Source organism: Pantherophis guttatus, chromosome 7 (assembly GCF_059756535.1).
Source record: "Pantherophis guttatus breed Tessera chromosome 7, ASM5975653v1, whole genome shotgun sequence".
Taxonomy (NCBI): Eukaryota; Metazoa; Chordata; class Lepidosauria; order Squamata; family Colubridae; genus Pantherophis; species Pantherophis guttatus.
This window is the reverse complement of record NC_142069.1, coordinates 53586860-53658948: the sequence shown is the minus strand read 5'-3', so window position 1 is coordinate 53658948 and position 72089 is coordinate 53586860. Positions and strand designations below refer to the sequence as shown.

Sequence of the window (72089 nt, the reverse complement as noted above, 5' to 3'; positions counted from 1 at the left end):
TTGATGGTTTGTTTGTGTATGTGTATGTATGTAATCATTTCCAAACCTGCAGGAAGGATGAGACCAGCTAACAACAGTACACAAAAGTTATTTAGAAAATGGAGCTCATTGGCTTGTGAAAAAGCTCTCTGAAATAATTGATTGGTTTTCATGGAGGAACCATTAAATGAAATTTTTGTATGTGAAATTGGTTTATACAAAAAGTCTGATTGCAGTACAAATGTGAATGTGTGTGTGAGATGTCCCGAAGCTCATAAGGAGTGATAAGGCAAAGTGATCCTGAGACCTGTGAATGCATGTGTGTTGAGGATGTGGGAGATAAATTTGTGGAAAATGTCTGTGAGTTGTTGAGGCTAGAGAGAAATGCAGAGGGTTGTGTTGTTGAAAGGATGCTGAGAGGTGAAAGGAGGTGAGAATTCTATGTAGTTTAAACATTTTTTTTTTACACAAGGACACCCCCCCACCTCCCTTGGAGGAGAAAAGCAGGAAAAGGGGGGCTGCGGGCTTTTGTTCTTTTCACTATTTTTTTTTTCTCTCTGCTGAACCAGCCTGAGAAAGGCAGGGTAAAGGGTGATATCTGATACCTGCCTTTGCAGTTTCACTGTTTTTGGCTCGGAATGCAATTTTGATTTTCTTTTTCCCCTGGAAATTTTTGAGGTTTAAAACGCTTAATTAAACCTATATAAAAGAAATGATTTTGAAAGATTTTTTTTGAATCTGACTTGCATTTTACTAAAGGCAGAGAATTGATGCTAAAGTTTGATCCAAATATATTTCAGAGCATTGATCCAAAGTACTTCATTTAGATTGTTTGTTTTATTTTTGAAACTGTTCTTCTTACCTCCATTTTTTATAGATGGATATACAATAGTAGAAGGGAGAGAGGAAGTTTTAGTGGAAGCCAGAAAGTTGCCTTTAAGTTGGTCTGCACAGACTTGTGCTGACTTGGAAGTCAGGATGGCAGTGGTAGGAGGAATTGAATGTTTAGTGTTATAAGAAGAAGGAGTTAGAGAAAGTAGAATTGATGGAAGGGAGAAGGTATGTGATTTGTTTTTGGAAGGTTATGGATGTTGTGGCTGGCATAACCTTTGGACGGGGAAGGAAGAAAGGAATGTGAGGGTGGAACCAAGTGATAATGGGAAGAAGAAGTGGTGATACAGGCAGGGAAGACAGCGTTAAAGACTGCCCAATCCAAAGAAGGGAGGCGTAAGTGTATAATATGATGGCAGAAGATGAAAGTCAGTACTAGTGGTGTTGGGTAATTCCTTTTTGGGTTCCACAGAGAGCCCTTGATAAATTTAGTAGTGGGACCTAAAGAAGAGGAAGTGGTGTTTTTAATTGACAGAGATCAGATTAAGTGGACAAAGCATTAAAATACACTTAATTAGTGAAGGGAGTAGGAAAATCACTCCTGATAGAATAGAAGGGGTGGCATCTCAGCCTCTACCTAAAAACAAGCAAGAATTAAGGAAATTCTTAGGTTTGGTTGGATACTGCAGACTCTGGATTGATGGGTATGCTGGATTGTTGGGTATTACCAAACCCCTGTATGCAAAATTAATTGAATCTGAATCTTGGAGTTTGAAATGAAAGAGGAAGCCTTGAAAATTTGAAACAAGCTTTAACCAAGGCTCCTGTATTAAGTTTACCAAATTTGGAAAAGCCATTCCATATCTTTGTAAACACAGATAATTGAATTGCACAAGGGGTGTTGGCTCAGGACTGGGCAGGACAAAAGAAATCCATGGCATTCCTGTCAAAAATAATGGACCCAGTAATAAGGGGATGGCCAGTATGTATTCAAGCAATTGCTGCTACTTCAATATTAGTCCAAGAAAGTAGGAAATTGACCTTTGGGGGAGCCCTTATTGTAAGCACCCCACATCAAATCAGAACCATCCTTCAGCAAAAAGTGGGGCGGTGGTTAATTGATTCCAGAATTCTAAAATATGAAACAATTTTAATGCAGCAGACAGACTTGATTTTAACTACAGATCACAATTTGAATCCAGCACAGTTCTTAGCCAACACCAGATCAATGGATCAGTATGGATTAGAACATTATTGTGCTGAAGTAATTGATTTACAAATGAAAATAAGACCTGATTTGGAGGAACACCCTCTGGAGAAAGGAGAAGCAATTTTATAGATGGTTCCTCTAGGGTGGAGGAGGCAGTACGGAAAAATGGATAAATGGCACAAGAAATAGAATCCTACATTGAAAGATCACATCCCACCTATACTCATGTGGAGAAGGAAAAGGCCGAAGGAGATCTGAAAGCCACTCTTGTGAAGGGATGGTATACCCTTTCAGACAATCGCCTAGTGTTACCAGTTTCACTTGCCTGGCCTTTAGTATCAGAGGCACACCAAACCTCACATATTGGCAAGACTGCTTTGGCCCAACAGTTGCAAGCAACATTCTACATACCTAACTTGCAGAGCCTGGTTGCCAAAGTAACTTCCCAATGCTCTACTTGTGCTCAAGTGAATGCTAAGCAAGGACCGCATTTACCACCAGGACAGCAGCCCATCTCCTACTTGCCCATGGACTACTTAGTTGTGGACTTTACTGACATGCTCAAATGCAATGGTTATAAAGCCCTGCTCATTTTCATTGACACTTACTCTGGATGGATCGAGGCCTACCCTACCAGAAATAAATTAGCTATACAAGTGGCACACTTCCTTCTAAAGGAAATAATCCCTAGATTTGGATGTCCATCTACCATCAGCTCTGACAATGGCCCAGAATTTGTGCAACGTATAAATCGCCACCTAGCTGAAGCAGCAGGCCTGAAATGGAGATATCGTTGTGCTTTTCGGCCATAATCTGCGGGAAAAATTGAAAGGGCTAATAGATCATTGAAAGCAATTATTACCAAACTGTGCTTAGAAACCCACTTGCCATGGCTTCAAGTTTTCCCCATGGCCTTGTACATTTTTAGAACAGCCCCATGAACTAAATACCAGCTGTCTCCTTTTGAACTCCTGTATGGTAGGCCCCCTGCTTTGTTTAAGCACCACTTTCAAGGCTGGCCAGACCTAGTTCAAAAGGGGTGTGTGGAAGCAAGGAAATTACTTTTGCAACTACAACAGCACAATAATCATGTCAATCAACTGAGGCAATATATGCAAGAATGTAGACCTCCCCCTATCACAACTACAAGCCAGGTGATAGAGTATGGATCAAATATTGGAAAAATGAGCCCTTAAAATCGAGATGGAAAGGACCATATACTGTTGTGATGTGTTCACCTCTTGCAATTAAGACCTTAGAAGGAAGATCTTGGGTCCACTGGACGAGACTGAAGCCCGCAAACCAGAGTGATCCGGTCACATACCAGGTGACAAAAACTGACAAGCCATTGGTGCTGAAGTTCAAGAAGAATACACCCTGCTGAGTCCTACCGGCAACGGACTCTCAACGCACGGTGGTGATCGTCAGCCTTGCTGAACCACCCCGGAAGCTGGTTCCCAGCACATGGCCGAAGCTTGGAACGGAGGAAGACAACATTCCATGACTGTAATTTGTAATGTAAAACCCATTAACTGTGATAGAAACTAGTAAGAAATTCTTAAAGATACTAATGCTTGAGGAAGATTGGGTGTGGGGACTCTGGGCAGCTGCTATCCTAGCCCTACTATTGGTATTGTATTATATCTATAAGGACCGGTTCTGTGGGAAGCCTAGGACTGAAGTTGATACTGCTCTTTCCCAGGTTACACATACCCCTAACCCTCTTCCTGACGTGGTGAGTTTGTAAACTAAGGGTGTTGTGATATTAAGGCCCTGTGTGTGTGTTGAAAGGAAGCGATTATGTTTTTTTTAATGGCTTTGGATGTTTTTAGCAGAGGGTCTATTAAGTGATAATATCTTGAACAATAGTTCCCACTGTTGTGAAAATGCCCGAGAAATCCCCCTTGTCCATGAGGAAGGATCCAGAAATGTTGAGAACCCCGAGGAACCAACCAGCATCAGGTCACTAAGTAGAGACACTTTAGGTCAAGTCCGCTCCCGCCAACGATGTATCGTCAGTAGGTGGGGTCATTACTTTAGACCTGAGCCAACTCCAAGACCTAAGGTCAAACAATTGACAATCCTGGTAAAGGGGGGAATACAAGAACAAAGAGAGAACGGACCCCTGCAACAATTGAAAAAAGGGAATTACATGTCAAGAATACTGGAATTAGGTCAAAGCCTCGTTAATCAATCTGATTCTGCCTTGGGTCAAAACTGCTGGTTGTGTTTGTCTGCTAGTCCTTCATCTTATTATGCTGTCCCAGTTGAGCAAGATCTCTGGGAAAGGACAAAAGCTACCCTAGTCCTTAAAAAGAATATTAGAAACAAAGCCTTGGTAGTACAAGGGTTTAAGGCACCCTGTTATTAAGCTGCTTAAGACCAGCTGCCTGCAATTACTGCAGGCTTCGAATCTCGCCAAGGCTCAAGGTTGACTCAGCCTTCCATCCTTTCTAAGGTAGGTGAAATGAGGACCCAGTTTGTGGGGGCAATAAGCTGACTTTGTATAAATATATAAAAGGATGAAGGCTATTGCTGAGCACATTGTAAGCCGCCCTGAGTCTTCGGAGAAGGGCGGCATATAAATCAAATTAAAAAAAAAAAAAAAAGCAGCAAAATTAAAGTTGCAAGTAGATTTTTATGACGTATTCAAAAGACTGGGAATAAGCTGCCTTCCAATAGCCGGCCCTATAGCCACTGGTGTAGAAATCATAGGAACACCCTCTCTGTGTGTAAAGAGACATCAAACATCTGGTATTCCTGTAGGGTCCCTGACAGAAGAACAATGTCCATCAGAAATATACTTTGGCCCTAGAATGAACCTTATGGATGTAAAATTAACCAGAGATTTCTCCTTCTGCCTACCACTTATTTCAACAAAAGGTCACTTTCTCAATACCACCAAATATGACCATTAAAAAGGGAAGGTGGGGAGGATGGAATATATCTTTGGAAAAATGTCCGAGGCCATTTCAGCCAACACGATTTCCATTCTGGTTCACCTTAAAGTCCAAATCAGGTTTATGTGCTCTCTTTCCCCTGGAAATGTAACCTCCCGTTATCTTCTTGAAGGCCCAACTCTCAGAGATAAGCAAAAGACCCTTCACTAGAAGTCCCATTACAGCCGCTGACTGGAATGCTTGTGGCAGGGACTTTGGGGGTCTGGACTAATGAAAAGAACCACCGAGCTCATGCCTTTTCCATAAATATAGGTGTATGTCTAGGGGAAAATGGAGTTTTCTTCTTGTGTGGAAAGGATGCATATTTGTGTTTACCAACAAACTGGACAGGGACATGCACATTAGTACACCTTTTTCCTAAAATAGGTGATGTCAGTGGAGAACATACTATCCCTGTTCCTCTCATGGGACATGTTCAGAAACGGGTGCCAGTCCTAGTCCCACTATTAGTAATCATGGGAATAGGAACTGCAGTTAGAACAGGTATAGGTGGAATGACACACTCCGTAATACAGTTTTGGCAATTGTCAGAAGAGCTTCAAGAGAGCCTGAACCAAATTGCTGGAACCCTGGTAGAGGTCCAAGACCAGACAGATTCTTTGGCAGCAGTGGTCCTACAAAATCGACGTGCCATAGACCTCCTAACAGCAGAGAAAGGTGGTTTGTGTGTATTCCTGGAAGAAGACTGTTGTTTCTATATGAATAAATCAGGCATGGTCAGGGAAGTTGCCAAGGATTTACAGGATAGGGCTTCCAAGATAAGTCAGAGGTTACAAACAACTGACATGTGGTTTTCTTGGATGCCTGGATCCGGCTGGATTAAACAGACATTATTCTTGTTGATATTCTTGTGGCAGGCCTAGCCTTTATTCCTTGTGCAGTCCCTATGCTCAAACAGTTATCTATAAGAGCCGTGAAAGAGATACAGACTGAGAAGGAGTTAGTTTTGATGGAGCGCCTCCTTGATCATCAGGTCAGCCCCAATTCCCTTGATGAAAATAAAGACTCTGATGCAGACACATATGTAGAAATTAAACCTGGGAAAGAATGGAGAGAGTACCTCCAAGGATTAAGGGAGTGAAGATCAAGAAATACCTATCCCTTGCCTGGACTAGTCATATTTTGCTAGATATTATATGTTTGCTTTGTTTATTAAGAAGAAATAGAATGTTATCTACTAGAGAATTGAACATGTAGAAAGTAGTGGAAGTTTCTGCATACAAAAACTTCCAAAGGGAAGAATAATGTGAATGATGTAGGAATAGTACAGGATCAGCTATATGAACACTGAAGGACCCTCCTTATTCACATTTTTATAAGAAACAAATGTGCTTGTTTAGAGATTACACTAAGTCAGCTAAATTCCATTCTTGGTAATATATATCTTCTGAGGGGCCTAGCTGTCAAGGATGCAAGGACATCCATATGTAATATATATCTTCTGAGGAGCCTAGTTGTCAAAATGCAAGGACATCCATATGGAACAAAAAGGTTACTTATTATCCAAAGCAGTCATGAATCTACGCATCAGCAAACACAGAACTGAGGAAGGTTGTTTAGCTAAGATAATCTTATGAACTAGAAAATAATGAAAGAATTTAGTAATTAGAAAGTGTCAATTATCATGTAACAAATGTATGTTAACCATATATGGAAAACTGCTGTGCTAGCAAAATCCTTTGTTTTGGAGATGTATAAAAGCAGTTGTATCAGAGCTCTTCTTGGTTCAGAATTGCAGATACAACTCTGGTTCTGAAACTGTGCAATAAAACTGTCTCTGGCTGACCCAAGAATGTTGTTTGGTCCCATCATTCCATAACAAAACAAGCAGGCTTTTTTGAAATGTTAAGTAGGAATTGCTAAACAAAGAGGAGGAGAAGAAAAAGAAGCAAATGAAAGAAAAGTAAAAATATTTGTATATAGCAGCTTTCCCAATTTTTATCATCTGCAACCACAGCAGAAAATATTTCTGAATATATCAAATTCTTCACCGGAGCAATACATTTTCTTTGATCAGAAGAAAAATGTTTAAAGCAAACTGTCTATTACCAAATATTTTTAAGCAGGAAATGTTGAGCTTATCACTGTGGAACATATGGGTGACAGATAGGATTGTGAACCTTGTGTTTTAAATCTTAATCATGCATGAACTTATCCCTTCTTCTGTGCCTCAGAATAAACAAATCATAGCATAGATCAGTGACAGATGGGACAAAATATCCCTCCGTTAATAGAAAAAAATAAAAGAAACTGTATGATGCAATCAGTATTAAATATATAAATATTCCATTGATTTCAGCAAAAAAGATAACACATTTTCTGGGAAGTAAACATTACAGAAATTGTAAATGAGAACCTGCAAACCATTGGCTGATATAAAAGAATTTTTAATTTTAAAAAAATATTAATATTGGTGATTATGGCAAAGCCCCCAATTGCCTGAATAAACCACCGACATGGACAAACGCATGCCCATTTCTTAAAAATACTAGCTAGAACTCCTTTTTAATTATATTGAAGATATAGTCTAGGAAAGGCAAACTTTAGTTTTTCTTCCCATATGTTTTCCTGCTTTAACCCACCTCCCTCCAATTCTCGATGCTACTTAAACTCCCAGAAGGAAAACCCCATGGACACAATATGGTTTTACCAGTAAAGGAGGAAATGCAATACAGAAGTAAAATGGGACAAATGTGTTCCTATATTTTAAACAAATAAAAGTAAAGGTAAGGGTTACCACGTCCAGTCATTTCTGAGTCAGGGAGCGATGCTCATCTCTATTTCTTAGCCAAGGGAATCAGCATTGTCTGAAGACATTTTTGTGGTCATGTGGTCAGCATGTCTATATGCCAAGCTGCATGGTTTAAATAAATAAGGGGGGGGATACACAGGAAGTGTGATCTGTCCCCATCCCCACACACACACAACACAGCCAGCCGAGGGTTAAGGAAACACTTTGGAACGCACCCAGTTCTTATCTCCCTCTTGGCAGCGATAGACACACCGTCTGCCAAGGGACTTTATTTTCACAAACAGACAGATAAGATACGAACGTTCAAGAAAGTCCAAACAGAAATAATATTCCTCCCAGCAAAATTTCAAATTGGATAAAAAGGTGTCCCGGAGCTGAAATGAGTGGCTAATTGGCATTAGGGAAATTCTATTGAGGGAGAAGAACAAAGAGGAGGCTAAAATGACAGACCTGGTGGCTCAGCAGACTGATAGCATTGTGATTAACACCAGCTGTCTGCAATTACTGTAAGTTTGAATCTCACCAGGCTCAAGGTTGACTCAGCCTTCCATCCTTTCTAAGGTAGGTAAATTGAGGACCCAGTTGGTGGGGGCAATAAGGTGACTTTGTATAAATATACAAAAGTATGAAGGCTATTGCTTAACGCATTGTAAGCTGCCCTGAGTCTCAGGAGAAGGGCGGCATATAAATCAAATTAAAATAAATAAATAAATAAAATACTAAAACCCAAGAAAGTTTTTTTATCTATAATTGGATTTGGGGAAACTAAAAATAATTAAAGAAAAGAACCCAAGGAAAAGTATTTTTTATGTGGATTTAAATATTTTTGACAGCTTTGGCATTTAGTTGGTTTGAAAATATTGTGGATTGGAGAGAGACATCTGCTGGGTGAAAGAGAGTACTGCAATATTTACTGGAAGAAAGAAAAGAAAGTACAACTGTGACCTTTACTATTAAAAGATAATTTGGAAACTGTGAGAACTTTTAAGGAGTATCTGTCTTTTTACATTGCTTGGTCTCGATTCTCAACAGCTGTGGAAGATAACAAATCTTTAACTTGGAGTGGACTGGATAAATACTTAAATTGGACATTATTTGAAAACAAAAAGAGACTATATGGATTTTAAATTTTAATTAAACGTGACATAATTTAAAACTTTTAACACTTTCTTAAATTGGCAATATGGAGTCTTAGATGTGTGAGGAATTAATTGAGATGTTCAAAAATATGCGTGAATCACTAAAGGGTAATAAAAAGTCAGAAATTTTGCTGGAACACACAGAACAGGAAATAGGGGAGAAGGTGCTAGAAAAGAGCATAAATGAGGAGCAAGGAAAAGGACTTGAATGCAAAAAGCAGTTAGATGATTTCACAGGGATTTAGTGGCAAAAAAAGAGTGGATACGGGGGAACATCCCCCAGAAAAGAATCAATCAAAGGGTAAAGATGGAAATAGTTGAAAGAGATTAGGAGAAAATGTGGGGAGAACTATTTGAATAATATATCTAAATGTGAGAAAAAAGAGTCAGAAGAAAAGATATAATAAATATAAAAAGAAGATGAAGAAGTTAAGAGAATGGGATAAAAGGAGAAAATTATCAAGAAATGGAATTTTGGAGAGACTAAGAGAAAATGGTTAAAGAAGGGAAGATCAGTGGAAAGGAGGAAGGGAAATAAGGTAAATATTAGTAGATTTAAGGGAACTGTATTAATATTATGAATTGTAGATGGTCAATTAAGTTAAAGGGTTTTAATGCAAGATTTGAATATGATGATGTATATTGTTTATAGTAAAACAGAATAGCAGATGAAATGTGAAATGGTAATTTGGTTTAATTCTGAAGACAATTTTAATTATGAGACAAAGTTGAAATATTAAAAAGTGTGATAGGGATTTTGAGAAATATATTCTGTAATGGAGAAATAAGATAATTAATTGATGTTATTGTAAGAGATTAGGAATTAAGGGCAGATAGTGATACTGTTTATGTATTATGTATTAAGAAGAAATTAAGCTAAAACAAAGTATGGAAAAAGAATATTATGGCTGAAATGGGAAATATATAAAATGGACTTGGAAAAAAAAAGAACAATATGGCAGAAGTTGAAATAACAAGATATGGTGAAAAATGATTAATTTGTGATAAAGAACTATATGAAAGAGATGAATATGGAAAAAATGGGAAGAGTGGAATAGATTAAAAAGATTAATATATATAATATATATAATATGTGACCCGGTCAACACTCTGTTCATAAAATATGTATGATGAAAGAAAAATTTTAATAAAACTTGTTTACAAAAAAATAAATAAAGGGAATAAAAAATAATTCCAAACAAATCCACAATGCAGATACCCCCCACTGATTTCAGTTTCGCTAGAGATACATAGCTTGGCTACAAAAATGAGGAGACACAGCTGGGGCTGACACTAGATGGCAGTAGAGCAAGTTTTCCTGCAGTCTAGTATTGTCAGGTGGGCCCTCTCTCCCCTCCTATTTAACATCTACATGAAGCCGCTGGGTGAGATCATCCGACGACACAGGGTGAGGTACCAGAAATATGCGGATGGTACCCACCTGTATATCTCTACTCCGCGTCAATTCAGTGATGTGGTGGATGTGATGTGCCGGTGCCTGGAGGCTGTGAGGGTCTGGATAGGAGTCAACAGGCTCAGACTTAACCCAGACAAGATGGAATGGTTGTGGGTATTGCCTCCTAAAGACAATGTTGATTGTCCATCCTTGGTTCGGGGGGGGGCGGAGAAATTGTCCCCCTCAGAGCGGGCTTGCAATTTGCGTGTCCTCCTAGACTCATAGCTAAGATTAGAGCAACATCTGACAGCTGTGGCTAGGGGGACCTTTGCACAGGTTTGCCTGGTGCACCAATTGCGACCCTACTTGGATCAGGAAGCTCTCCTCACAGTCACTCATGCCCTTGTCACCTCATGGTTAGATTATTGCAACGCGCTCTACATGGGGCTACCCTTGAAAAGTGTTCGGAGACTACAGTTGGTCCAGAATGCAGCCACGTGAGTTGTCGTGGGTGCACCTAGGTACACCCACATTACACCAATTCTCCATGAGCTGCACTGGCTCCCTATTGGTCCCCGGTCACAATTCAAGATGTTGGTTATTACCTTTAAAGCCCTACATGGCTCAGGGCCAGTTTATCTTCGAGACCGCCTTCTCCACATAGCTCCCAGCGACCGGACAGGGCCTGGTGGCTCAGCAGACTAAAAGCATTGTGATTAAAACCAGCTGTCTGCAATTACTGTAAGTTCAAATCTCACCAGGCTCAAGGTTGACTCAGCCTTCCATCCTTTCTAAGGTAGGTAAAATGAGGACCCAGTTGGTGGGGGCAATAACCTGACTTTGTATAAATATACAAAAGTATGAAGGCTATTGCTTAATGCATTGTAAGCCGCCCTGAGTCTCAGGAGAAGGGCAGCATATAAATGAAATTTAAAAAGAAAAAGAAAAAAAAGATCCCACAGAGTTGGTCTCCTCCGGGTCTTGTCAGCTAAACAATGCCGGCTGGCAGGCCCGCGGGGGGAGGGCCTTCTCTGTGGCGGCCCCAGCTCTCTGGAACCAGTTACATCCTGAGGTCCGGACTATCCCCACTCTATTGGCCTTCCGAAAAGCGGTGAAGATCTGGCTTTTCCGGCAGGCCTGGGGCCGTTGATTTCGCTCTTGTGATCTGGCGAGATCTGGCCATGAATGGCGTGAATGAGTTTTTAATGTTTTTAATGTTTTTAATTTTTAAATGTTTTTTATAATAATTTTTTAAAATGTATTGGAAGCCGCCCTGAGTCTTCGGAGAGGGGTGGCATATAAATTGAATTGAATTGAATTGAATTGAATTGAATTGAATTGAATTATTAAATTAAATTAAATTAAATGTTATATTAATGGAGATAAATAATGACTGTCTGTTATGACTTCAGTTAACATACTTTAGCTTGCATGCATTCATAGCAACACCTTGCCTGAAATAAAGGCAAAGAATGATATATCCTGAAGGAACCAGTTCAGTGGTGGGTTCCTCCCGGTTCGGCCCGGTTCCACTGAGCCAGTAGCGGTGATGATATGACATCACTGAACCGGTTCTGCCCCCCCCACCTCCCCACTCCCCCATCCCCCACCCCCCGTGTTATTTTTACCTTTTATTTGGCCCCACCTCCAACCATTTAGGACTCTGCTAAATCCTAAATAATTGTCAACATGACCAATAAGCCACACCCACAAAATAAGCCACGCCCACAGAACCGGTAGTAAAAAAATTTAGAACCCACCCCTGAACCAGTTATAAAATCATCATTAAAAAGCAACATTTGGAGCTAATTGGCTATGGAAATTGATTGCCCAGTCTTTAGAACTAATATATCTAGGCTGAGAAAATTCATATGAATTTTCATATGATGGCAACAAAGAAATTCTATGTCAAATTTTGCTCCAGGGTATGGGTAGCAACATTCAGACAGCTACACAGCAAGCATTATCAATGCTCTACAGGAAGTAGAATTATCTGGATAATCAAAGCAAAGAGTGGGTTCTAGGTTCAGAGCTGTAGAGCTTCTCTTCTTTAAACTGCAACAAAACAAAATTAGAACAGATTTCTGATCGAATGTCCCCCAGCTATATTAGACTTCAACTCTTAGAATGCCTTATCCAGTACATTTTGAGAACACTGGGACTGATGGGCATCCAAATGTTCTGAATGTTAGCCCCTTCATTCAGAGAAATCACTTCCTCGGTAAATTTCAAGGTCTCCTAGAACAGAAATTCATCAATGGCTGAGGTAATATGTAAGGTATGAGGGTTTTTCATAAAGGCAGTTTAACAATGACATAAATAAATAATACGGCATTAAAGGTGTAAACGAGACATTTGTGTTTGCCTTTGTCATGTTTGCAATAGTATCTAGTCTTAGCAGCACAAACCTTTTAGAAACAGGATGGATACAAAAATAGTGAGACCAGTCATTTTTTTTCCTTCCACATTCTTTTTTTAATAAGTTTTTATAAGTTTTTTATTTTTTTACAAACATATCATTGTGTGAACAGTGTGGTACCAGACTGTCTTACATGTTACTACAAATAAAACAATATTCTTCATATTTAATACAGTTGGCAATCAAGTTTTAGTAATAGTACACATATTTTGTTGAATTATAATCTTTCATTCTTTGATTATTCGATATTTCAGTATGTTATTTTTATTGGTATGTTATACCAATCTACAAATTCTAAATGTCACTACTTTTACTACAAATAAAATATTAATAATCATATTTGTTGTGTTTAACAAACTTATATAGTTCTAATAGCAATACACAGATTTATATTAAATTATAATCTTCCATTGTTTATCCCCTTTCTAATTTTTAGTTATGCCACTGTTATGTTTAAAAAATATCCACTTTCTAATCACATTTTAATACAAATAAAATAATATTCATTATATTTACGTTTGACAACTTATATAATTCTAATAATACAGTTTTTGTTAAATTATAATCTTTCATTATCTTGTTCAATATTTCCATATATTATTTTTATGTCAATCAAATTCCACATATCATTCCTTTTATTACAAATAGAATGTTAGTAATCATATTTGTTATATTTAACAAACTTACATAGTTCTACTAATAATACACATATTTATGTTGTTATAATCTTCAATTGTTCAATTATTCAATATTTCAATATATTATTTTTATAACTATCACCATATTGTTCAAACATATTCAAAATTACCATCATTAAGATTCTAGGTTCCTTGCAGAAATGGATAAGATGACGTTGGAAATTAAGGAGAGGGAAGAGTCAGAATATTATAGAGTGTGGAATAAATTATATGAATGGTTAGAAAAAAGGAATCAAAACAATAATTCGGATTGAAACTAGGAAATGTAAATTACTGAATAGTCTTAACCCGACAATGATGGCTGTGTAAATAGATAAAAATGTAAATATAAGTACGTAGATGAACAATTGAATAAAAATAGAGAATATATATACATGTCAATACGGTAAACTGTAAAATAATATATGATGTAATGTTATGTTTGTTATGTGTTTTTGTTTTTGTTGTATTTTTCTTTATTTTGTTTTTAAAAGTCAAAAGTTCAATAAAAATTATTTTTTTAAAAAGATTCTAGGTTCCCTTCTTATTAATTCACTTTGTAATGTAAAAATACATATTCCATTAATTCCTCTTTCTCTAACTTCCAACTCTCTTTTAACTTATTTCACTATTGTTTTTAAGAAATGTTCCTTTTATCCATCATCTTTCACCCGCTTTAAAGCTTTAATTATTCATTTCTTAGCTTGTCTCCCATACTCCTCTCATGGATCTTTATCTCTATATGCTTCCACTTCTTGGCCAATCCTCTTAAACATTTCTCCCTTCTCTACCCTGTTCCATTGTGTAATTTTCAAGTTGTCTACTCTTATCTCTCTCTCTCTCCCAAAAAAGGTCTTCCTGCAGTTCCAGTTCTTTTTTAACTTCCCTTAAAATACTATCCCCTTGTTTTATTTCATCAATCATTATTATTTTTATTTTTATCTCCTTCTTGTCATTTCTTTTTATTTGTTGTTTTGTCTGTTCTATTTTTTCAGCTGCTCTTTCAGTTAGCTCCTCCTCTTCCTGGGCAACCTGATTTCTCCTTGTCCTTTGTGTCATAATTTCCAGCTTTTCATCTATGCTCTGCATTTTGTTCATAATCTCCTCGCATCTTCTTGTCAAGGTGTCTTTAATGATAACTCTGAGTTATCAACACAATTTCTTCCCAAATTCCACTCATTTTTTGTTTTTCTTTCGTTTCTTTTTGTCCAATAATCCAGTGATTTTATATTCAAACTTAAAGCCTCAAAAAATTCAATGTCCAATGCCCAAGAGTCTTTGTATCCCAAAATTAATCAGTCAGGGGTGGGCAAATGTGGCTCTTTTACAACCTGTGGACTTCAACTTCCAGAATTCCTGAGCCAGCTTGGTTGCTCTAGATAATCCAAAAGTGGAACCTTCACCTCTGCCAGTTCAATCTTATATTGAAGCTTTCAGAGGTCTTTTTAGTAATGAAGTTTTTCTTATTCTCACATTTAGATTTCCAAAAGTCAAGTCTTTCCAGAATTTTGGGAATATGTTGTACCTTCCTTTGACAGCAGGTGGCTCTCTTAAACCTGATTTCAATCTTAACCATTCCTATCCAATTTTACTAGAGTACTCCAAAATATAAATATGATATAGCTTTTTATGTAAATAGCTCTAGCATTTCAAAATGCCTAGCCCAAGCCAATGCCTGTCCAATTAGAAAATCAAATTTTCTAAATTTTAAACAAATTCTCTACTTTCTTCCTTTAATTCTTTTCCCTTCTGTTCTAAAGTTTTGCTCAAGGTGTTAAGTCGCATGCACTTTATAAATAACTATGACACTCTTTTTTCCTGAATATTCTTTTGGTGTTACAATTTCAATAAAAAGGATTCTTCTCACCCAGTTCCAAACACTGTTCACCAAATCTGCTCCAGCACTCTTCTTAGATGTTAAGCTGTCTCTGCTCTGTGGCAGCCATCTTAGGCTGCCTCTTCTCCTCGCCGTGGCATAGAGGGAAGAAAAAGCCCTGGAGTTCTGCAGGAGAGTTGCACTCTCACCTACGACCTCACAGGATGTCCCTCCTTAGCTTTGCCGCCCCTCCAAGATGGTTTTGGCTCCTTTCGGAGCCCACCAACAGGGAGAAGCCAGCACAGGGATAGAAAGCTTCATTCCCTTGCGACTAGTATCGCTGTGACGTCCTTTTATTCCACATTCTTATTTTCCTAAGGCTGATGGATTGTGATACAGAAAAATACAATATATAATGTAAATTCTAGCAAATTTAATCCCATAATAGGATTAAAAGTAAAGAAACTCCTCAATCCCATGTTCCTCCTCCCCCAAATCTTGAGGGCCCTAGGTTCATGCATAATTGATTTGATGACTATAATCTTGTTTTCATCTGCAAACATTTTATGTGACCCTAACCACCAAGTGTTTGCTATGCCTGATACCAGATGGAATGCAGGTTGCTTTAAAACGAAATGTGAATATTATGGTCCAGAAAGGACATTATTGTTTTCATCTGCAAACATATAATAATAATAATAATAATAATAATAATAATAATAATAATAATAATAATAATAATGGGACTTTAGGATTCAGACTGACAGGCACTTGGTCCACAACACACCTGACATAACAATAGTTGAAAAGAAAAAAGTATGGTTCATTGACATTGCAATACCTGGTGATGCACGAATTGAAGATAAGAAGCAAGAAAAAATCACAAAGTACCGGGACTTACAAATTGAAGTTGAGCGACTGTGGAAAAAGAAATCGTGTGTTGTCCCAATTGTAATTGGAGCCCTCGGAGCAATACCCAAAGGGTTACCCCGCTATTTAGAAATTCTAAATTTGCCGGACTTGAACATTTTGACTCTACAAAAAACCACCTTACTCGGAACAGCTTACATCCTCCGACGATACCTTAATAGTTCCTAGGTCCTTGGTTAGGACTCGAGCTGCTGAGCTATTAACCAGCCTCAAAGGCTGTGAATCTCACTAAAGATTAACCAATAAATAATAATAATAATAATAATAATAATAATAATAATAATAATAATAATAATAATAATAATAATTTTATTTCTATACCGCCCTTCTCCCGAAGGACTCAGGGCGGTGTACAGCCTATTTAAAAACACAGACAAAACAACAATATAAAATTTAAAATAATCAAATAAAGTGGCTCAGATTTAAAACCCCAATAAATTTAAATACCCCAATTTAAAACTATTGTGTTGATAGTCCGGCCTGGCGGAACAACAGGGTCTTCAATGCGCAGCGAAACACCCGGTCGGAGATCTTACGAATTTCCGGGGGCAGTTCGTTCCATAGGGCTGGGGCTCCCACAGAGAAGGCCCTCCCCCTGGGCGTCGCCAGCCGACATAACTTGGCTGATGGCACCCTGAGGAGACCCTCTCTGTGGGAACGGACTGGTCCGTTTATGTGACCCTAACCACCAAGTGATTGCTATGCCTGATACAGATGGAATGAAGGTTGCTTTAAAACGAAATGTGAATATTATGGTCCAGAAAGGACATTTTTTTACTTCCAGATCCTCTTTTTCAAATATAATTTGAAAAATCATAGCAATTGGCCATTGTGATTATTCATAGAATTCTTTTGCTGTTATCCATTCATTATCAACTTGATTTTTTCTTTACCGTGACAACTCAGTACAAACGGAATGAAGATGACTTCCTCAAAGCTATGCTGTGCAATAGAAATATATGTCAAAGTGGTATTTTTTCACCATCTTTAGGAATTAGTGCTCATTCTCCATAGTTGACACTGCCCCTAAATATTTATGTAAGATGAGGAATTGTTATTTTCTAATTTAAAAGGATTACAGATGATATTATTGATAATGGCCTGCTAAAATCTGCCTTTTAATTTTGCAAAAGTTGTCTTCTACAGTACAATGGCTTTTAGTATTATAATCCTTCCCTGGAATCTGAGTTTCTATTATTGCCCTAGGGCAGTGATGGCTAACCTTTTTGTTGTTGCGTGCCAAAAGCGTGCACATGCAAAAGCATGCCTGTGTGCCGGCACCCATAATGCAATCTGCACGCCCCCCCCACATGCCCCATTCCTCTGCACATGCATTCATGACCCCCCTTGCGCTCATCCCCACCCCCACGCATGTGCACACAAACCCTCCGCACCCATTTTGGGCCTAGTAGGCCTCACTTCAGCTACCTGGGCACATAAATGGGCCACAGGGGGGCACGCCACACACACCCCATGCCCCTTTTTGGGCCTAGCAGATCTCCCTGCAGTCTCCTAGGATCAAAAATGGGCTGCGGGGTGTTCGCTGCACCCCCTGTGCTCCTCCTATCCCCCGCCCATGCATGCGCAAACCCCACACCCATGCACACATTTCCCGCATGCACCTCACCCCCGTGCAGAGACCTGAAAATCAACTGACCGGCAGGAGGCACGCATGCACACACGGTGGAGCTGAGCTGGGTGATGGCTTGCGTACCCGCAGAGAGGCCTCTGCGTGCCAGCTGTGGCACCCGTGCCCTAGGTTCGCCATCACAGTCCTAGTGCCTAGACAAAGTGATTAAGCCTTTATTTATTTATTTATTTATTTTATTGAATTTCTATACCGCCCTACTCCCGAAGGACTCAGGGCGGTGCACAGCCACGAAATAAAACACATAGATATACAAAATTTAAAATCGAATAAAATGAATTAAATAAATTTGGCTGAATTAATACCCATAATTTAAAATACCCATAATTTTAAAATACATTAAAAATTTAAAATTTACACTTAAAAGGGAGAAGATTTAGGCGAGGCCAGCTTGATGAAATAAAAGCGTCTTCAACTTGCGGCGGAAGGTGCGCAGATCCAGAATCCTCCGTATCTCTGGGGGGAGCTCATTCCAGATCGTCGGTGCCCCCACAGAGAAGGCTCTCCCCCTAGGGGCCGACAGCCGACATTGTTTGGCCGACGGCACCTGGAGGAGCCCCTCTCTGTGGGAGCGTACTGGTCGGTGGGAGGCTGTTGGTGGTAGTAGGCGGTCCCGTAAGTAACCAGGTCCTAAGCCATGGAGCGCTTTAAAGGTGGTAACCAGAACCTTGAAGCGCACCCGGAAGACCACCGGGAGCCAGTGCAGCTCGCGCAGGAGCTTTAGGATATTTTCATAAGAAATTATTGTTGTACTGGTATTGGCTACTCAATACCAGTAGCTAAAATTGTACGTTAAGTTCTATTTCTTGAAACTATTTATTTTTTCACCACAAAAGAAAACATAGCCATCTCTCCAAGCATGCAGAAAGCTGCCATCTGCACATAGACTCAGAAGAAATGCAAATCCAATGAATGATGACATAGCTCTCATGTTTTTTGAAGCAATGTTCCATTTAAGCACACATCAATGGAAATTTTGTACATATTAGGAAAAATGTATTCCATGAACATATTTAGTAGTCTTATGAGAAGATAATACATATTCCATGATCTTTTATAAATGACATGATAATATCCAATAATAAACTCCTTATGTATTGGAAATCATGATTCACTCCAAACTCAGTTGATTTATGAAATGCCAAAAGTATAAGCCAAATGTTAGCAGCATGGTGCTGAGAGATTAGGCAGCATTACTGCCAAACAAGCCTTCTCCAGCCAAATGACCTCCAGGGTATTTCAGGATTATAGCTTGTAGTTGCACCAAATTAAAAAAAAATCATGCCTCTTTCTACTTGTTGAGTTGCATGCATCATTAATTATGGAAGTTGCATAGTGGTCCATTTTGGAGAGTCTTTAGCCTAATTTAACTTTGAAAACACAGGAACATGAAGGAGCAGCTATATATGAGTCCTTTCACTAATGTTTGTGGTTCCCACCCACCCCCTCCATAATTGTGTAAACTGGAGGCCATGTTTAAGTTGCAAACATGGTCTTTCTTCAAAAAATATTTTGTAGGTTTTGCTACAAAGCACCCAAATTGTATATTTAAATGCAATGACTAAATATAGTCAATAAACAGATAGATGGAGGGGCAACAAAAACTAAAACATCAATTGGCACCTGGATACCATTGGACTCTACTTGCAATGAAAATGCATCAATTTGTCTTTACACAATTGTCTTCCAAAGCTGCTAAACTCAAATAACGCATATGGGAAGCTATCCATAGCTCATGTGATTTAATTGCTTCTTCATATTTAAAGATGAATCATTCTAATATGTTTAAAATAATATTTCACTTGAAATTAAATAAATAATATTTCATAAATAGGAGATAAGCCCCATTATAGTGCTTTGGATGCTCATGAAATTTTCATTTGAAAAATAAAGAATAGCTGCTTAACTAATATCAAGGATAGTATAGTAAAATATTTTTGAAAACTATCATCACCATCAGCAGTAGCCAAACACTTAAGAAACATTGCTTATCTCTTTATGGTACAACTCTCGACTGTATACAGCCACAGGACAAATTATTTTGCGATCCTCAGAATACTCTCTTACTAAAAATTAGCAGGGTGGTTTCTTGTAATTTTGAATCAGGAAGTAATGAAAATTGCATTGAGGAGCTTGAAACCCATGGTTTAGTAAAAAATTTAAAAATGTTTTAAATTATGAATACTGAACAACTTATCTAAACAGAAAATTGCTGTTCTTTTGGCTCTGTTTTTTTAGACCAGGTAAATCTTTTGTTATATTTCCTTATCCTGTTATCTTTAAAATAGATTTGAAGTAGAAATCCCATCATGGCTACTGACTATGAAAATCTTTTTAAAGAGACTTCAGCCAAGAAAATTTACTTTATTGCCAAGGCAATTCTGTCAATGCTTAGTATGTTTATCTACTATTCTGGCCCCATTGACCTGTTATCTTGCTTTATTTACAACTAGCTGATGACCTGGCACTGGCCGGGTATTTTTTCATCCTAATCCCCCCCCACCTGCCTCCCACGCATGAAGGCATGACACCCCTCCCGGAGGCCAGTTTTTGGCCTAGCACACCTCTCTGCAGCCAAAATGGGCCATGGGGTGCTCGCATTGCATCCCCCTGCTCATGTGTGGCAGAGACCTGAATATCAGTTGACCGGCGGGAGGCGCACGTGCATGCATGGTGGAGCTGAGCTGGGTTCGGTGTGTTACCTGCGTGCCAGGACACACACACACAAATACCGAGAGGTGTTAGGGGTGTCTTACCCCCGCAGTATTTTTTTCCAGGGAGTAAATCATCTGTGTACCAAGTTTGGTTGGAATTGCTCAAGGCGTTTCAGAGTTATGCTTCAACAAACATACATACATACATACCTCCTTATTTATATATATAGAAGATTCTCATGGAAAGGCAGGATAGATGGTTAATGCTGACCATTACACCAAATTAGTTAAAATCACTTTGTTGACATTAAACTTATTCATAGCAATAGAGCAAAACTGGTTCTTTCTTCTGCACATTTGAAACTTTTGAAGATAAAGTGGTGACCTGAATCTTGTAATATACTCTTAGATATTGCTTACAGGTCTTATACACTGTACTTTGATCATATGCATTACATACATTATGCTATTCTGTAATGTATCTTGTTTTGTCTTAGCATTTCTGATCTCAGCTAATAGGGGTTATGCAGTAAAGCATGGTTGAGCAAACTATGATTAAACCATGGCTTAGCACAATGTGTGATGTCAGTTGCAGAATTTTTGTAGACATTTTGCTTTTGTAGACATTATAGTCAAATGAATAAATATGCGCAGAACAAAAGGAACAAAGCAGTACATACCGTTTTTCCCTGAAAATAAGACCCTGTCATATATTTTTTGAACCCTAAAATAAGTGCTTGGCCTTATTGCTATGCACTCAAATTGCGATTGGGCTTATTATCAGGGGATGTCTTATTATCAGGGGATGTCTTATTTTGGGGAAAACAGGGTAATTATTGAAGGTTCATTTTACTTTATTTCATTTTTAATTTAATTGGTTATTAATTGGTCACTTACAATATCAAAGACACAGGGATTCGAAAATTTGTTTCAAGATACTTTATTGTTGAACCAAGACAACATGAAAGTCACATGGAATGTAAAGGTATAGAGAGCTTTAGACTTATATTTATTATAGATTTGTAAACTGGCCTATTGCACATAAAACTCTTACAAATGCAAGTTCTTGGCAGGGTAAACTTCTCTGCTTCTCCTTTGCTTAAGAGGAAGAACTCAAGCAAAGAAAATAATTTAATTTACACTAACTACAGAGAAATAGCATTTTAGATTTGGTCATTCTAAGCCATTTCTATAAGGACTGAATGTCCCTGAACTTATATAGCAAGTAGCAAGTGATATTATGTAGCAAGTAAGGGCTTCAAGGCTTTGTACAAAAGGAAATACAGCTGACCTAGGATATCAACATCATTGAATAGTAAAACTAAGATAGCCACAACTTTATCAAGTGTAGACCAAGGGAGACCATTTAACATTCTTTCATGTTTCAGAACAGATAGAAAATGAATATAGTAGACAGCAGTATTTGCAAGAATAACTAAAAAAATAAAAGACAAGCTGATGGTTGTGACAGTGTTACTGAAGCCCCTATACAACACATCTGTACATGTGTCAACATTCACACATGGAGAAAGCGATGGGGTTTTTATTGTGCTGTTGTGATCATCATCATCATAGTGGTTTTCAACTCATTCTGGGGATGTGGGACTAAGGAGAATAGACCTATGAAACCTTCTTAAAGGTTGTTTTCATCTATACTTCTATGTAGTATAGATTAAAACAAGGTTTTTTTCATCTATACATCTATACCAGGGGTGTCAAACTCCAGCCTGCGGTGTGCTTAGATCTAGCCCACAGGGCTGCCCTAGAAACAGCAAAGGACTGGCCCGCAGTGCCTCTACCAACAAAAAAGGAGCTTGGGAGGGCCAGGCATGGCCCTCCCAGGCTCCGTTTTTGGCTGCAACGGCCTCCTGTTGCCCTCCACGTGCAGCTCCCACCAAGCTACATTTTCACTGGCAGAGGGCAACAGGAGGCCATCGCGGCTGTAAATGGAGCTTGGAAGCCCATTTTCGCTGCCAGAGCGCTCGGGCCACTACAAATGCTAACATGAGTGACATAAAGCTGGCTACCCTCACCCCGGCCCACGAGGTCAAACACAACCCTGATGTGGCCCTCAATGAAATTGAGTTTGACACCCCGATCTACACAAAGGAATATACTTCTAACAAAAGGCCAACATCCAATGAGGGAGCAAAGGATTTTAGAAACAAACCACTGACTTAAAAACTGGTGTGTCAACAGAACTCCGGCTTCCTAGACCATGTTTGTATTAACTACAAGAAGGACTACTGGAAAGGGATGGACTGCACCTCACAAGAACTGGAAAGAATATATTCAGAAAACAATTGGTTCATCTTATCAAAAGGGCTTTAAACTAAGATGTGGGGGGCAATCTTCATGACCTTTAGAACCTATTTCCAATGATGAAAGGATGGAAATCCCAGTTATAATGTAGGAAATATAAAAAACATACTCAAGACCCATGAAGGACTCAAATGCATATACACTAATGCTTAAAGTTTAGGAAACAAACAGGGTGAACTTTAAAGTATTAGTACACGAAGGCAGATATGATATAGTTGCCATTACTGAAATTTGGTGGGAAGAAACTTATGAGTGGAACGCACTGATGGAAGAATACAAACTATTCAAAAGAAACAGACCTAACAAAAGAGGAGGTGGAGCTGCATTATATATAAAAGATCACTATATCTCTACACAAAACTAAGGATGAAAACCTCCTAGAATCCATATGGGTCAATATAAAAGGGAAAAAATGACATTGCTATAGGTGTATACTACAGGCCACCCAACCAAGCAGAAGAAATAGATGAACTTTTTGCTAATCAATTAAAAATGTATGTAGGAAACATACCACAGTAGTAATGAGAGGCTTTAACTACCTTGATATCAACTGGGACACAAACTCTGCACAAAGTGGGAGATCAAACAGATCCCTAACCAACTTAGCTGACAACTTTGTCATCCAAAAGGTAGAGGAGAGAACTGTAAGAAAAGCTGTATTAGACTTAATTCTTACTAATAGAGAAGAAGTGATAGAGGGAGTTGAAATTGGGTGAAAGTGACGACGTCATTTTGGAATTCAATATAATGCAAACACAAGCAATAGAATATAACCCAATTAGTGTCTTATACTTTAAAACAGCTGATTTTAACAAATTCAGAAGGAGACTAAGGAAAAAAATCCATGGATAAAAATCCTAAAGGAGAAAATAACTCAAGAAGCGTGGGAAGCTTTGAAAAATATCATAAAATCCCAGTCCAACACAATACCACTAAAAAAGAAAAACAAGAAATCCAAAAAGAAACCAGCATGGTTGCACAAAGATCTCTCTGATAAACTGAAAGACAAAAAGGGTAAGTACAAAAAGTGGGAAAATGGACACATAACTAAGGCAGAATATCAGCAAATAGCCCGAATCTGCAAAGATGAAGTCAGAAAATGAACAAAGGCTTGAACAATGGGCCCTATCCAACATGAAATTTAATGTGGAGAAAAGCAAGTTTTTATACCTAGGCAGGAAAAACCAAACCAGAGGCGTAACCTGGCTCAAAAACAGTAACTGTGAGAGGGATAGCACTAGCAATAGCGCTTAGACTTATATACTGCTTCACAGTGCTTTACAGTCCTCTCTAAGCAGTTTAGAGAGTTAGCATATTGCCCCCAACAATCTGGGTCCTCATTTTATCGACCTCAGACGGATGGAAGGCTGAGTCAACCTTGAGCCAGTGAGACCTGAACTGCCAAACTGCTGGCAGCCGGTGATCAGGAAAAATAGCCTGCAGTACTGCATTCTAAACATTGTGCCACTACAGTTCTTGGAATCCTAGTGGACAATCACTTAAACATGAGCCAGCAGGGTGCAGCACAGCCAAAAAAGCTAATATAATGCTTGGTTGTATAAACAAAGGCATAGAATCAAAATCACGTGAAGTATTAGTACCACTTTATAAACCCTTAGTAAGACCACACCTCCCAGTTTTGTTCACCACATTTCAAAAAGATGTTGAGACTTTGGAAAAAGTGCAAGAAAGCAACTAAGATGAATAAGAGCCTGAAGATAAAAATATATAAGAACGGATGCAGGAATTGGGTATGGCCAATACAGTCTAGAGAAAAGAAGGACTGGGGGTGACATGATAGCAGTATTCCAGTATTTGAGGGGCTGCCACAAAGAAGAGGAGGGTCTGTTAGGGTGTGTGTAAAAAGTATTTGTTGCTTGTGCAACGAGCAGAGCAGAAACACACAGGGAAGGAGATAAAGGTGCAGCTCGTGTGAGAAAAATACTTTATATACAAGATAATAAGCAGTCTCAGTGTAGGTAAAACAGTCCAAGGTCATAAACAGTAATATCAGTCCAGTAATTATCTTCCCTTACCAAAGCAAACAGACTTTAGTAACTCTTGGTATACAGTACCATATAACAATCCAGTCTAACACCAATCAGCAGAAAGACGCAGGAAGCAACAGGAACAATCAGGAACACTCAGGAACAAAGAACGCTTCTCTGCACTGCTTGTTTATGCACTGTAGCCTAATTACAGGGTTCAGCAAACCCTGATTACGTGGCTCAGTTGTTTCTTAAAGAAACAGATATATTGCCTGACCAACAGGTTAGGAGTAAGCTACAAGCTGAACCTAACAGGGTCAATGTATTTTCCAAAGCACCAGAAGGCAAGACCAGAAACAATGGATGGAAACAAATCAAGGAGAAAAGCAACCTGGAGTTAAGGAGAAACTTCCTAATGGTAAGGACAATTAACCAGTGGAACAGCTTGCCTTCAGAAATTGTAGGTGCTTCATCACTGGAGATTTTTAAGAAAAGAGTAGACAGCCACGTATCTGAAATTGTATAGGGTCTTCTGTTTGATTAGGGGGCTGGATTAGAAGACCTTTCAGCTCTATTCTGATTGATGGTTGCAGTTGACAGCCAGCAGAGAAGGAAGATTCTCAATAGCCTCCCACCAGCCAGTACGCTCCCATAGAGAGGGGCTCCTCCGGGTGCCGTCGGCCAAACAATGTCGACTGGCGGCCCCTAGGGGGAGAGCTTTCTCTGTGGGGGACCTACGATCTGGAAAGAGCTCCCCCCAGAGATAGGGAGGATCCCGGATCTGCGCACCTTCCGTCGTGCGCTTAAGACTTCTTTATTTCATCAAGCTGGCCTGGCCTAAATCTTCTCCCCTTTTTAAATGTAAATTTTAATTTGTTTTTAAATTATGGGGTATTTTAAATTTGTTCAGCCAAATTATTTAATTCGTTTTTATTCTATTTTAAATTTTTGTATTTATGTGTTTTATCCTGTGGCTGTTCACCGCCCTGAGTCCTTCGGGAGTAGGGCGGTATAGAAATTTAATAAAATAAAATAAATAAAAATAAATCTGCAAGTTATACACGAAACCAATAAATTGTAATCTATGCCGCATGTCACTGCAGAACTGTCTACCAATTTGACCTGAACCCAAATGGGACAAATAATGCTATGCAAAATAAGCAACTTACAAGTAACTTATTGTTTTACGTATTTCATTTACTAACACAAAGCTATGCTAAAATATATTTGATTTGTACATAGCTCCAGCTTTCTAATGGAATGGATCATCCTGAAAGTATGACTTGTCAATTTTATATCAAAAACCTCACAAGGTGGAAGCTTCATGAATTGTTGCTTTGATACTTGCATATTAAACAATGACTAACAGAATTAGCTTAACTAGTTTGAATTTTTCTAATAAAGCTCTAAACAATCAAATTCAATGAACTGAAGTTCTAGGTTCTACAGAAGGTAAAGTCTAGATATTCATGCCATTGATGTGAAAGCAATGTTTATCTTGGGATCAACAATTTGGATTATGGCTCTAAATAGGTCATCAAAAATAGTCAAAGTGCAGTGGAATTTATATAAAATATCTAATTGCACAAAACTAAATTTTATAAAACTAATTATATGCATTCTTTTTTGTAGACATTTTCTGCTCAGTCCACACAGCACACATATATAAATTTTAATCCAAACAAATAGGCTGGATATACTTCTACAGTATCATGGCTCTTATCCCTTTAAGACCTGTAAAGACAAACATTCCAATAGTGCACCTCTCCCCTCACCATACAGTAGATGGAAAAATAGTACTTCTTAAATACTTTTGGACTATGGATTTTTTAACAAGACTAAAGTGATATCCTTCTGAAATACAGAACTTCAAGGATTAATTGGTTTAATAATCGTATCTCTGGACGGTATGAGTTCCGTAAAAGTTATCATTTTTGAAGGTTATCTCTTACTAGATTTACTATACATTCCATTCCTAGATTTTAAAATTCTTTACAGAAAAAGAAAACCTAAATCCCTGTCCAGTTTTGAAATTTATCTACACATTAAACATTATTTGGGAATATTCTGGATTATATAAATTTATTTGCTTCTTTATGTACCCTGTTTCTCAAGGCAATGAACAGAAATTGAATAAATGGCTATTTTGTTCTTCTATAAACACTATAAGACATACTTGATTAAAAGTCTCATCCCTGATAATAAAATCCCACTGATTTTATACAGTGAAATAGCTAGGGGCCTAAGCCGATAGGACTTCTACTGTGTAAGCTTTCTTCCACTGAATGAGAACAATGATCAAACATGTTCCTCCATAAGGCTACCTAATTCATTTCAGAGGAAGAATACAAGTGTGTTATGTTTAGTGGAGTGTTATACTCCACTCGTATAACAACGAGCTCCTCCTGAATGTTGCAAGATTAATGCATGTTCTTCCCACTGAGAAGGAACAAGAAGATAACAGCAATTAATTTCAACCTTCAAGATTTCCATTTTCTTAAAAAATCAGAAGTTTTCCATGACTTTTCTTTTAATATTGGATAAAGCCGTGGCCGGTGCTGAAAGGATTATGACATCTGTGCAGGAGGAACGCTTAAGATGATGGCATGAAAGGCATGTCTGAGAATGGTGAGTTTGTGGAAACAGAGTCTGATTTTGTTTGGGGTGTTTTTAGAATGCTTTCAGCAATTAAAGTCTCATTGGGAAATATTCTGATTTTGCCATTTTGACCTGGTTTAGGTTCCTTCACAGGTTCAAGAAACACCACCCTTTTGCCACTGCTAGCTTTCTTCTCATCTAATGGAAGATTGAGGGGTGTGTTGGAGGTTAGCATGGATGCATGAGATGTGCTATTTTGGTTTAATTGCCTTTTCCTTTTCTTTGACTTGCACTTACAAGGACAGGGCGTCAAGTAGAGGTAAAGAAGTACCAAAATAATACTGGCTACACAAGCTGCAAGAGTTGTAAAAGCAGTGTTAAATGTTTCATGTGAGTAAGATTTGTCCACTGTGAAATTGCTGACATTTATTCTTACTTCAATTGTTTCATTCAGTAATCTTTTCTTATTTATTGCAATGCAGGAATAAAGTCCAGCGTCTTCATACTGAGCATCATCTATTTCCAGGCTCCCATTATGAAATACTTTGAACTGTTCAGTTGTCTTTCCTGGCTCTAAAACTTGATTATCTGGGCTGATCCAAATAAAACTAGTCCCAGCATCACTGATTTTGGTATCACAGGGTACTATAATTCGCTCACCAATTTGTGCTTCGTGAATAAAACCAAAGGCATGGAAAGAACCATTAATGGTGCTTTCTGAACAATTTAAATAATTATTCTGCAATAAAGGCAGTTTTTGGGAGTCTTTATTACATGTGTATTCAGTCTTGAAGTTTTCCACTGAAGTAAAATGTCGAAGGTACCACAAGTTCAGCATAGAATAAAGTATGCAGTTACAATGAAATGGGTTTCCGTGAAGATAAATTCCACTTAAGTGTCGGGCTGGTACTAATCTCATGCCATTAACTGGTATTGACTGGATCCGATTATAAGAAAGATCTAAGAATACAAGTTCAGAGAGCTTGTATTTCCCAGTATAGAGTTCAATTGGGAAGTGTGTGAGAGAGTTGTAACTTAAATACAGCTTTTGCAGCGTAGGAATTCCTCCAAAAGCAGCAGAATCAACCTGTGCAATATGGTTGTTATAAAGCAACAGAACCTCCAGCATTCTCAGTTCCTGAAATATAGGACTGCCCAATGACTTCAAATTGTTGGATGACAGGTCTAGGTACTTGACATTTGGAACAACTGAGAAACTTCCAATAGAAATACTGAAAATGTTGTTATGATTGAGGATGAGGGTGTTCAACTTCTCAAGCAGCATGGGTATCCAGTCTTGATCCAAAATCCCAATTTTGTTGTGACTCATATCCAGTCTTTTTATGTGCTTGAAAAGAGTTGATGGCACCCTTGAGAGGTTTCTGCTGGTACAGCTCATAATGTCACCGGCACAAATGCAAGTGGTGGGGCACATTAAAGAGGCACTACAACATACACTTACAGTGAAAATTAAGAGGCAACCCAACCTCTTGTAGTTCCCATGAAGAGAGAGAATAGTGTGCCAAACAGAAGACATGACTGTGTTTTAGCCGTCTTCCAATTTTCCTTGCCACCCTTTAGGCATGTAGGTCACTTTGTACCAATCACTGTTAAGACAGAAAGGGAGAGAGATACACTTTTTTAAAAAAAAAAAGGATATTAATATATAAAAGCATTAACATTTTACCATATTCACCCAAAATGCTCATAGATTTATGATCACTGCTTTTTGTTGGGATTAATGGACAGACAATTAAAAAAGAGTCACAGACAAATATTTTTATATATATGTTATCTTAGTACTCATCATTAATTGGTTCTGGGAGGCGTGATCTGGGACTACTAAAAACAAGGAGTAGCAAACAAATTTTTCCTGTAAGGAATAATGTAGAGAGTCACAAGGCAGCCAACACAGACAAGTTCTAGCTTGTGCGTCGAGTACCAAACAAACAATGAGCACCGGGACACATCAAAATGTGCTGAGTACCAAATTTGATGAGTTTCAAAGCAATTGAATACCAAGGTACCACTGTATTATCACTGTTGCAAGACCAGAGGTGAAATGCTCCCGGTTCGGACCGGATCGCCTGATCCGGTAGTGATGGCGGCGGGTGATTCAGAGAACCGGTAGCAAAAATCCCTGCACCCATCCCCCATGCCCAGCTGAGCCGCGTGATCATCAGATGCTGTTTTTTTTACTTTTAAAAGCATTTTTTCTACAATCTCTTCAGCCGAAGAGGTTGTAGAAAAAAAAATGCCTTTAAAAGCCTCTGGCGATCCCAGCTGTGTTGCCTGATCGTCAGAAGCTTCTAAAAGCATTTTTTTCTGCAACCTCTTAAGGTTGTAGAAAAAATGCTTTTAAAAGTAAAAAAAAAGTTGGTCACGCCCACCCAGTCACATTACCCCCACACACTAAGCCACGCCCACAGAACCGGTAGTAACAAATTTTAGACTTCACCCCTGTGCAAGACTATTGTTGTATATGAACAAAAATGAAAAGACTTGAAATATCCACAATAGAAGAATGGTTGATGAAGATGATAAAAGTAGGAAAGATGACAAAATTAACTTACAGACTTAGAAAAGATGAACTATTACATTTATTAGTGACTGGAAAACATTTAAGAGCCTGAGTGGCATAGGAGGCTAATGCCTCCTACTAAGGCAGCATTTAACATCCAGCTGCCTGCAATTACTGCGAGTTCAATTCTCACCAAGCTCAAGGTCGACTCAGCCTTCCATCCTTTCTAAGGTGGGTAAAATGAGGACCCGGTTTGTGGGGGCAATAAGCTGACTTTGTATAAAATATACAAAAGTAGGAAAGCTATTGCTTAATGCATTGTAAGCCGCCCTGCGTCTCCGGAGAAGGGCGGCATATACAAATATATAAATAAATAAAATAAATAAATAAATAAAAATTATGGATTTTTTTCCCTGAAAAATAAAAAGAACTTGTGATTTATGGGCTTGTCAATTAGAAAGGATAGCTTATGGAAGATAGAAATTATGATGTATCCTTAGAGAGGGAGGTAAAATATAAATGCATTTATAGCCATAGTCAAAAAGATTGGAAGCTACTTCTTTAAAATCTTTTCTTGTTTTTTCTTTCTCTACTTTCTTTTTCTACTTTCACATTCACTATTCTTCTATATTTTCTGTTTCTTTTTTTAATATTTGTATTGCTTTTATCATTAATCTTTTAAAATAACAATTATATTTAAAAAGTTTATTATCACTTTTTTTTCCTTTATGCCCATCCTTCACTCCCATGGGAAAATAGGTAGAAAATAATTATACAGCTGTCCTCACTAAGCAACTCCCTTATTCATCAATATTAAATTACTAACAATGCTAGAAGTTAGCATTGGACATGCTAATATGAGGAAATATACCTCATGATGTCAGACATGGTTGCATTCATATAGAAGGAAATCATTAATGTGGTATCTCAGATATGGGTCAACTGGATCAAACGTGTGGACTTGGTGTTCAAAATGCCAACCACAAAAAAGTTGTAGTGCTTGATCCACTAATGGTCCGTTAGAAAATTTTGGTGGTCCACAGAAACATTATTTGCATTTTTTATATTGCACTAAATCAAGGGTCCTCAAACTATGGCCTCTGGGCTGGATACATGCAATGAACGTTTGTGTTGCTGCAGAGTTTCCACCTTCAGGGTCTTTTTGTGCGGGTTGGAGGGTTGAAATATATTCTATGCATAAGTAAATCCATTTTTAAATGGATTTAAAAATGATACTAATTCATCTGTTAAAGCCTAATGCATCAGATTTATTTTTAAAATACAAAGTTAGTTTAGATCCTGAATCCTCTGAAGTGGATCATAATAAATAAATAAGGAAAAACAACAACTGAAGTATACTTCCATTTCTAATTCTTCTGTTGACAAAATCAAACAACCTTTCCAATGAGAAGCAAATAGTATTTTTGCAGTAAATGTCTATGGAGATTCTCAATTATCCAGATCTTTGGGACTATCTTTGCAGTAGTTATCATATTAGAAACCTAATTCAGTTTACTGTGATGAGATACATGATTTGGTGAAGTTTAATAAGAATTTCATCAGTTGAAATACAAATTAAAAGTGTTAACATTTGTTTTATCATTGTGTAATTCATTTTCCATAGCTGTTGTTCTTTACAATGCTATCACCCAATTGGAAAAAAATGACCTGACCATTTTTTTTCCTAAGTACTATACTTTAATGCTGTTTCATTGAAATAAATGAATTTAATGCTGTTTCATTCAAATTCCCACTGTTGCTTCTCTTTTCTACATTCAACTTCTAATCCATTTATTCACACAATTTTTTTTTAAAAAAAATTATTAAATTTCCAAAGATTCCAAAGAAACATAATACACAAAGCAAGAAAAACACACACACACACATACAAATATATATATATATATATATATACACACACACACACACACACACATATATATATACACATATACAACCAAAAACAAACATATCAAAATTTCAATACTAATAACAACTTTTCTGCATTGGTATCTCTAACCTATTTAACCTCTTTACACAAATTCTACTTCTAAATATCTCTATCTTAAACTTACTTATTTAAATTATCTTGATTTCTATTTACAATTCAATCTCACAACATAAACATCCCTTAAATTTTATGTTTACTCTCCAGCCAGAATTACCATTTATTAAATAGTATTCGGTGTCCTCCCTCTCCTTCATTTCCATAGATAATCTGTCCATCTCTGCACATTCATTTTTTTTTATTATGATTTGATCTGGAGGGGTGTCTGGTTGTTTCCAATTTTGTGCTATCACAATTCTACTTGCCCTTAGTATGTGTAATATGATATATTGTATACTTGTCTGCATTTTCCCTTCCAGAATACCCAGGAGAAACAGTTTCGGCTTTATCTTCTGCCCTGTTATTTCATCCAGCCATTTTTTAATCTTGCCCCAAAATTTCCTAATCTTAGGACAAGTCCACCACATGTGGTAGAATGTCCCTTGTTTGTGTTTACATCTCCAACAATTCAGAGACCTATTCAAGAACATCCTGGCCAATCTCGCTGGTGGCAAATGCCATCAGTAGAACATTTTGTAAAGATTTTCTTTATAAGCAGCTGACATTGTTAGTTTGTAATTTCTCTCCCATAATCTATCCCATTGATCCAAATTAATATTATGTCCAAAATTTTTTGCCCAACTAATCATTGTTTCTTTCACGGTTTCCTCTTCCATTTTAAATTTCAACAAAAAATTATACCTTTTTGTGATCATTTTTTTAACACAGTTTTTGATCTCATTAGTTCTGAGTCATACTTTACCAACAGTCTATAAATAAGGCCTAGTGAATTTCTAAATTATTCACCATTGTGAAGTAGGAGTTTTAAAGAGTTTCAAAATATTCTATCTTTGCCTTATTAATAATTAAATCTTTACTAAGCAAATTCATTAATGTTCCTCTTTGTGAAATCTTACAAAATCATTAATAAGTAATGTATTGAATATACAAGATAGAGGGAAAAAACCAGTTCAGTATCTCCCCTGTCATATTGTTATATATCAAAACATAAAATAACAATATGACAGGATATAGAATTAATGATTTCGTTATCTTTTCGACATTTAAAAACTTGGGATAATTTTTTTTCTGTAATGTTCAAGATAATGTTCTGGTCCTTTTTAAAAATATTGATTTACTACCTGATCTAGGCAGGAATATTAGACATAACAATCCCCTCCATTTAATAATAAAAGGCTTATGCCAGAAGAAAGAACTAATAATAATAATTTAAAATTACTTTGATATAACTGTTCCTTATCATTCAAAAACAGGATATTAGAAAATAAATGATAATCTCACATAATAAGAAAAAATAATGGTGTGCTGCTGTTTTCAAAATTTTTGAGTGGTGTTCTATTCAATACCATAGGATGATATACTAAAGACAAAAGAGAAGACTCCATTTTTCCATTTCCAAGTACTCATATGTTTGTAAGATCCCAAAATGTACTTGAGTCACCAGAATGCCAGAGAGAGAGACCCAAGAACAGGCTTGGAAAAAATAACAGCTTTTATTTGTACAAAGAAGAGCTGGGTAGACCATTCCACAACATACAAAGAGCATGCAGTGAAAGGCCACATCTTGGGGAAGGTATGGCGTCATTTTATACCTTCAGAGACATCAGCTTAGTACCCAATTCTGCCCCCCCGGTCCAGGCCTTCCTTTGGCAGTGCAGCAAGGAACAGGGGGCTGAGAGCTTAGCAACACAAGTATTTGCCTGATGTAATCCTGTCAGGCCATGACATACCTCGCACCAGGCACTGAGTTGTACACAAAAACAAGATAACAAGAGTTAGATCACTGGTAGAAGTAAAGGCAATTCTAATTCTTACAGGAGCAAAGCAATTCTTACAGAAGCAAAATAGCAAGTTACCTATTCTACTATTATTATGTCCCTTCATTTTCTTCACACTGATAAGATACATTCTACTTACCAACAGTCTGAATTTTATAGAGAATTCTGTTTTATAAGTAGCATTTTCATTATAGCAAATGTGCTTTGATTCCCAATGTTACATATTGTATCAGGCGCTTTACAGGTAAAACAGGATAAATCTTTTAACAAAAATGTAGTACAGGTATTACTATTATTTTGCATTTAAATAATAGCCTGATGTACAGTCTGATTGTTTCCCTAAAATTAGAGGAAGTAAATTCATAGTTATATATTGTTAACTATGAATCTTTAAGAAAAGACTGAATGCTTGAGACTTCCGGTTTGCTCTCTGTCGCTGCCAGACGGTCCCTCGGGACCGCCAACCCTGTCGCCTGTAAAGAGCCGCCTTTACAGCTGAAAGGCGGCTCGAAAAACTCCATTTCCATAAGGAAATGTGAGACAGAGCAGGTGAGGGCAGGTAGAGCTCTCTGCAAAGCCCCCAGAGGTTTTTTTTTACTCTTGGGGACGAAGCAGATGAGGCTCCCTATTTCCCTCGCCGCCGCTCCGGGCTTCGGGAGACCTCTGCCTTTTTGCAGAGCCAGACGACGAGAACAAGCCTTTTAAAGAAAATTAACAGATTGTTTAATCAAAGAGGATGAGATCTGGACCTGGGACCCTAAATCGCAAGTATTTTCATTGATTTTATAAATGATATTGAAGAAAGGAAAAAAGAAATTTAAAATGGCGACTGCTGAGGCATGAGAAGGGAAAGCTGAAAGAGAAAGTCCTTCCGTTTTAATAGTTTAACAAGCTACAAAGTAGCGGAATAGATACTGCTGGCTACAATTGAGAAGAAAAAGTTCTACTTTTATGTTTTTTTTTTCCTGGAGATCTGATATTGATCTTGTTTGGAAAGAAGCTTTCTTTTTTTTAAAAAAAAGTTTGTCTGTGTGGAAGGATGGCGTTTAAACTAACAAAGCCAGACAAACAAGCAGCGGGGGGTGGATTCCCCCATTTACAAACTACGTGAACAAGTTTTAAACCTACAGACTCAGAAAAATGATTTTAACTTAATTGAATTTCTCTTGGAGGAGATGGTAAGAAGGGATGAGATTGTGAACCAGAAACTTGAAAAATTAAAGCAGGAAATTAAAGAATTGATACAATTAAAGTATGACAATTTGAAACAAAAGATTATAACAGTGGCTGATGCCTTTACAGAACTATTTATAAAGATGGATAACAATATTAAGTTATTAGAGTCTAAAATGGGGGAAGTTGATGACAAGGTTTATAATTTGGATAATAAAATACAAAGAATTGAAAATGATTTGATAAATATTCAAGACAATAGCTCAGAAGAAAAATTTAAAATGGAAGCTGATCGTAAGACTTGCAATGTAGAAAATATAAAACAACGGATTGAAAAAGAAATTTTAATGATGCAACACAGGTTCACAGAATTTGCGATCAGAATGAGAGGAGTACAGGAAAATAATAGGGATGATTTAAGGAAAATATCTGCTGAAATTCTGGCTGGGATTTTAAAGGTTCATCCTGAGGAAGTATTTTGCAGGATTGATAGAGTCTACAGAGTAAATTCTTGGATTGCAAAGCAAAGGCAACTGCCTAGAGATGTGGTGATCTCGGCTTGTCGTTCGTTCAGAACTGCGATAGGAAATAATCACCAGTAACGCACAGAGAATCAGGGTTTACTTTGGCAATGATAAGCTTGCAGTCAAAAGTAAAGTACAAGTCGGTGTTTTGGTTCAAAGTCAGCGCTGGGTGTAATCACACCACAGTGCTATTTAACAAAAACTCAACCCCTTAAACATACATCCGGTGATTATCAATCAAGCACCCCCCACTCCCTTAACAGTAACAGCTGCGAGCACCAGAGCAGCGAGGACAGCAGAATCGGAGAGGCCCAGCAACGTCATCAATCATCGCCCTGAATGCTGCTATCCAGGAACTATTTGTGTGTTCGCTGCGGCTGCCCATCTCCACTCCCTTTCCTCCCACACCCTCCATTGATGGCGAGCTCCGGTAGGACTCGACAGGCGGCCCCCCCTACCGGGAGCTCACCGATAAATAGAAAGCATACAAATGTTAGTCACTGTTACGATCCTGTATTAGGTTTATCTGGGTATTTCCGATGGAACCGTTGTATCAATCGGGCAGCGTGAACATCGGGTGCTGCCACCCACGAGGCCTGTGTTATAGGATATCCTTTCCACCGCACAAGATATTGTAACATCCCCCTACGAACCCTGGAGTCCAATATTCGATCTATCTCATATTGGTTGGTATGCACGGGACCCGGTGGAGTAGTCGAGGTACCTGGCCTTTCTGTCGTCACCGGTTTTACCAAACTGCTATGGAATACGGGATGTATCCTACTGAACAGAGGGGGAAGTTTAAGAGCTACGGTTACGGGATTGATGACTTGTGTTATGGGAAATGGTCCTATATATTTAGGTCCTAATTTTTTACTGGGCAGTCGGAGTTTAAGGTATTTTGTAGATAAGTATACTTTGTCTCCTATCCGGAATGGTTTTGGATCAGCTCTTTTCTTGTCTGCATATTTTTTGTACTCGTCTGCTGCCTTTTGTAATGCTGTTTTTACACTTGGCCATACATGACTAATTTTATCGGCCCAACCGCGTGGCGTGTCACCGTCTGTCATAGGGGGATCTAACTCTGGAATGGCTGAAAACTCTCGGCCATATATTACTTGGAAAGGGGAGAACCCAGTACTGCGGTGAGGTATGTTGTTATATGCCACTTCGGCGAAAGGCAGGAGTCCTGACCAATTCGTCTGCTGGTAAGAAACGTAGCATCTGATATATCTTTCGACCATGGCATTGGCCCGTTCAGCCGCCCCATTAGTGCTCGGGTGGAATGCTGAACTTAACCCTTGAGAGGACCCAATTAAACGGACAAATCGTCTCCAAAATTTAGAGGTGAATTGAACACCGCGGTCGGATATAATCCTCTTAGGTGCTCCATGGAGACGATAGATATGTTGTAAAAAGAGTTCGGTTAATTGTCGCGCGGATGGTATGCTTTTACATGGCACAAAGTGGGCCTGTTTCGAAAACAGATCTACCACCGTCCAAATTACAGTGTGGCCATGGCTAGGGGGGAGATCGACTATGAAATCCATAGCGATCTCTTCCCAAGGCCTGCTAGGATTCGCGACTGTCTGTAATAGTCCTAACGGTCGTCCAGACCAGGGTTTGGCGGTTGCACAGGTTGTGCAACCTTTTACGTATGTTTCTATGTCCTTACGCATTCGTGGCCACCAGAATTGCCTCCTCACAAGGTGTAGAGTTTTTAAATACCCAAAATGGCCTGCTGACTTGGCATCATGGCACCTGCATAACACTACGTTCCGTAAACGTTCTGGAACATATATTCTATTCTCCCTCCACGCTATTCCATCATTATAGCTAACCATAGAGGGGTTTTGGATTACCCATTGATCCTGTTGTAAAGCTGTTTTAAACTCGGTACGTAAGTGACCATCTACTTCTGTAAGTCTTAATAGGATTTGGGAAGGTGCAATTAGAGGTTCTATCACTTCCTCTCGCTTGCTATTATACTGTGGCATCCGGGACAGCGCATCAGCCAGGAAGTTTTTCCCTGCAGGAACATACCGCAACCGGAAAGAGAAACGCTGAAAATATTGTGCCCACCTTATCTGTTTGGGAGATAGTCGCCTGGGCGTTTGTAAGGCTTCTAAGTTTTTATGGTCCGTCCATACCTCAAAAGGATGAGACGCCCCCTCCAAGAGATGTCGCCATGTCATCAACGCCCAACGGACCGCGAATGCCTCTTTTTCCCAGATCGCCCATGCCCGCTCTGTCGTGGTTAACTTTTTAGACGTATAGGCACAAGGTTGTAACCCTCCCTGCTGTGTTCTTTGTAGGAGTACTGCTCCTACAGCCACGTCGCTAGCATCTGCCTGGACTACGAATGCCTGCGTTGGGTCTGGATGCTTGAGTACTGGTTCTTGAGCAAAGAGTGTTTTTAACTGCTTGAAAGCCATTTGACACGCTGACGACCACGTCAACGCTTGTCCCGGCTTTGGTTTAGCCGTGGCTGGTTTGGTCCGTAACAGATCCGTTAGTGGTAGGGCTATTTCAGCAAATCTGGGAATGAACTGCCGATAGAAGTTTGCAAAGCCTAGAAAGCTCTGCAATTGCTTTCTGGTTCTAGGGGCCTGCCATTCAAGCACTGCCTGGACTTTTCTGGGATCCATCTCTACCCCGCTCTCTGATATTCTATAGCCTAGATAATCTATCCTCTTTTTGTGAAACTCACATTTGGATAGTTTCACGTACAGCCTAGCAGCTAATAATTTGTCTAAGACCTGTCGGACCAGAGATATATGTTCCTCTTCAGTTTGCGTGTAAATTAAGATGTCATCCAAATATACAAGGACACCCCTGTACAGATGTTCATGCAGCACTTCATTAATGAACTGCATGAACACCGCAGGGGCGCCCTGTAGTCCGAACGGCATGACCTGGAACTGATAGCTTCCCAAGGGACAATTGAATGTTGTTTTCCACTCATCCCCTGGTTTGATTCGTATCCTATAATACGCTTCGCGTAGGTCGAGTTTCGTAAAGATACGACCGGTGGCTAGGGCAGCTAACAGGTCCTTCATTAAAGGAAGTGGATAGAGGGGCTCCACACACACCGCATTGAGACCTCTGAAGTCAACGCATAAGCGTAAACCCCCATCTTTCTTCCCACGAAACAGGACAGGGGCAGCCATCTTTGATCGACTAGGTGTGATAAAACCCCGGGCCAAGTTCTTGTCTATATATTTTCGTAATTCTTTTAGTTCGGGTTGTGTCATTGAATACATCCGGGGCTTGGGTAGCTTCGCCCCGGGTATTAACTCAATACTGCAGTCCGTAGGCCGGTGAGGAGGCAGGGTCTCACATTCCTCCTCACTAAATACTCTGGCGAGATCCTTATACACATTAGGATACGTCGTGTCTGCTGGTGGGCTCTCTACTTCTATTCCCCCTGCTGGCTCCTTTTCCTCCTTGGTAGGGGGAGGTCCCAACGGTAATCGAAGTTTGCGAAAACCCCCTTCCCACCATATCGTAGGAGCCCACTTGTCCAACCATGCTAATCCTAAAATTACTGGTTCTAACATTTTCTCCACTATAATAAACCGAATAGTTTCGGTATGCTCCCCAATATCGAGGTGCACCTTTTCTGTTATATGAGTCACTGGTGCCCCTCCCAGCAATGAACCATCCATTTGTTCAAATGTAATAGGGGTTCTCAACCGCACAACCCGCAGCCCAAGTTCGTCAACTATTGCCCTACGAATTAAACAACGAGTACACCCTGAGTCAATCAATGCCTCATATCGGCGTCCAGTGGTTGCCCGTGGGTTTCGGAGTACGACTGGTACCACAAAAGGTCGGATGGGGTCGCTCACCATCGGGTCGTGTTGGTTCTCATCGTCGTCATCACTATCCCCAGCCACAATCGGGAATTTTTCCGCCACCACTTTCTTAGTATCTGTAGCCAGGGGATCCCTCTCCATACAGGATGTTTGAGTCATTTGGGACCGTTCGGATGTTGGTCGGCCTCTGCCTCTCAACACAGCTCTAGGAGGGGGTTTTTGGTCCGAGTTGCGGGGCATGGGATGAGGACAGTCAGCTGCTCGATGACCAAGGCGATTACATCTGAAGCAACGAAACGCAGGCCGCTGGATCCTTTCCCCCAAGCCGGAGCCAGCATTCGGTTTAGTCTCCTTGGGTGGTTGTGTGCGTTCTGCTGGTCGTTTTCCTTGACTTGCAACCCCTTCACCCCGTATACGGAATTCTCGGAGACCGACGTCCAATTCGATGGCTGCCTTGTACCACACACTCAACTTGGGGGGCAAGCCCCGGTACACGCAGGCTTGCCGTAAATCACGGTCTAGTCCTTTATGGAATTGGTGCACCAGAAGACGTTCTGGCCACCCCACCAACCGAGCCGCAATCTTTCGGAACTCCTGTACATACTCCTTTGCTGGTACGCCCCGTTGCTTAAGCGCAAACAAATCCCCCTCTGCAACCTGGGCGCTTGTTTCGTCTTCAAATCTGGCACGAAGAGCCTCCAGAAATCGTCCCATGTCCACGAGTTCCCTTGCATGTTTAGCATGGAGGCCTGCCACCCACTCAGCCGCTTCTCCCGTCAGGACCCCCGTAACAGCAACCACCATAGCCCACTGGGAGGGATACCACTGTCCATATTGGTCCATATGGCTTATCACCTGGCTTAAGAAAAGAGCCACTCGTTCAGGGCTTCCGTCAAAGGAAGTCTGCAGGGCAGGCGGTCCCCAAACGGCCTGCGGGACCCACAGCCCCGGCGGGGCCCCCGGAGGCCAAGGCATGGGGCCTGGGGTCCTCGCTGCTCCAGTCGCTCTCCTGTCCTGCCTAGGTCGGTCCCTCGTCACCCTGCGACTCCCAACAGGTAAGCCCCCTGCCAATTGCATTGGTTGGGGCTCAGGACCGGCTCCAAGGTCTCCCGACGAGGCACCTTGGTCTTGTTCTGGAGGGGGTTGGTCCATGGATCGTCTAGAGGTCCGCTCCATCCTCAATTTAGGACTTGTGAGCCGGAATTGGGTATCCGAAGCAGTCACCCCTGTATCCTGCCAAGAAGAACCTGGAGGCTCCAGCCCTGCAACCCAGGGCTGCCAGGATGGGGCGTCACGAAATCCAGATTCCCCAAAACGCTCACGTAGCATATCCATGGTGCTGGGACCAGATGAGGCAGGATACCCCCAATCCCCTTCATCCTCCTCAGTCCATCGTCTTTCCCTCCAGCCCTCCACATCTCCACCACACTCCTGCTCTTCCAAGGCTGTCCCTTCTGCCATATCCCCCTTTGCTGCAAAGCCACAGGGACTCCTCACCTCTTGCGAAAAGGAACCAAGCGCTGACTTTCTCTCGGCTTGTCGTTCGTTCAGAACTGCGATAGGAAATAATCACCAGTAACGCACAGAGAATCAGGGTTTACTTTGGCAATGATAAGCTTGCAGTCAAAAGTAAAGTACAAGTCGGTGTTTTGGTTCAAAGTCAGCGCTGGGTGTAATCACACCACAGTGCTATTTAACAAAAACTCAGCCCCTTAAACATACATCCGGTGATTATCAATCAAGCACCCCCCACTCCCTTAACAGTAACAGCTGCGAGCACCAGAGCAGCGAGGACAGCAGAATCGGAGAGGCCCAGCAACGTCATCAATCATCGCCCTGAATGCTGCTATCCAGGAACTATTTGTGTGTTCGCTGCGGCTGCCCATCTCCACTCCCTTTCCTCCCACACCCTCCATTGATGGCGAGCTCCGGTAGGACTCGACAGGTGATTTATTTTACAGACAAAGAAATAAGAAATAATATTGTGCAAAAATCTTTTAATTCTACTTTACAATTGTATGGAAGAAAGATTTGGATATATAAAGAGCTACTGCCTAAGATGTTAGTAGATAGAAAGAAATTTGGATTCCTGGTGACTGAGCTTAAAAAACAAAATATTTTATTTAGGTGGGATGTTCCAGTTGGTATAATATTGAGATATCAAGGAGAAAGATACCAATTAAATACTGTTGAAAAAGCGGAAGAATTTTATCATAAGATTTTGAAAATGAGTTCAACATCTTCATGCACAACATAAGATAAGCAGAAGGAGTTGGAAATAATGGAAAAACATCGAGCTACAGAAGTCTTTGTAGTTGAATTGCCTTTGGATTCTTTAGATGTTTCAGTTGGACTACCTATAAATAAGAGAGAAGCGGCGTTGGATTCTAATGAGATGACTCATCAAGTCACAGACAAGCATGGAAATCAATTAGTTGATACACAACTTATAGAAAAGAAACATGAATGGTGATCTAAGCCACAAAAGCAAAACCAACAAGATCAAGTTATAGATCAGAACGAAAACCGAACAGTTGATATACAACTCATAGAAAGGAAATCAGGATGGAGATCAAACCCACAAAAAGTCAAGAAAAAAAGAAATAGGTCTCACAAAAACAAAAATTTTTAAACTAGACAACAGCGAAGCCAGTTATCTAAAAGATGATTGAATACATGAAAAGATAGTTGAGGCGAAGTATTGGTTAATATTATCCTGAGGAGAGTGACAGACCTCTGCAATGCCGTATTTTTGGGATGTGAAAAGGGCCTTAAACTTTGGATTGGAATTATCTATTTTGGATTCTTTGTTAAATGTATTACGTTTATGCTGAGTTATATGGCAAGAGAGCTACGTTGGGGCACGCAGAAGATCTGGTTGTTACCCCATTATGATGGTTGGAATTAATAATCTTGAAGAAAGCCACTACTACAGATATGGAATACAATTATAATGTCACTCGGGTGGTTGTTTTCTTTTTTTTATATACATGAAGATATTTATTATGGATGGGAGCAGATGATAACTGAGGATTCTGAACATTCTGTTGGAATTAGGATGTCATGTTACCCTAATATGGGTGATGGAGTTAACAATCCAGTGGAAAGACATTAAAGAAGACATTATATGGATTACAAGTTTAAAGTTATTGATTTTATCTATATAAGGGATTTTTTTTTTTAGTAGGGTGGGCAGAAGAATAAAGATATTAAGAATTGTTATGTATGAAAATTTTGTAGGGAAGTGGGTGGAGACAGGCTAGTTTATTGATTGTTTAGTTTAAGAAAAGGGATGTTTAAGAGATATATTTATGGGAGTGGAGGAAATGGACAGACTATGAGTTGAATAAATGTTAAATTAGGATTTATTATATAGTTTTATAGTGGAAGGCTGCTTTGAAATGTCATATTAATATACACAAAAGATTAAATGTTAAATTAGGATCTATTATATAGTCTTAAAGTGGAAGGTTGTTTTGAAATGTTATATTAATATACATAAAAGGTTTGATTTAAGAGATATATGTATGGGGAGGAGAAAAAGGGCAGATTATTGTTAAATTGGGAGTTATAATAATATTACTATGCTAAATCAAGTTATTACACAATGTTATAGTAGAATGTTATTTTGAAATGTATAGTAAAAGGGGGATATAATAATATTATTAGAAAGAAAGGGTCAGTATTTGGGGGATGGAGTAAGGGGATGGTAAAGTATTATATAATCTGTTATGTATTTGGATCTTACTTTGAAGAAGTCACAGGGGGAGGGGTGGCGAGGGGGGGTTAGGGAGGAGGGGGAGAAAAAAGGGGGGAAAATCTGTATTTGAAAAACTTTTTCAATAAAAAAAAAAGAAAAGACTGAATGCTTCATAGAAGCTGAATGCTTCTCACAGGGACATCAAAATACCATTATCAGGGTCTTGATAGCTCTAGACCCAAGGTTTTCCAAATTCTTTAACTTATCAAATTCTTCATGAAATTTGAGATCGTTTATCAACTCCCAAGCATTATATGAAAATAATGTAAAACTAATACTTTAACTAATAATATTACAAATAATGATTATGGTTATAATGGTAGTCCCATCAATGGTTGGGGTTCAATACTGACCACCTTGGAAGAGTTCACTGTAGACCAGGGGTGTCAAACTCAAGGCCCAGGGACTGGATCTGGCCCACTGGGTGCTTAGATCTGGCCCGTGGGGCTGCCCTGAAAACAGCAAAGAACCAGCCCATGGTGCCTCTGCCAGCAAAAATGGGGCTCGGGTCCAAGCTCCATTTTCACTGGCAGAGGGTTGCAGGAAGCCGTCGCAGCCGAAAACGGAGCTCAGGAGCCTGTTTTTGCTGGCAGAGTGCTCGGGCTGCTACAGGCACCCCGACACAAGTGATGTCAAGCTGGCCCCACCCACCCTGGCCCCCCGAGGTCAAACACAACCATGATGCGGCCCTCAATGAAATCAAGTTTGACTCCCCTGCGGTAGATAGTAGTTTGGAGTCTGTTCCTAAAGATGCTTTGAAACAAGTCTGTCTGCAATTCATGTCATGTCCTGGGATCATCTGGCCTCTGCACATGGGTTGTGTGATCTTATTAAAAGATAAGACTGCCTTAATTAAAGCAATGAAAAGGCAGGAACTACATTGCAATGTATCTTTTCAGAACTATTATAGAAGCACTCTTCATCCCTAATGTCTAGTTATGTACAGCATAAAAAGAAGATCTGAACTTCATAACCCAGTAACCAAAACTGCAGGTCCAAAGTTAAGAAATACTGGAGCTTAGTTCAGCAGTTCCTCCTTTAATCTTCCATGAAGTACACTGAACATTATCAAAGATGCCCTGCCCATGTCTTCTTTGAACTACCTGATGGAGCAAAAATTATGTTTTATTAGTATTTATAAATGATGGTGAGAAATTATCATTTGCTTGATATAAGACTTGAATTCTTTTTTTTCCTGGCAAATGTCTAGACAAGGATCTGCAATTTACTGGCAAGATTTTCAGAAGTTGTTTTGCCAATGCCTCATGGGTGAGAGATAGTGGCCCAAAGTCATCCAGCTGATTTCATGCCTAGGCTGGGATTAGAACTCAAGACTCCCAGTTTATGCCTTTAACCACCACTACACAAAACTGGCTCTGAATCCATATCTATCATGCCCAAATCTAAATTTGCAAGCAAGGGGGAAGGAAGCTGAGATGCCAGCAGCATGAATTCAACCTCTAGCAGTTGCTAAAACCCTTTGTGGCCAGCATTGACAAAATTACATGATGTAGCAGCATTAGAGAAAATACTAAGCTTCATTTCTAACTACTATATTTCAGGACAACCTGAAATATATTGAGAACTGACCAATATTCCAGTCTTACATTTTGTAAAGTATGTCTAGGATTAGAATAGAATAACAGAGTTGAAAGGGACGTTGGAGGTCTTCTAGTCCAACCCCCTGCTTAGGCAGGAAATCCTACACCACTTCAGACAAATGGTTATCCAACATCTTCTTAAAAACTTGTTGTTCCACTGATTAATTGTTCTGTCAGGAAATTTCTCCTTAGTTCTAAGTTGCTTCTCCCCTTGATTAGTTTCCACCCATTGCTTCTTCTCCTGCCCTCGGGTGCTTTGGAGAATAGCTTAACTCCCTCTTCTTTGTGGCAATCCCTGAGATATTGGAACACTGCTATCATGTCTCCCCTAGTCGTCCTTTTCATTAAAGGGATTAAAGGGATTTATGTTATTATTCTTTTTCAATTAAAAATATTGAAAAGAAGTACTTATATTTTAGATCATCTAAGAATAGAAATGATGTTTTCTTTCAAAATGCCATGAGACAAAGAAAGAGCAAAGTTATTAAACATTTTTGCTTTTTTATTTGTTATATCCACACTAAGCATCAAAATCCACAGGCGGAAAGATTTTCCTCCAGTTTGATCAGATTTTTGACTTGCGCTTTGAAAAAAATCAGTAATATTATGACTTGATTTTTTCTGCTTTGTTGGGCAACGAAATGAGTCATATGTATTTGCACTTTTTAAAACACGAGAATATGCAATTCTTTCTTACAAAAATCAGAATCAATCAGAACAGAGCTGGAAGGGACCTTGGAGAATAGAGCTGGAAGGGTTTCATGTATAACTTGCAGATGAGAATCTTCCTTTCTCTGCTGGCTGTCAACTGCAACCTTCAATCAGAATAGAGCTGGAAGGTCTTCTAGTCTAACCCCTTGCTCAAGCAGGAGACTCTATACCATTTCAACTGGGTGGCTGTCTACTCTTTTCTTAAACATTTCCAGTCATGAAGCACCTAAAACTTCTGAAGGCAAGCTGTTCCACTCATTAATTATCATCATCTTTAGGAAGTTTCTCCTTAATTCCAGGTTGCTTCTCTCCTTGATTGGTTTCCATCCATTATTTCTTGTCTTGCCTTCTGGTGCTTTGAAAAATAAGTTGATCCTCTCTTCTTTGTGACAGCCCCTCAAGTAATGGAATACTGCTATCATGTCACTCCTAAGGAAAGTTTCTTATATAGTTTTGATTTTATTTTTTAAACCATTCTGATTATACTTACATATCATGCTAAAACAGGGGTGTCAAACTCAAGGCTCACAGGCCAAATCCAGCCCACAATGTGGCTAGATCTGGCCTGTGGGGATGCCCTGGGGACAGCAAAGGACCAGTCCCAATGCCTCAGCTCCGGCCCAGACCAGCTGGGCTGGCCTTAGATCCACGGGGCCATCCTAGAGCCAGCAAGGGCCAGCCCACAACCCCTGGGCAGACACAGGAGGCAGTGAGTGTGCATGGGGCCTTGTGGCACTGGGGACTGTCTTGCCCTGCAGGCTGACTGTGTTCTGAGCGCTTCCCTTTCCCAGGATGTGTGCCCTCACCGCCTCCTGTGCGCACGCCCAGGGGGCAGGGCCAAGGCATCTTGGCAGTCTCTCACTGGCTCCAGGGCAGCTGTGGGGGTCGGATCTAAGGCTGACCATGTTCCGGCCCAGATGGCCACAACAAGTTGTAGATCAGCACCCACACTGATGCCTCCAGGCCCTGCTCACCAGTCTGGTCTTGCAACCCTCTTTCACTGGGACCGCCCTGCCCCATGTGGAAAAGCCACGGTCAGCGGTGGCACAGCCACCGGCAGTGCTGCCAATCTCTCCCCCTCCCCTCATCCCTTCCTGAGCGCGGAGGAAGGAAGGAGATGGGAATGAGACGGACTATGACCTTTAGGACCATGGTGCTTCTGCCTGCCAGCATGTGATGGGCGATGGGGCAAATACAGAAGTAAATGGCGATGGTATGTGGCTTCTGGCATTGCGGGGTGGGGGCGGAAGCAAAACTGTCCTTTCAGCATCAGGCACAGAGTCAGTCTAGGCCTAGAGGCAACGAAGAGGAGGGTGGACAAAAAGAGAAGCCACTACTCTGCAGGGTTTTTTTTTTTAAGCTGCCAGAGGCTCTGGGCAGAGGCTTCCCATTTTGACTCCTCCCCCGTTGCCGCCTCTGCATGGTTCTCAGCTCACCTCTCCCAAACCCATGCATGCGTTTGTGTGTGTGTGGGCGCAGGAGGGGGGTTCCTCTCCCTTTGCAGCCCTGCGCTGTGACATTGGGGAGGAAAAGAACAGGAGAGATAAGAGAAACTGAGATGGGAGCTTCTTGCAGCCTTCCCCAGGGCTGGGGCAGGAGCTGGGGGCAGGGCGCGATGCAATTGGCAGGTTGGGGTGTGTGTGCAGTCCACAGTACCTTGAGCATACACCATTGAAGTGGTAATAGATGAGAAAAAGAAACAAGCACTCAAAAAAAAAGTTTTCATTAGTTTGCAGCCTGCCATCTCAGAAGGTCTCTCTTCAGGGGGCGGGGCTCCAAGGAGTGAGCTGAGAGCCACATACACATAAACAAACATGTGTGTGGGTCTGGGAGAGGTGAGCTGAGCTGAGCTGAGAGCCACATAGAGGCCCATGAGCCTCTGTCCATCGCTGCCTGCCTGTTGCCAGCTCTCTCCAGATCCTCTGTCAACTTTAAAAAAAAGCAGGGAAGGAAGGAAGGAAGGAAGGAAGGAAGGAAGGAAGGAAGGAAGGAAGGAAGGAAGGAAGATTGATTATAATGAGAGAAAGGGAGGGTCTGAAGGAAGTCCTGCCTTAGCACTTGGCCACCAGCAGCCCTGCTGCCCTTTTGCCATCCTCTTGTCCCCTCCTCCTGACCTCTCCTGGTGGTCTCCAATCCTATCACTGAGGATGCTTTGGTTACAAAGCTGGGTCTCCTCATATGGAGAGGGACTCACACACTTTGCCCTCCCATACACACTATGAGCCAAGGAGCATGAGCATAGCAGTAGTAGCCTCGAGGAGGAGGTAAGTGCAGTCGGGTGCCCCCTTGGGGAAGTGGGGCTGGGCTGAGCTGTGGGATCCCGGTGCCCTGGGAGCTCGAGGGCCAGGTTGGGTGCTTGCCCTCCACGGCCCAGAGGTCTGGGTGGCCTGAACCACCATCCGAGGGTCCTCTGTGTGGTCTGAGATGGATGGCAAGGTTCCTCTGGTGGACAAGAGTTTTGACGCTCACCCGTCTCGTCTTCCTCCGCTGGAGACAATGGGTCCCCCCAGCCCCGCCTGGGCTACCACAGGTGCCCCAACAGGAGCAATGTTGAGCTGGCCATGCCCAGTCCGGCCACACAGCCCCACCGGAGGTCAACCACAATGTCAGGGCATTTATTAATCCCATGTTTGGCTCTGGGACTAATTACCCTGGTTAGAGAAGATGGATCGTGGCTTATTCCAAGTTGCAATATTCTGAAAAGAAACGCGAGAAAAGTTTCTAATAAAACTCATTTATTTGTTATAAAGAAAATAAAACACCTCACTAACTAAGAAAAGTTAATTGTTACATTTTGGAAGTAATTTGGGCCAGCTGCCATTCAGCAACCGGCACCCGTGGCAAGAGAACAAAGGAAAGAGTGTGTGAAGGAATGTGAAGGAATGTGGGTGGATGGACATGCGTAGTAGCTTACTGATAAGAAGTTGGCAAGCTACGGAGAGTCTGACAGTCCAGAAATGATGAGTTCAGCTGGCAAATAAAATAACGCAGTGACACACAACTCTGATGCGCCCTCAATAAAATTGAGTTCGACACCCCTGTGCTAAAACATAATGTAGTTTGTTTGGTCTGGGCTTATTCTGAGCTTAATGAATTGAACACAGTACTGTGGTCTGTAAGCCATGATTTATGACAGTGGATGCAATAATGAAGGCATAAAGAAATTGCAATTCAGTATCCTCTTTTTCTTTTTTTTATAACTGACATGATCTAAAGGAAGTAGAGGAAGTATTACATCACGGGAAGTAATGAAAAGTAATGAAAAAAGGAAAGGTGACACCCACAAATATGCAATCAGTCCCCTTTAGGTATAGTAGCAGGTGAAAAAAAGTGCAAGATTTCAATTATGCAGAAATGGCTGCCATTTTTTTGTTTTACTTCTCTTTACATTGGCCTGGTGAGATTATAGTTGTTTATAGCAGGGGTCCCCAACCCCAGTCTGCGGACCAGTACCAATCTGTGGCCTATTAGGAACTGGGCCATACAAGTGAGTCATGCTTCATCTGTGCATTCACAGGATCTAGGTAGCACATGAAACCATGCCTCCCCTGGTCCGTGGAAAATTATTTTTCCATGGAACCAGTCCCTGTGCCCAAAAGGTTGGGGGCACTGGTTTATAGCATCCATAATCCAAACTGTAAATGGTCTTTTTTTTTTAATTTATGAAAAACATTCAAAATTCTTTCTTTCTAAAATTCCTTTCCTAATATATTCCTAGCAGCAAGAACAAATGGAACCATAAAGGTCTGTCATCTTTTTATATTAGTCATTTCATGTGCTCAGCAATAATGACCTTTCTCCCTCAATATATTAAGAACTAGTACTTTCACTACTGAAAACACAGACCTAGAATGTAAGCAGATTATAGCATGCCGCTGATTACATATCCGAAATTTACATTATATTTCAAGCTTATTGCTTCAGGTCAGCAATCTAGCCCATGGAAATGTTACTTTTTTGTGAACTGGGTGGCCATATCAATTTGATAAAGAATAGTAATACTTTGATAAATATAATTTTGAGATTCAGAGTTTCTAAGAACACATTCTATGATTTGAAAAGGTCAATGTTTAAGAGAGTCAAGTGGCGCAAAGGAAGTAGTTCCTTTTGCATATGCTGTATTCAAAGCATGTCAAAACAAAGCATTTCTTAGAAGCTTTGCAACCATACAGAAACCAACTATTTGTGTTGAAAAAAAAAAAATCTTGGGATTAAATGTGATCTATAGAACAAAATTTCAGAATTAGATTAATTAGTTTTCACAGGCCTGGTTACTTCAGCTACTTTTTCAGACAGCAGTAGGATACAATATATATTCAACTGCATTGTACATACCATTATAACCTCCTAGGAACTTGGTTTTTATGTCCACGTTCAATAACCATGATAATTCTAGTTCATAGGTTTACAATTAAACTCATTTAAAATCCTGTCTGACTTTTATGTGGAAATTATGCATTTTTGAACTATAGGAATAGTACAGAATTTGTAAAATGGTATCAGCAGCTAATTCCAATAAACAGTAACCAGAACATAGGAAATGTGTGGGTCACATTACAAAATGTAATATAAATTGCTGGTGGAGGATCTTAAATAAAATTATTGGCTAAACCTCTGCCATTGACTAGATTAATACATAGTACTGAACCATTGCTTGCTTTAACTGTGTTGTATTAAAAACTATAATTGATTAAGTTTACACAACATGCAAAGCCAAAATCAAAAGCAATATCTTAAGCATATTGTGACTTTGTACAATGTCTGAATTCTAAGACTTCCTGTAGATGAAGTCATTACATATCAGTCTTCTTCAAACAGATGCTCTCCAAAAGTGCTACTGTAATATGTGTTATTTCTGGTTGCGTAATCCAATAATCTGGAGGTCATCACATTTGAGAAGTTTATTGTAACTACAGTAGATCAAGGAGAAGCCTGTATGATTCTAATGGGTCACAGAGATGTGATTTAATATACACCTTCAATTATGAAGAAAAAATGTGGCATCATCGGGATATATAAAACTGTGTAGAATTTTGCTAGAACATCACTGAAGAGGGAAACTTTATTCAAGCAATAAATTGACTGCTGTATTTTTGTTACACTATCTCTCTCTCCATTTGATGCTATCTAATTTGCACATTAATTTCACATTCCACTTCAGCTATAATTTAGTTTTAATAGCAGTCCCATTTTGTCTTTACCTCACTTTTTCTGAATTTTTTTTATCATTTTGCCTGAAGAAAACAATTTGGATACTAAAAAGCTTGCAAACTGCTCTGAAAAAATATGAATTTTTGACTACATGGTTATTTTTTTAATAAATTATTTTTATCTTTTCCAAATTGTAGCCTATGGGCAATGCATTTAGGGAGGTTAGAAGAGGAATAAGAATAAAAACTCATCAGAATGTTTAAAAGACATTAATCCATAGTAATTAATTGAATAAATATGTTATTTATCCATTACTAAATCAGCAAAAGACAGAATCTTAGAAGACAGTTTTATGGAGAAATTAATAAGGGAACTATTTCAATTTATCTGTTAGCAGCAGATTCAACTCTCTTTGACCAAAGCCTAACAAAAGGCAAAGCAGATCTTGTTTGTAAACACATTTTCCCATCTTCATTTGAATAAGATGCTCAGACATTATGAAATACCTTAATTTAATATTCAGATGCAGAGATAATTACCAACAATTACAAGAAAAGTTACAAAAAGCTTATCAGCGCTGGAAGTTATTCCACAAGTATGTGCTGGTTTAAAATGGTTTCAGACACACTACCATCACCCCTCCCATGCTTGTCCATTCATCTCTGTAACTACTTAATGCTAATTAAGAATTAGAATAATTCTTAATAATAATAATAAGAATTAGAAAAACCCAATCCTGCAGTTCTGGCTTGTTTAGACAGTACCATAATCTGTAAACTCCAGAGTGATTTGAGAGGATTACATAAAAAAGTAATTCTCTTTCGTACTGCTTTCCTTTATTAGAGATTGCTTTAAACATAGAAGAATGGATATAACTAATAATTAAATTATTGGTCTTTAATGCACAAACATTCATGTTTGCAATAAACTAACACCCAACAACTTTTTGCCATTGTTTTCTCAAACAGTCCCCAAGTTTCCTGAGGCAAAGAGGGTTGAAGAGACAAAACTATTAAAAAAATAAATATATAAATTTAGATTCTAAATCTAAGTACGCCTACTAGAGACTTACAGTCATTGCCACCTTAGGACTTGCTTCCAAATAGAAATGAACTCAGTGTTGAATCAAAATGTAATAAGACTAAATTAATAGTTATAAAACATGTTCTTGGCAGACTTATTTTATTGCTATGCAAATAAAGTTGACTTACTCTGTTAAGGGGAAAACAGAGATTATATTGAGTAAACGGCTGGAAATTTATCTTGTTAAATAAATGGTTTCCTGATCTACTGCAGCTCTAGGGAAACTGTTAGAAAACACAGAGTTGCCTACACATTCTGAATGAGCTTTCTAACTCTCAGATTCACTGTCATGCCCCCAGGTAACATTCACACTTGAAATGCAGATTCATTTTTTGGGGAAAATTTAGACATAATGATAGATTTCTTTATGAGGCACGAGTTACATTACTGAATGTACAGAATCTCATTTGGAATCTGGGTGTTCCTTTAAAATAAGAACAGATATGAAAACAGCTGATCTAATTTTCTGGTAGTTTGAAGTGGTCCTTATCACCAGATGAGACTGATTTTGAAAGAACTTGTTATTTTTTAACAGTGATATGTTAGAATTTACATTACCATCTTTCACCTCTAATTCAAAAATGACAGGAAAATATAATTGTTTTCAGCAAACATGGTTAATTGGGAATTTGTGCCCTGACAAAGTATAGCCTTCACAAGTTGCTCTTTAAGTCAAATAAATAAGTGTATTCTGCAATTCTGTTTTTGAGTTATACTGCCTGATTAAGATGCATCTAAACTGAAACCACAAAACTCAATCTACAATGGTTTCAGAATTTCTTATCTTTCAGTCTGTGTCATAACAATACCCCACTAGGTGTCAATCTCCCCTGATCATGGCTGATCTCAAAATCAAAGAGGTTCAAGTCTGATTAGTATTTACTTGGAAGAAAACCAAGGTAGATTTTGAAGTTTTAAGAAAATAATAAACCTCATCTATACTGTTGCTAAGAAAAATAGGAATATATCCATGAGGTTGCTAACAGTTGATCTTAGCCTGAAAAAGACTCTCTCCTTAAATTCACTCCAATGCCATGGAAAGGAAGAGTTATCTATTGGATAATCCATTGGATTATCTACAAACTAGATAAATTTAGTTTATTTTTTCTTTTGATATTGATCACTATGGTATCGATTTCATGGAGTGTCTTCCTCGATTTCTGCACTAAAGCCCTTTTAGACTTTCCAAAATGTGGCACAAGAGCAAATCTCTCTCTCTCTCTCTCTCTCTCTCTCTCTCTTTTGCTTTTATACTAAGCATACAGGCAAGGATGAAAAAGAATTCCATTTAGGAGTAAACAATTGCGCAATACCAAGAATGCTTAAGTGCACACAAAGAACACAATTAATTTATATTCAGATATGGAAACATGTTTTTAGCAGTACAGAATGTAAAAAACAGGATGCTTATAAAAAGCCAGCATTTAGCATATGCAGTACTTTATATGTAAAATTAGAGACATACAGATATAATTCTAAATATAAAGGGCTGATCAAAAATTATGTTTACAATATTACAGTCCTTTGCTTCAGGATGGCAAACATCTATCAGGAATTCAAAACTCTGTGTTGAAAGCCAGACCTCCAAATATTGTTTTCTAAGGTGCTAGGGAAAACATACAAAGTTGTAATCCATTTTAAAGTGAGATGTGCGCTCTCATGGCCAAATGGCATGACCTCTGTAATGTACATGACCTGATGTAACTGACTTGTAACTTGTAAAAGGGAACTTCCATTTCAAGGCAATTGTTTTTTCTGAAATGGATATATTATGACAAAAAATCTGGAATTGCCTGGAATAGGTACCTGATCTATTGCTAATTATTTATACTCAATTTAAATGTGATTAAATTGAGTATAAATTAAGAGATTAAATGTGGGCTACCATATGTAGAATGGCTTTCAAAGAAGACACTCATGAGAAGACAATATTGGATACATTTTACACTGGAATTAGTAGAGTTGAGAAACAAAAAGCCTGATTATATGAAACAACCCATGCTTTTTCTCCCCTCTTATTTTGTTGTCATTGACAGATTGCCATTAAAAATCAATCCGGATAAAAGAGAGATCTTGAGAGCATCCTTGTGAACTCTGGAAAGTTCACTAAGTAAACTGTAGGAACTGAAGTTTTTGCAGTTGGCTTATGAGCCCTTGACTTGGAGTTGAGGGGCTCCAATTAAGCTCATAGCTGCAATGTAGTTTATTATGTGGACATAGCATTCTGCCAAACCTCATTTCTTAATCACTTTTGGAAATTGCTTTTTAATTATTAGAAACCTTTGTTATGTAAGTTTTAGAGCAGCAGGTGTGTTTCCTTCAATTCCTAGTGAAAGAAGTTTTAAATGCAAATTTAAGGATTTATTTTCAAAATCTTTTATTTGGAATAAACAAGAAAGGAGTGGTTAAAACATTGGTTTTGGAAAGTTTCAAATGAACTTACTGTCTAGATGACTTGAAATAAGATTTTAAAGTTAATTATAAGAATCCTTCCTATTGGAAAATGTTTTGAATTCCTAAAAAAAACCCATGAAGGATTTGAAGGTTACACACTAGAGGAAATCAGAAGGAAATAAGATTACAATTAAAGGATAATATTTACACTTGATTTTCTAACAGAGAATAAAGCAAAATACTTTAACATCAAAAATATTAAAGGATATTTGTGAAAAATGAATCTAGATTGTGGTTAAAAGATTTTATGGAAAAGGAAAGGGATTTACCAGACAAGACACTCATTTGAATGTGGATTTAAAAATGACAAGCTACAAGAATGATATGGAAAATAAGTATTTCTGCTTTCTTAACTGTCAATCATTCCAGAAAAGGCTGGTAAAAACTAGAACCATTGATAATATTGATTTTATTTTATTTTTTATTATCTAACAAGAAAAAATTGTTAGATTGTTAGAAGAAAAAAAGACAAAAAAGAGAAACTAATACATTTCTGGCATTCAAAATTATTTATCAATGACACAGATTTGAATTTAGGGTAAACATCTAGAAGACAAAAATCCCATGAATCTGATTGCTGAGCCACCATAAAAGATAGATACTAAAGTATGAGATCTAAATTATTTCTTTCCTCTAGGCCAGAAGTCTTTGCACCTTTTTAATTTAAGTTAACCAAACTGGTCATAATTATTCTTAATCAATGTATACATTGCATTTAAATGTATGGGTTTTATGCAATTTTTGAGAGAATTTCCTTGCACTTTCCCTGAGGTATCTGATAACTTACAATTGTTTTTAATCCTTTTTAAAGCATTTTTCAGTCTAATGAAAGATCCAGAAAAAACAAAATAATGTTTATTTCAGCTAGTACTGTCAAATTCAATGGTTTGCAATTCTTATTAGTAGAAAAAGAAGCACAATTGCTTCATTCATTCCAAAAATGCAAAATATCTACTAGCCTTGGATGAAAATGAATGAAAATGTACTATTGTTTTTTTGTGTTAATATTTACGTAAAGGGCAGGCGGTTAATCTGTATAGTTAGGAATTTGCTGATGAATGCTAGTCTTACTCAGCATAGGAAGCATTTTATGTCTACCAAAAATCTAGGCTGCAATTGAGCATATTTCATTAAAAGTAAATCTATTACAATTACTTTCATATTCAGAAGTTCATTGAAAACTGCATTGTTAATTTACTGATGTACCCAGCAGATTCAATTAATCAAATTTACTAAAGCAAACACATCAGCATTTTAATTGGCTCAACATATTCTCTACCAAAATTAAAAATAAAATATAGACTCTTCAGATGTCTATTTAATATACACAGGAAACTGCAGACATTTATATATACTATAGTATGCTTCCTAATAGTTTTGCTATCAGTCATAAGTGACTGTTAAGGTTGTATCAGTTGCAAAAAATGCCATCTACCTTATATTTGTATTAGGTGGACATACACTGGATTTTCTGAAAATATAAACAAGAAACAATTCTAACAACTTACATTATTAATTTTAGTTAGATTTACCTTTTTTTTTACATTTGTGTAGTCTGCTGTGACATAGGTTTTTGATTCATTTCGTGTCTTCTCCTTCTACTATGAAGTCATCTCACCATGTAATTTTGACAATCTGATTTTCCCAGTCATTGCAATTACTGTCCCTACCATTCTACCTGATCCAGACAATTTCAGACTGATTTTTTTCATGTGTTTACCGAGCATTTCTCTCTCTCTCCAACCTTTTTCACTTCAGTGTGCATTGATTGTAAAATTGTATGAATGTCAACATAGACCCCCGGTAAATTATACAACTTACTCTTACAGAATTATGTGTAGGCCTACAATCTATACATAATTGTAGTTATCTCCAGCAGTTCAATTAAATACGTACAGTAAATTCTTCATCCATTTTTTTTCTTACTGGGTTCATTATGTTCTTTGATTTATTGGTTCATCTTGATTGTGATACCTCAAATTCCTTACCTTACACTTCATCAACATATTTTCAGTATTACATTTCACCACTCCTTTTTCTCATTCTGGTTCATGCTTAGCAATTAGTGTCAGAAAAACACCATCCAAAAAGCAGAGTGGATGTTTATATTCATAATATTTATATAGGTTGGCTAGTATTTATAGATGAAAATATACAAAGAATGGCTGTAACCTAAATACAAATTCATTCCATCATAGGACAAACTATGATTACCTTATCAGTGACCATCCTTGACTCAGTCTCTGATGCCGTGCATATTTCCAAAACATCCTTTCTTAGGACTTTATCATTAAATTAAAATAGATTTGGGAAAGATGGACATTCCAATAGGGCATCACTACCACCAAGCACACCTGAACTCCAAAGTTTCTAGAACAAAAGTGATACTGTGGAGTTGTGGTTCCTCAAGATTCTGTTCATTGCTACCCTGGATGTCTGAGAGGTATTCTGGAGCACCATTCTCAAAAGAATGCTAAACCCCCTGCTCAGCAAGTTTGCTTAAATGATTGATGCTTCCGTGCCAGGCTTGGGCAACCTCTCCCACTCTTGGAATAAAATTTGATTATTCTCCGCCACTGCATGAGCCCTCCTTTTTAGACGGCAAATACAGGTTTCAAAAATAAGCAGCGCCACATTATTAGAAGGCCCTGTAGTAAAGGGCTTATCGGGTTGGATGATTAATTATGAAATCATAAGGACACGACTCGCTGCTAAAGGATCGCGCGCAAAGGACAGAGTTTTGTTTGTTAAGCGCGAAAGAAATCGTGAACATCCGTGCTCTCTTCCCATTCCATTTACTACATAGCTTCATGTAGAATCTCCGGGCTGAGAAGAAGCTCCCTATGAATGATTGAGTCTTGCAAAGCGACCATCCTTTCTGGAAAGCTTACCTCGGTTTACGATGGTGCAGGAACCAATGATTCATGGCAAGTCCAAGAAAAGATCCGAATCTGGATTGAGCCTTGGACTTTACCACGTCGCTCGCTTTTCCCAGCCGCCATACATGTTCCTTTGCACAGGCTCGGTCCACGTTTGAAGTTTGAGGTCTGAGGCAACTAGAGAGACAGAGGCGGCGGCACCAGACCAGCGCTCTGGCCGTGCACTCGACCCACCCTGGGCATTTGCTCTACCGCCTCCGCCCACCTCTTGACGGTGGATTGGCTCGTGGCGCCTGAGCAGAAGCTTTTGGATTGGAAGAGCGGCCCAAGCGCAGACGATCCTAGCGATTAATTGAGCTAGAAATACTCGGTTCTCGAAGAGACCGAAGCGCATAGATTTCCTCGTTGCTGCTGGCCACTTTCCTTTATCAAGGGCCCAATACATGCCGTGCCATCAAGCTAAAAGAGGTGGAGCTGAACACGTGGAGGCGACGGAGCAAGGAAATCGATAGGGATGGGCAGAACCTGCGTTACTTCCCGGGAGAAATTTTCGAAGGATTGGAAAGGAGTATAAGACTTCTCCCCCTCCCGAGTTATTTCGGAGCAAGAAGAAAACACGAATATGTGGGTTGTTTGGACACGGGCTGTGGATCTCCTTTGTTTACAAAAGCTGCAAGAGTGCTGGCAGCAGCTGGCGCCGCTCTTGAGCATGTTTATAAGAGAGTAAGCCCCGCTTAGTATGGTGGCTGGAATACCATGCACTGAATAAAAGGGTTCCAATATTGTTGCACAATGAATGAAATTTCCTGATGACTAAATGAGTAGGCATATGCTTGAGTTAAGTGTAGAATACAGTTCTGACTACCTAAAAGGTCAGGTAGTTTAAAGCACATTTCCTTAATCCCTGCCCTTCCTATGTGCTTATGTCCTGATCTCTCTAGTCAGTGTGACATCCTAACTGGAACATGGGAATTAAAAAGCAACACATCTGGAGCATACCAGATTAGAGAGGCTGTGTTTAAATTCGCTTGATTCAGCAGATGCTAGTCTTTAATTAGGAGCCTTTTAATTAAAATTACATCCATTTGATTAGCATTCATATAATACAGGCATACTGACTGCACATTAGATGTTCATATTCTATAAATATGTTTTCAGATGTATAAATTTTTGTACAAAGCACTTGAATGAAATTATATTATTAATCTTACATGTAATAAATTCTTTAGATTTGAAGCTCATTTTGATATTTAGTAGGAAAACAGCTCTCCTTAAAGAAAACACATGAAGCTATTTTTCATTTTAAAGGTAGTTTAGCATGTGTATTTTTCCACTTCATGAAAGACATGCAGAGTTACTTAAATCTGTAGCATATATCCATATTAAGACTGTGTTTCTAAGTCTTCAGTTTAAAGCTGAAGTTCAATTTGTAAACAAAAATGAAGATCTCTGATGAAACCATTTAAACTTGACTGACAGAAATGACCAAATAATACCAATAAAGAAGAATATTTGTAGCTCAGGGTTGAAATGAGGGGTCCTTGGTCCTCTGTGCTTGCTTGCTTGCTTGTTGTTGTTGTTTTGCAAACATTTTATTACCCTAACTAAGTAACTTCATCAGTCTTAGTAAGGAGTGCTGTTTGCTGTCAATTTATATTCTGGTGTCTTGCCTGTCTGTGTGGGTGGTTTTAGGGATTATTTGGTTGGCCTGCTTACTAATGGCTTTTTGGCAGTTTCAGTAGACACATAGACATTAACATCTATAGACTGAAAAAGAGACGATCAACCACCCCCAAAGAGAAAAAGACTCCAGCACCTCTCTACCAGTAATCAGCACAGATACCTTCAAGGTCAACTTCAGACCAACAATCAACTAAGAAATTAGAAACTGCCAAAGAGCCATTAGTAAACCATCCAACCAAAGAATCCCTAAAACCACCCACACCCACACAGACAGGCAAGACACCAGAATATGAACTGACAGCAAAAGCACTCCTTACTAGCACTGATTGTAGAAAGTTAGCACCCACCCCTCTCCTAGAAGAATGAAATATTCTAGGAAATATTAAAAAGGCAGAATATTTCCCCTAAAAGAGAAATAGAAATCTTAAGGGACACAGAAACAGCCCCAGCAGATATTTTGGTGCCAGTTTATCTACAAGACAAAAGACCTTCAGCTCCAGGGTAATAGGATTAGCCCTCATTCAAGATCCAAACCAGGACAAAGCCATTAAACCATAATAGGAATTGCCCAAAGCCCCCTTAATGTAAATTGCATTGCATCATTGCATCACCCAGCAAGATTCAACCAAGCCTGGGTCTCAAGACAATCTATAAAGTTACCCCTGCATGGCCCCATGGGAGTCTGACAACCAATCAGAATACATTTCTTTCACAAGAACAAGAAGCAAGTTCAAAGCCCAAGAGAGGGTATAAATCTCTCTCTCTCACCCATGTGCTTGATTGCCCAGGACCTCAAACCATGTGGTCCTGTCCACCATTAAACCATCTTTCCAATCAGCCTTCATGTTCCAGTGTCTTTCTTCCCACTTGGAACTGAACCCAGATGGACATTTCTTCCAACATGATGATGTTACCTAGTTATGGTAATGAAATGTCTGCAAGAAAACAAGCAATTTTTCTGCTATGGAAAGTTACTTCATAGAATGACTTTGGAGCGTTGGAAGAAATATCCTTCTGGGTTCAGTTCCAAGTGAGGAAAAAGACACTGGAAACATAGAGACTGCTTGAAAAGATGGTTTAATAGTGGACAGAATCACATGGTTTGAGTTCCTGAACAGAAAAAGAGGTGAGATGCTGCGAGTCCCCAGGTTTTATGCCCTATCTGGGCTTTGAACTTCCTGGGGCAGAGGAAGAGTATCCTGATTGGTTGTCAGATTCCCAGGGGGTGGGGGTCTTAGATAGCCTTGCTAGTTGATGTAATCTTCCCAGGTGCCATGTGGTGAGTTTCTGTTGCTATATGGGTCCTACTGTGTTGCAAATGATGGTCCATTGACAAAGGGGGGGCGGAGGGAATTGGGTTTCTGCCTCTGGCCCATTGACAAAGGGGGGGGGCAGAAAGATGGGAGCTGTTTTGTCTTTAAAACATGTTTCTCCATTTCTCATCCAAGGAAATATATTCTGCCTTTTTAATATTTCCTAAAATATTTCATTCTTCTAGGAGAGGAGTGGGTGCTAACTTCCTACAGGAGTAATGATTGCATATTAACTCAACCTACCTCAGAAGTGGTTGTAAGCAAAACTGGATGAGGGAGTACTATGAATCCCATCTTGAACTACTGGAGAAAAAAATAGTATGAGATTTTTATTACTCTAAATAGAATAGATGCAAAGGTTATTTATGAATGACTCACCTGTCTTCTGTAGTCTACTATCTCTCTGTTTCCCAAAACTTAGAAAACTGAAAGGAAAAAAATAGTGGAAGAATTCTCTCTGGAAGTTTTCCCATATCATGAAACACGGCAGTTGAAAAAAATTGCAGAATAAAAGAGGTGCAGAAGAAAGACTACCACAGCCATCAGGAAAAAGTACTACTGTTAAGATAACTTATAAAGCATCCTAAGAATGAAGTAGAAGCCCATTTTGGAGACAGAAAGAACATTTTGTATAGTTGAAGAGAGTTTTCATCAGTGTATCAATTTCAATAAGCTCTCTGAATGGATATTCTGCTTTTGCAATCTGATTTTGTGGAATTGAAAATGATTAAAAACATGGCCTACTATCCTGCCCATCTCCCAGGCTGTGACTGTTTTTGAAAGTACGCACTTTTGAACTAAGGAACATTTGGCCATCCTCCAAATCTGTTTATTCAAGGATATTTCTGGAGGGTAGAAGGAAAGCTGAAAAAAATGTTTTTATTTGCTAAGCAGGGATTGTCACTACTGTTGCTGCCTTTTCCTTACCATCTGTTTTGAAGGCTGTTCATATTTTAGGTTGACTAACTTTTCTTTTTTAAAAAAAATTGTAATTTCTCTCACTCTTCCACTCAGCTGTTGCTGACTGAATGGGGCTTCCCCTTGTTCCTGAGAATTAACTGAATCAGTGATGCTTCTTAATTTTCTATGCAGTTTCCCTTGTGAGCCTGTAAAAACAGAAATACAGTCTGTCCTTGCTGGAGAAAAAAGCTGCAAATATTCGCACTCTATAAAACTTGACAGTGTGTTGGGGAATCTCAGTTTTTAAAGGAATTTATTATCTGATATTAGCTGTATAAAATATTAGCTGTGCAAGATGTTCCATGTTCCAGAGCATGGAACAAAATGTAGGAATAATGATCTTTTTCTCTAAGTTGCCATTCATCCCAAACAGGGCCTCTTGTGTCAGATGAATGGGCTCTGAAGGAACCCTTCCCTCATCCATGTCTACAGTCCAACGCTGGGTATTTGGGCTTCAGCTCCTGTAACATAACATTATGGGTTATATAATAACCTCCATAATATCTTAACCATTATGGCTTTATGTATGAACTGGTCTTACCTGAGACCAATGAAACTTCAATTTGAGATCTATGGAGGCCATGACATTAACAAATGCTGTGCTCATCAATATATTAAGAAAAAAATGTGACCTCTTCTGATCAACTAAATAAGAATACCTGACAACTCTTGAGGTATTTGTTGATCTGTGACGCCTTCAAAGAGTGATGTATTTTACTGACTGAATATATTTATATTACATTCTTTTCACTTGTCAGCACTACTCTATAAGCCAGTTTTGCTCTCTCAGAAACAAGAATAAGCCGAACTTTTAAGAAAGCATTTATTGGGGTTTTTTGGTTAGGTTTTCAAAACAAAAACTCCTTAAACTGACTATATTATCATGATCTCAGCCCTTATCAACTAATTGAATCCACTCTGCCCTAGACAATAGCTCATCTTTTATTATTTATTTATTTATTTATTGAATTTATATTGCTGCCTATTCGCCCATGGTGACTCAAGGTGGCTTACAGAATATAAAACCACATTAAAACAATAAAAACTAACAAAAAGAATCAAATAAATTAATATAATACAATATAATAAAATTACCCACCACCTCCCACCCACCCCCGTCCCGGCTGTTGAATGAGGATCGAAGGAAGAGGCAGGACTCCAACTAGTGATTTCAGCTCTTTATTCGGAGGCTTGGAAAAACTTCTTAGCCTGCTGACCGCAAGTGCCCTCTTTTAAAGGGACCTGTCAAGCAGCCCGGCCATTAACATCGCTTTAATTTCCCGCCGCTTGAATAGACCAATGAGGAGTGGGTATGTTAATGTCTCTGCTGAATCGGACCTGAGTGAAGCCTTTGCTCCCAGCTTCACTCCCAATTTACATATTTAACACTGGCAACAGCAGATCACACGAGCCATCTAATGGGCTTCATTCTGCTCTGAGTTCCCAGGCCCACTGGCAGAACCAGGTCTTCAGCGCCTTCTGGAAGAGTATTAGAGTGGGGGCCATTCTAATCTCTGAGGGAATGATGTTCCAGAGAGAAGAAGTCACCACAGAGAATGTCCTTCTTCTGTGTCCCACCTATCTCCCTGGGGGATAGGACCCGCAATATTCCCTGCCTCCCCGCTCTGATGGGTCGGGTAGATGTTACCGGCAAGAGACGGTCCCTCAGATAACCTGGTCCCAAGCCATGAAGGGCTTTAAAGGTGACAATCAGCACCTTGAATTGCACCCAGAACCAAATCAGCAACCAATGCAGCTCCCGCAGGAGAGGTCTGCATAAAAAAATGCGGGCTGCTGCATTTTGCACCAACTGGAGTTTCCGGATGCTCTTCAAGGGCAGCCCCATTTAGAGCGTGTTGCAATGGTCAAGACGGAAAGTGACTAGGGCATGAGTGACTGTGAGTAGGGACTGTTGGTCCAGGAAAGGACATAACTGGTGCACAACCCACAGTTGCGCAAAGGCCCTCCTGACCATGACCACCACCTGCTCTTTGAGCAGGAGCCATGAGTCCAGGTAAAGCCCAGATTAGGCACAGGGTCTGTTTGGGGTAGTGTCACCCCATCCAAGACCAAAGGTGGCAATTCTCCCTGAGCCAACAAACCCCAAACCCACTCGGTCTTGCAAGGGTTTAGTTTCAATCTGTTGCTCCCCATCCAGCCCGTAACAGCCTCCAGGCACTGCGAGAGGGAGGACATGGCATCACTTAACTCACCACGGACCAAGACATACAGCTGAGTATCATCAGCATATTGGTGATACCTCAGTCCATGATGATGGATGATCTCACCCAGCGGCTTTATATAAATGTTGAACAGGAGCAGAGAGAGTACCAAACCCTGCAGAACCCCATAAAGCAGTGGGCGAGGGCTGGATCTCTCCCCTCCTATAACACTGACTGAGAGCGGCCGCAGAGGAAGGAAGTGAATCAGGATAGCACAAGGCCTCCCACTCCCATCCCCCGAAGCCACCCAAGGAGAATACCATAGTCGATGTTATTTTTCTAGCAATTAGCTATAAAAGCTGTTCTAATTTGCAGTGAAGAAGAAAAGTAGGTTTCTTTTGTGTAATTAAAATTTGTATTAAACTCCTTTAAAAAAAGTTTATTGTGTTGAAAATGGCCAAAAGCAAATTGAAGGCTCTGCAATGAAATTCACAGCAAGTAATAGAAGTCTCTGTTCTGATCTAGAAAAGCAGCTGTTTGAAACTTGGCTGTGGTTCAAGAATGTGATTTCTGAGAATTTTGAAGTTAGGATGGCCACTGCTGAAAATTCTGGGAGTTGAAGTCCTCGCATCTAGAGAATATTCAGAAAGATTGAACTAATAATCTTAAACAGGCAACAAAGGTGAGATGTGCCATAGAATTGTGCTGTATGGAAATACAGTGTATGAAAAGAGGAATGATATTATTTCTGTCAGTTTGGGACAATCTATTAGAAGTCATATGTAAACAGGATTAATGGGCAGACCTAAAGTGAATTAGAGGTGGGCTTTGATATATCAGAGCACTTGGTCTGTTTCTGGTACTCTTCCCTCCTCCCATTTCTCCCCTCATATTTTTATATTCTTGTCTTGCAAGCAGCAGGCTTGAAGGTAAGGAAGAAGACCCTGACTAGGTTTTAATTAAGATCAAAAGCAATTAGAATGCTTTTAAAATCCCTTTCTAAAAAAATCACATAAATCTGATTAATTACTTAATATATTAAAACTTATACATAAAAATGAATGTTATAAAATTTAATAAAGTTTTTGCCTACTGAGAAATTGCTCAATATTTTTTCAGACTCAAACATTAAATGGCTTGGCAGTTTCTTACTTGTGGAGATAATCTAAATCTCTCTTATTCTTGAATGTAGCATATTTGATGTATAAAAGCTATGTCCAGTTGAATTTATTATTGCAATGACAGGTAGAGAAACGTTATATGATATAAACATATTCAAAGGAATTAATTGCCCATTTGATTAATGAAGTATATTTTCTTTATACATTGTTAATCACATTTGGCCAATCACATTTCATTGCATGTTTGTGGGTTTTTTGTTTTTTGTTTTTTTGTAGTATAGAACTTGAATATATCACTTATTTTGGGGGGGGGCTGCTACAGTGAATTCATTTGACAATGATATATGTACAGTATTTGAAACTGAGGCCGGACAAACTAGACTGGACTCCTTATGTCTAAATTTAGTTCATCTTAAATGAAACTGCAAAAGGTCAATATTAAAGAGCTGTGATGGTGCAGTGGTTAGAATGCAGTATTGATTGCCGATTGCCAGCGGTTCGGCAGTTCAAATGCCACCTGGCCAGAGTGGGATTCAAATCATTTAACAACCAGTTCTCTGCCCTAATGACTGGCTGTGTAGGCATGGCTGGGTCATGTGACTGGGTGGGTGTGGCTAACTTGATATCACTCACATTGAGGGATGCCTCGTCTGGCTTCTCCTTGCCACACTCGGCCATGCCTCGTCACTCCCCGCCACTCTTTGTCACGCCGGCCTTGCCTTGACAGGTGGTTCACCTAACCCGGCCCCTCGCCTCAAAGGCCTCAACGAGATACAATTTCTCTATTTATTTACTACTACTGAACATCCAAAATACACTATTTAATCCTATGTATATATGCCATATGTGTACATACATAGTATAGAGCAGTGATGGCTAACCTTTTCTGGACTGAGTGCCCAAAACGTGCCCGAACCCCCAAAATGCAATGCATGCATGGCACCCGCACTTGTGTCCTGCCTCGCACATGTGCACGCGTCCCCCGCGTCTCTTCGCAATGTCCCGCTCCCGCGCATGCACACATATCCCCCATGCATGCCCTGTGCATGTGCACACAGCCCGCCTGCACACGCCCCACCCCCCATGCATGCATGGCAGAGACCCGAAGACCAGATGGCCAGTGGGAGGTGTGCAGAGCTGAACTGGAGTGATGGCTCATGTGCCATAAGAGAGGGTGCTGCGTGTCACCCTTGGCACGTGTGCCATTGGTATGCCATCATGAGTATAGAGTATGTATAGGCACACAAAAAGATACATGTTATGTACTGTGGGAAGAAATATCCATCTGGTTCAGTTCCAAGCTGGGAGAAAGACACTGGAAACATGGAAGCTGATTGGAAAGATGGTTTAATGATGAAGCAGAACCACATGGGTTCTGAGCAACTGACCATGTGGAGTTGAGAGTGAGGTTTTTTAATACCTTATCTTGGGCTTTGTACTTGAGTTTCCTGTTCCTGTGCACAAACATGCATTCTATTGGCTGTTGTCAGACTCCCATGGGGCCATGTAGGAGTTATGTAGGGGTCATAGCTGGCTCTATAGGCAAAGTACAAATCCTAGGTGTGAGCTAAATTTGATTGAAGTTTGGACTGCTGATGCAATGAAGGTGCTTGTGTTCTGAAAGGATGTTGGGCAATTCCTACTGTGGCTTTGTCCTGGTATGAATCTTGAGTGAGGGCTAATCCTACCATTCATTTTGTTTCAAAATATCCTGTCTTGAATGGATTACCAAATCTGCATTCTAAAAGCTGCCTGCAGTATCTGCTGGGGCTATTAAGAAAAGTGGGGGTTGTTTTCTGCCTCTTAAAAAAACATATTTCTCCATTTTTCTCTTTGGGGAAATATAATAATCTGCCCTTTTTAATATTCCTCAAAATATTTCATTCTTCTAGGAGGGGGGGTGACTTCCCATAGTACTATATATACTGTATGTGTATGTACACACACACACACACACACACACACACACAGAGAGAGAGAGAGAGAGAGAGAGAGAGAGAGCACTCTTCTAAAACTATACACATTCAACCTCACTTACTGCGTTTGGAAAAACACACCCAGAGTCCACTTTCTGCCACACATTTATAACTTCTGTACATTAGAACATTACACACGCCTTCAGATTTACTTTCCTAGCCTGCATATGACTGTTAGAGCCAGGAGATGTCATGTGCATTGCCAGGGAACTCTGGTTGCAGCAATGGCCAACCAAAAGAACATGGCTGAAGCCTACACAGCCACCCTCCCCCTCATCTTAATGAAGCCGATGTCCTTGGCTGACTGGCGGAAGCACTAGCTGTTAGATCGGTGCCGGAAAGAAACACGACTCAGCTCTGGTCCGTTCAGCACTTTATTAGAATGGTAAAACAGACTGCAAGCTGTGGCTCCCGAGCCTCCTTATATTCTGCTCGGGCCAGCCAGCCGGCCAATGACAGTTGTTCAAACTTCCCACCAGTGGAAGTAACCAATCCCCCGGCGGATGTCCTTATAAGGACATAACACCCCTCCCCTCTTAGTCCTCAGTCAATCATCCCGTGGCGTACGTGAGTCACGTAGTCGCACAGGTAGGCGGGACAGACAATGGTCCTACCTGACCTGCGTGGTTCAGTTCGTTCTCCGTTGCTGCTCCTATGGGTCTGGCTCCTGCTGGCTCTCGTCCCCCTGGTGGACAGCCCCCGAAGTCGGCCTTTGAGTGTGCGGGGCCTCATGAATAGACCCAACAATAGCCATTTCCAGGGAATCTTCTAGAATTACACCCAATTTAAAGGGAAATGACACAGTGGGTGATTATGATGACTTTGCTCCCCTCTCCTGCCTGATCAACTGGATATAAAGAGCATTTGGAAATAAGATTAGATCCTCCATCACTACTTTATAGTTAACCATGATTTATAGGCATTCCTGTTAAAGGCATGTTTTCCTCAAAGGCTATGTTAGTGACATTCTCTTTGGGACAATAGCAAAAATGAGATCTCCACATTTATTGCAAGCTACATAATTATGCAAATATGTCCTTTATGTTACTGTGGTGCCTACAATATTTGTTCTAGAAGTAGACAACTTGAGGTTCTCCAGATAGTTTTCACTAGAGTTCCACAAATCCTCCATATATATATACGGGAAAGAATCTAATGTTGCTTCATGTCCTTCATGAGCCGTACCATTTTTTCTGCCTGTCCATTTCCAGCTGGCCTGTACGGGGCGATGAGGGCATGCCGGATGCCTTGGCTTGCCAGGAAATCCTCCATGGTTTTGGCTGTGAATTGCGGGCGTTGTCGGAGACCCGGACGTCCGGCAGCCCATGTGTGGTGAATAGGCGGCCTTGATGGTGGCCTCTGTCTTGGTGGATGGCATCGCAATGATCTCCAGCCATTTTGAGAACGCGTCCACCACTATGAGGAGGGACTTCCCGTTCATTGGACCAGCGAAGTCGATATGTATTCTTGATCATGGGCCGCTGGGCTGCTCCCACTTTGTCGGCTGGGCTTGAGGGGGTGCTGGTCTCGTCGCTTGGCACGGGTCACATCTGGCGATCCATGCCTCTATGTCTTTGTCCAAGGCGGGCCACCAAACGTAGCTCCGTGCCAGTGCCTTCATGCGAACTATGCCCGGATGGCCACTATGGAGGGTTTCCAAGGTGCTCTTCTGCAATGTGGGAGGGATCACGACTCGGTCGCCCCAGAGGAGGCAGCCATTCATGGTGGCCAGTTCGTGCTGCCTCCGTATGAATGGGGTGAATTCTTCGCCCACTCTTCCCATCGGCCAACCTCTCAATAGAGCTTTGGTAGTACAGTGGTTTAAAGCACCCTGTTATTAACACAGCTGCCTGCAATTACTGCAGGTTCGAATCTTACCAGGCTCAAGGTTGACTCAGCCTTCCATCCTTTCTAAGGTAGGTTAAATGAGGACCCAGTTTGTGGGGGCAATAAGCTGACTTTGTATAAATATACAAAAGTATGAAGGCTATTGCTTAACACATTGTAAGCCGCCCTGAGTCTCCGGAGAAGGGCGGCATATAAATCAAATTAAAAAAAAAATGTCCATGAAAGTACCTGTTTGAGGGTCTTGTCCCTCAGTGTGTGGGTTGCCACTGTGGCAGATGACACCGGGCACGTCTGGTCATCGTCTATGTGATGAAGTCCGAGGGTAGGTGCTGGGTCAATGACTGATTCTCACAGAGGGCATCTGCTGAGGCCGTCAGCATTGCAGATGTTCTTGCCGGGGCGATAGATGAGTCTGTAGGCATAACCGGAGAGGAAGATGGCCCAGCGTGTCATCCTGGGCAACATGTAGGGTGGCGTCGGCTTGTCCCCGGCGAGCAGTCCAAGTAGAGGCTTGTGATCGGTGACAATTGTAAATGACCTTCCATACAGGTATTCATGGAAGCATTTAATGCCGGCTACAATGGCGAGGGCTTCCTTATTGAGCTGGCTATAATTCCGTTCTGCTGATGACATGGTTTTGGAGAAGTAAGCAATGGGGGCTTTGGTGCCGTTGGGCAGCTGGTGGCTGAGGACAGCTCCGACTCCATACGGTGAGGCATCACAGGTCAGAATCAGTGGGAGCGACTCATGGTATTGGATGAGAACGCTATCAGAGGAGAGAAGACTTTTGATTTTCCGGAATGCTGCCTCTTCTTCCTCTTCCCACTTCCAGGGTACCACCTTCCCTAGCAGGCAGTGGAGCGGTTCAGCAACTGTGGTTTTCTGGTTCAGAAAAACACTATAAAAATTCAGCAGACCCAGAAATGCCTGAAGCTCCGTTTTTGATTTGGGGGCTGGAGCCTCGTGTATAGCCCTGACCTTGCTTTTGGTGGGGTGGATGCCCTTGCTATCAATTAGATAGCCCAGGAACTCAACCTCGTGGACCCCAACAACGCATTTATCCCTTCTAACTCTTAGGCCCTTCGCCTGGAACCACTGTAGGGCAAGCCTGAGCCGTTCCATTAGTTGGGCTTCCGAGTTTCCAGAGATTAGTATGTCGTCGAAGTAAGGTACCACCCCAGGAATGCCTTGGAGAAGGCATTCCATCATTGATTGAAAAATCCCCGGGGCGGCGCTGACTCCAAATTGGAGACGGTTGCCGCGGTTGAATTCTTTTTAGCTGGTCCCAGGTTATGATGGAGTATGGTGAGCCTGAGTCTATTTCCATGGGGCATGGGGCCCCTTCCACGTGGACGGTCACATGGAACTTGTCGGACCCTTCTGCTGCAGCATGTGCAATTGTTGTCTGGTGGATCCCTCTGCTCTTGGGGTGGCCGTCGCCGTCTCGCCGCGGGTACTGGGACCGTTTGGATGTCCTCTGGTATTTGTGGTCCATGGCTCTGGGAGGCTCGAAACTTGGCTCTGCCGCCCTGCAGACTTCCACAATGTGGCCCTTTCTCTGGCAGCGTCTGCAAGTTGCATCCCGCCAGCAACATCTGGCGCGTGGATGGTCCCCTTTGCAGCTGGCACATCGTTCCTCCCGTCCGCCATCTTGGGGTTTTTCCCGCCGTTGGGGTCTTGTGACCTTATGGATGGCCATCTCAGACTCAGAGTCTGACCCTGAGGAGGTCTCGTCCGATGATGGCTGCGGGTTCCTGCGGACCTTGTGGATCCCCTTGGATCTTCTCATTGCGGCTGCTGCCCTGTCGGAGGACTCGGCGGCTGTGGCTTCCTCGATGACCTCTTTTAGGGACACTTTCTTTTGGCTGAGGAGCTTTTTCTGGACTGTGCTGTCCCTCATGCCGAAGATGATGTGGTCCCGCAGCTGAACGTCCACATTTTCAAATTCACAGCTGGCCGTGATCTTCCGGAGTGCCGAAATGAATTCCTTGACCGATTCTCCTTCTGCTTGATTCCTCTGGTGGAAGTCGAATTGGTTGGCCAGAGGCGTGCTTACTGGGGCATAATGGTCCTGGAGCACTTCCTGCAGTTCGGACCACGGCATCTGCTCGATATCCAGCGGTGCCACGAGGTCCATGGCCATCTCTAGGACCTCCGAGCCGCAGTGCGCCAGGAAGAGGGCCCTCTTTCTGCTGTCATCTAGGTCTGTGAAGCTGCTTCCCGCCAGGAACTGCCTGAAGCAAACCATGAAGGACTTCCATTTCTCAGTGCTCGGGTTGAATGGAGCCCTTAAGATTTGTGGTCCAGACATGGTTGTGACTTAGCTCATGCTTCAGCTCTTTTGCTTGATGTGGCAGTTGGCTTGCAGCTCTTTGTCGGTTCTTCTCTAGTCCTTCGTCGCCAGTGTTAGATCGGCACCAGAAAGAAACGCGACTCAGCTCTGGTCTGTTCAGCACTTTATTAGAATGGTAAAACAGACTGCCAGCAGTGGCTCCCGAGCCTCCTTATATTCTGCTCGGGCCAGCCAGCCAGCCAATGACAGTTGTTCAAACTTCCCGCCGGTGGAAGTAACCAATCCCCCGGCGGATGTCCTTATAAGGACATAACACTAGCAACATATGTTGAGACCGTACTTGTGCATCAGTCTGTGCATTAGGCTGTGAGAGGAAGAGAGGCTGGATGAGCTGGACCCAGATGCTTCCTGGCTTCCCTTGTCCCAGAAACACTAATCTCACACTCTACCCTCTCTGCTAGCGGCTGCCCCCTTCTCTCTCTCCCTCCCTGCTGTCAGGTGATCCATGTTCCCTGCTGCTGCCAGGCCCAGTTGCAGAGGCAGGTGTGTGGCAGATAGCATAGGCGCTGTGCCCGGAAGAGGCCAAAAAGAGTGAGTCGGGGAGGATCAGAGACTTACCAGGAGCATGAGCCCTGCCCAAACTTCCAGTACAGCTACTTGTGGCCCATGGCAGTAGTTGCATGGCTTGGATGCTGAAAAGGAAAAGGAAAGGCCAAATGGTGCAGGAACAGAGAAAGGGAGCAAGCAAGCCTCCCTGCTCCCGTTCCCTTCCCCTTGGGTAATGTCACGGTGCAAAATGACTCTAATAAACTCAGGCTGGGTGGCAAGGAGAGCCCAGGCGAAGAGTGGCTGGGAGGGAAGGGGTGAGGCTTCAGTGGGTTCACCGAACTGAACAAACAGCTACTACTTCTACTAAACTGGTGTGAACCGGCTGATCCCACCACTGCATTTTAGGTTCCCAAACTGCATGAGTCAGCAGTGTGTGGCAGCAGCCAAAAAAACTAGTACAATCCCTATGCCTCTGTATAAACAGAGGCATAGAGTCAAAATCGTGTGAAGTATTGCTTTATAAAGTAAGGCCACACTCGGAATACTTCATCCAGTTTTGGTCACATTATAAAAAAGATGTTCAGACTTTGGAAAAAGTGTAGAGAAGAGCAACTAAGAAGGTTGGTGACTAAAACATATGAAGAACGGTTGCAGGAATTGGGTATGACCAGTCTACAGAAAAGAAGGACTAGGGTGGACATTATAGCAGTATTCCAATATTTGAGGGGTTGCCACAATGAAGAGGGGTTAACTTATTTTCCAAAGCATCAGAGGGGAAGACAAGAAACAATGGATGGAAACTAATCAATTAATTAAGAAAAAAATTCTGATAGTGAGGACAATTAACGAGTGCAATGGTTGTCTTCCAAAGTTGTGGGTATGACTGGAGTTTTTAAGAAGAAACTGTACAGCCACTTGTCTGAAATGATATGGGGTGTCCTGCTTGAGCAGGGGGTTGGACTAGAAGATCTCCAAGGTCCCTTCCAGGTCTATTCTGATTTGATTGAGTCCCTGAAAGGAGCCTCTGAGCTCTCACCAGGTCATTTGGGAGAGGGAAAGGGTCGCTGAAATTGAGACTGGGGCATCAGCTGGGGCTACTCCAGAGGGAGGGCCTCTTGGGTGATGGGAGGGGAAGGTCAGCCGCACTGCCTGCACATCCCCCAGAGGCAGGGGGCCAGCTCCACAGTCAGGAGAGGCTTGGAGGCCAAAGAGCTGCAGCTGAAAGAGGCTGAATCCAGGAAAGGCTCTTTTTCAAATATTCCTCAGGGGAAAATCTAGTTTTTCATAGTCTGAGTATCCTAAGGATTGTCTCTGGAAGAAAGGGAGGGAGGGAGGGAGGGGATT

General features: G+C 40.3%; 1 protein-coding gene across 1 annotated transcript; it reads right to left on the bottom strand.

Annotated features, from left to right (window-relative positions):
* Window positions 1-25593: 25593 nt before the first annotated feature.
* On the bottom strand, window positions 25594-57320 carry AMIGO2 (adhesion molecule with Ig like domain 2). Its single transcript, XM_034403846.3, has 2 exons — window positions 56853-57320; window positions 25594-28926 (listed from the first exon to the last, which is right to left on the bottom strand). Exon 2 carries the CDS (start codon window positions 28854-28856, stop codon window positions 27315-27317), a length of 1542 nt encoding a protein of 513 aa, XP_034259737.1. The 5' UTR covers window positions 28857-28926; window positions 56853-57320; the 3' UTR covers window positions 25594-27314.
* Window positions 57321-72089: the final 14769 nt, after the last annotated feature.

Bases quoted from the DNA above. Each gene is read 5' to 3' on its own strand.
- AMIGO2 (XM_034403846.3), bottom strand. From the start codon at position 28,856: ATGTCTTCTGTTTGGCACACTATTCTCTCTCTTCATGGGAACTACAAG.